The sequence below is a fragment of the Serinus canaria genome, chromosome 4A (assembly GCF_022539315.1).
Source record: "Serinus canaria isolate serCan28SL12 chromosome 4A, serCan2020, whole genome shotgun sequence".
Classification (NCBI taxonomy): Eukaryota; Metazoa; Chordata; class Aves; order Passeriformes; family Fringillidae; genus Serinus; species Serinus canaria.
In genome coordinates, this window is record NC_066318.1 from 6,659,099 (window position 1) to 6,724,983 (window position 65,885).

Sequence of the window (65,885 nt, forward strand, 5' to 3'; positions counted from 1 at the left end):
GCATTCAGGTCACCTGCCTCGCTGGCAGCACACAGAAGATCCTGCAAGTCAATCTAGCTGAGGCAGAGGCTCATTTTTCCTGGCATTTGTACCTCTCTTCCAGAGGGAAGTATCTATCCCTCTGCTAAAGGGCTCATTCCAAAAATACAGCCCCCTGAGCACTGGCACGGTTACTGGCGTTCCCTCAGCAACTGTGTCACTCTGGAGGAGGTGGAAGGAAGGAAAACACTCATCCTTTGTCAAGGAAGACACAACAGCCCAAGATCTGATTTAACTGCCAACAAATCCTGCAGGATAATTTTCAACCAGACCAAGCAAGTGCCAAACCCAAGGGTGATTTCTGGAAGGTGCCATTCATGGCAGAGAGAAGCACAGGCAATATTAAAAGCATGAGTTACTAGACAAGTACAGGGTTGATTATGTGCATTGTAGAACATCCTAGTTCCCTGTATCCAGATACATATTCTGGAGTATAATTGATTCCAGAATTTTTCATTTCAGTGGAAAAAAACTTCTGTATGTGTCACTGGACTCCAGGGAGTGAAACTGCAGCTTCTTGGTAACGTGGAAATAAAACTCTGACTTGCTTTCCCACAATTTCCATGAAGTTTCTGTTTTCCAAAAGCAGGGAAAGGAGCAGATTCAGATAAATAACTATTTCACTCTCCTCAACAGCATTAATTAACCCAGAGAGGTTGTGGACTCCCCATCCCTGGCACTGTCCAAGGCTGGGTTGGACTTGGAGCAACCTGGTCTGGTGGAAGTGTCCCTGCCCCTGGCAGGGGGTGGAATGAGATGGTTTTTAATATCCTTAAAACCCAACCCATTCCATAATCCTATGATTAACTGCCCTATTAAAGCAAACCACAAAGACTCCCCACTTTTTCCCAAGAGTTAAGACCTTCAGTACTTCCTATCAGAAAGCAGAAGCTTCTGTCATTTTTATTTTACTACAACTTCCTCTAGGTATAAACTAGGGACACATGTAACTTGTATTCAAAAATGTTTGGGTTTATTCTTCTTTATTCCTAGAGTTGTCACAGACCTGCAAGACAGCATTGCACAAGGAAAACAAGGTAAGTCTGCTGCAGATTTTCATACCTGCTTGCATGTTAACTAGACTGGGTGGAACTAAATTACAAGAGATATTCTGATTTTAAAATAAAGCATTTGATCCCAGAAGGAAACAAGATTATGGTTATCTAAAAAAGTGCAGAAACAGCAAAACATGTTTATTTTCCATTTATTGGCACTTATTTGAAAAATAGCATAAATATTCAACAGAAAAGAGACAAGTTGACCCACACTCAGCTAATAAACCCCCCTATACTGATGTGTCTTCTAACAAAGACTGGAAGAGACAACAGGAGGTTCCTTCTTGAGAAATAAGCAAGATTTAAAAAAAAAAAAAAGTCTTGCTGTCACTACAGAAGAGTGGTGGCACAGCAACTCTCTGGCACAAACGTGAAACTGCAAAGCCAAACTTGGCCTCAGCAGAGAGAGCAAACAGAGCCCAGCACTCCCGTGTGCCTCTGCTCGGGGACAAAGGGCAGCTGGACTGGGGAGGGACTGCAACCAGCAGGGTGATTATTACAATAATTTAAGAGGAATGATACCAGAAGTAAACCATGTTGTATGTTAACTAGAACAGAGTCAGACTATTAAATACATTCTATTTTTTCTCTACAATAAGGACACACAGAAATGGGTCACTGGCCCTCAGGTTGCCAGGTCTTTGCACTCCAAGTCATCCCTTTCTCATTTTGATGGCTGCTGTCAAAGCTTCATCCATGTGAATCTTTCACAACAGGGCTCAGGGGAGGTTTTTCTCCTACTTGAGGAAGTTTCCATACTTTTCTCACTTTATGACACACTACAAAGATTTAGCCTTTAAAAATAAAACATTTTGCTTCATTCTTAACCTCTCTGGAGAGAAGGCTGGAAACCACATAGCACAGATGCACACACACGTACAAAAAGGGACTCAGCTGGGGGAGTTCAGCTGCACAACCCCAATGAGGGTGTCACTGCAAAATCCCAGACAGCTGTTCATAGGGGGGTCTGCAAATTCTTCCTCCTGCTTGGGGAGATCAGGATATCTCAACACACTGACTTTTCAAGCATCTCAGATTTCCGGATTCCAGGCTTCCAATCAGCATCTGAAGTTTTCAACAGCAGAAATGACTTGATGTCATTGTCTGAGGAAGCAACATCAGGAAATTAAATATAGATTAAATATGTTTGATGGCCTCAGGCTGTAAAAAGGCATTCAAGATTCCTCACCGTATCTGTCATATATGAAGACAAATACTGACTTAAAATAATGCATTTCTGAAGTACTAAATACTACAATCTCAGGATTTAATGCATTTTTCCAAATATTGTCACTATTTTTCCCTATTAAAAGACCTTTAACAGAGCATCTACCACTCCTATACATCATCTAAATGGGGAAGAAAAAGAAACAAATGCCAGATACAAAACCTCAGAAGAAGGTTACACACCTAATTTAGATTTAGTCACAACAGCAGTCCTGATCATGAATGAAATCCAACATATAAATTTGACAATTTACCAACTTATTATTTTCTGACATCCACGGGAACACAAAATTGTTTAAGAGCCAATCATAACAGAACACAATAATATTAATAATAATCAATTTCTTCCCTTCAATTTTCTCCCTTTCATATGAAGAAGAAAAAAAATATAAAGATCTAACACTCTGGGAATAGAAACAATTAGTAAGCTGCTTCATTGGTTTTAGGCTGAGGACAAATGTGAGTTATCTGCTCCTCCACAGGCAGGGAGGACAGAGGCTGCTGGCAAGCCAAGTCTTCCACAAGCAGGACACAAGTCCAGTGTTTGTGACTCATGCCAAGGAGATCACATCACTGCAAACCTGCCTGCTGACTGACGTGAGCACCCAACGTGTCTGCAGCCCAAACGCTTCTGTATTGCAGTAAATGTCATACAAATCACTAGAAAGGTGAATTCCTCCTCAAGGAACTGTTCTGGAAGTTTTCTAGCAGTAATGACATTGCTGGAAGTTCCTATGAGGAACAGAATGGGTCACACACAACAGAAAGTCGGGGCGATATCCGCCTGTCTCCCGGTGTCCAGCAGCAGGTTCCTGCTCCTCAGTTCATCGGTAACTTGGCCATGAGATCCACTGGCAAAAACGGGGATCTGGAGTCAGAGAGTGACACTGGAGAGTCTGTGCTGGTGCCAGCTTCAGCTGGGGAGTCACAAGAGGAGCCTGCACTGCTCCTGTTGTCATCCAGGGTGTGCGAGGACAGACTGAAAACAGAGCGACACCAGGGCTGAGAAACGAGGCACTGGCTCAGGTAAGTGCCCAAAACCAGCCCAAATCACCACAAAGCCATTCTAAACACATGTGTGCAGCTCTGAAGGAGCAGCAAGTCCTGTGACCTGAAACACCCCTGCAGCCACACACACAGTCACTTCCAGACTCACACAGGACACTCTGCCCATTTTCTCCTTTGCTCACCCAAAAATTGGGCACAGATCAGAAGTTCCAGACCAAAATCCACTCCAGCTTTACTCCATCCTCAAAGCCCTGGGCCAGCACAACAGCCTGAGGCCTTTGTGCCAAGAGAGCCAATGATAAATTGTCCCTCTTCCATTGTACTATGTATGTCACAGGACACAAATTCATAACTACAGTTGATATGTCATCAGTGATAGCAGCAGAGTGATTATTTTAAAATTACCATCTCCTACACCAAGAGGCAGCAATTGAACCCACACTGCTAACCCCACCATAAACAGGGTGTGCAAAAAAGATGTTTTTAAAGTACCTTTAAAACATCTATTTTGCTATTGCTACTCAAAGCTTCTGCATGACTTGTACATCAGCTGAGAGGCAAAAAGACAGAAATACAGTGAACAGCCCTTGACAGTTGTGTGGGCACACCCTATGTACGATTAACCTTTTGACTAAAACACTAAACCAAAATCCCTTGCTACTACCAATCACTACAATTTTTAACAAAGTACTTTTTATCTCCTCCCAGCTCCTCTGATCCTCCAGGGAGGGTCAGACAGACTCATATTCCTCTGTGACTAAGAACAAGGGAGAGAAAAAACCCAATTCACCCAAAAAGCATCAGCATTCACATTTGATTGCAATTTGAATCAGACTCCAAAAGCTATCATCCATGAGGTGTCTTTTCCTAAACATGCTTACAACCCATGTTATCAGCCAGGCCTAGAAACTGCAGAATTCTAGGGAACATTGCTGCCTGTTTACTGTGATAATTTCAGTGCTGTAACATTATGAGGCATATCTATTAAAAAAAAGACAAAAACCAGCACAAAAAACTTCAAGTATTCTCACTGCTAGAGAAAAAAAAAATTGTAATGCTTCTGGTGAAGGGACAATAAAGAGCCCAGATTTACCATGCCCCAAGGTCCGCCTGATGTGCAGCCTCGGGGGTTAGCATGGTGGTGGATCCTTGGAATAATCTTTTTGGGTGATCTTCCATCTCTGTTACACCTTTGGGAAGAGATATTGAGTGGTAAAAATTACAACTCACCTAAACTAAAATCTACTTTCAATGTACTTCAACAGAGCAAAGAGAATAGAGGTTCAAACTTACAATATTTCATATGTTGAACATAGAATTTAGATGCTGAAATTTTAAAGACTGTCTATTTTCAGGAGCCATTTTGTCCAAGCTTCAGTACAGTTCAGTGAATAATTAACTAAGGCTTAGATATCAGATATTTATTCTTCAGTAGTGAAGAATAATCCTTTTGTTTCAGTTTACCCAGCTATCACTTCATTGACCAGCTCCAGCAGAGTAGAGAAGCTGAAAATAAGGAAAAGGAACAAGCTCCAGAATGATCACAAAACTTTTCTATTGACTTTGATTTCCAAGCACTCTGGAAGAGGAGGGGATAGATATATGCTTAAAAAGACTATGACAGTACTCAGTCGAAAGTGTTGTAGCAGTTGTCTCAGAGCCAGAGATGTTCTGTAACAGAGGTGAGGCTTGAAGATATAAAAATAGGTGCAATAAAATTTCCAGAAGTTAAACTTGAAGAAAAATGCAAAAAGACAGAGAAACATTTCCTAATAAAGCTGTAAGGTTCCTACCAGGCCTGTGCATCAGCTTTGGGTTTTGAAGAGTTATTTTAAATGTACAGTACCTGTGTGCTTCAGTTAACCAGGACTTTCAAAGTTTTCTATTTAACTTAAATATACCAATAGTTGTATTTATTGTTTTGTTAAGCAGGTTGCACCAGATTATTTATCACATCTATATGACCACAGCAATGGGGAGGAATTAGAACAAAACAATTATTAGCTTTATGGAATTTAAAGCTTTATGATATAGTAAAATCAAATTTAATGATTTCTCTGTTTCATTATGTGTAATATCTTCTATTTCTAGTTACTTTTTGAAGTATCAGCCAACTGGACAGAATTATGAAGAAAGCTATAGGAATTACTATATAACTAACCAGTTGGCCCATTGTATTTGCCAAACCCAATTACTGTACCTTTTCTTTTGATTGATCCAAGAACACTTGGTCGAATGCAGTTAATTGGGCTCTGGCTTCTCCTGCTAAAAGAAGACAAATGCTGCACTGAGATCATCATTGAAAGAGAAAGATTGAAAAAAGAATCAAAAGATACTCAGAAAACAAACTACCGGGTGGAAACCACTAAGGAAATAAGCATTAAAACAGCTTATCCAAAAATGTCCTTTTTTTTCCCCTCTGAAGATAGGCCAGGAAGGACAGAACTGAGCAGGAAGTGTTTAATTACATTATTTCACAACTGGGACAGTCAAAAAGCTCTCATCCAGGCACTGACTACATCTCAGCTGACAGGCTGAACTGTGAGGGCCTAGTAAAATTTAATTGTATGCCCACATCACTCAAAGGAGTAACAAACCCTAAATCTGTTTGTGTTTTCTTTCCCTCAGAATTCAATTACTAAAGATGTGAATGAGAGCAATATAGAGACTACACTGGGAAGACAGATGCCACAACGCAGCCCATTTCCCAACACTATGACATGAGGATTTTGACAAATGTTTTACAACACTGTAAAATCTAAAGTCTACATGAGTAGATGAAATTGTGTTTGTGCTCAGAAATCAATTATGGATGCAACAAATTCTGATATTTCAAATGCCTACTATGAAGAAGCTACATTAATTTTCTATCATTATAGAATAATTTTCTATCATTGCTATGATCTGGTGACTTACCTAGAAAATCTCCTGGTTGGACTTGGGCTGGGACTTGGAGGCAACCCACTGCTGCTCACCAGACTTTGCAAAGATGGTGAGAAACATTGCTGAGAGGAAAAGAGTTTGTGTTATTATAAATACTGTATCACTCCTTTGCGGTAACAATTGATGCTTAACTGCAGAGAAATAAACAACCCAGTATCAAATTCAGCAGCCAGTCATTGGCTACACTGAGACATCACTTTTTGCTACTGAGGAAAAAAAAATTGGACAGATCCATTTTCATGCAGATTTATTTCACTGTACTCTGGTTAAACAGACTTACTTGGTTTTTATTAACCACAGCATAACAGCTGAACACCCCACAGAAATTCACATCCACAACATGAGCAGCTGGTATTTTCTGGTTTGGGGTTTTAGGGGGTTTTATTTACTCTCTAGTTTCTTGTTTGCAGCTGAGGTAGAAAGGAGCAGGTGGCTTAATCTTTTGCTACTAATTTGGTTGAATTTATTTAACTCTACTTAAGATAAAACCATTATTACCACATTTTGCTCACCTTCCCTATTCCTCGTGTAGGTGAAGGAGCTGGAGAAACTGGAACAAAGTCTACTTGCTTTGGTGATAGTGATTTTTCAAAATCATTGTCACTCTGTAAACAGTACACATAATTAATCTTACAAGCAGGTACCTTAACAAGAAAAGGACTGATTGGTGCAAAATCCCAAAGTTATCCTCCATGATATCAACAAATATTAGGCAGCCATTTATGAGCTTATGCTTAACAAAAAAAAAAAATGCCTTAAACATTACATGGAGAGTATCAGAACATGGAAGAAAATTTGAATAGGCAGACATCCATGCAATTTCCTTTTCACACAGCAGCCCAAGTAACCCACATGTACCTTGAACAGTTGATAATTCTATGCCTTGTTAGTGTGATAGATTGTTGATCAAAAGCAGTACTATGATAACAACTTGACTGTAGGTCAAACTATCAAAGGAAATGTTGACGTGAGAAAGTCTCTAGTGTCCTGATACTGATGATAGAAACACAAATTAAAGCATGAATGCATTACCAGGCTCAAGCTCTCCTCCCATGAGTGGCTCATCTGCATTGCTACTTGCACTTCTCTATAAAGAAGAAAAGAAATGTATTGTCCTGGGCCCACAGATGGCTGCAGTGACTGTTCTGCTTTGCCTTAGTGCTCACCTTTCACGAACGGTTTCCCTGTTCAGCAAATTCATTCCTTCCTCCTAAAAGATTAGCACATGAAGAAGTAAGGTCAAAAAAAACCCCACTTTGTTCCAGCAAATCAGAAAAGCTGTGGTTTCACTTCACTTTGGTATGTGGAAAACTTAATTCAACTCGGTTAAGCAACAATAACCTCAAGTTCTCATCTGTGGAAAGGAGTGAGGAGGAGAGGATGAGGAAGATGTAGCAGGAGAGACCATAATGCAAGAAGTGCTTATGTGAGCTGGTTGTTTCCCAAGCAACTTTATTTTCATTACTAACCAAGAAGTAGCTACCAAACTGAATAATGGTAGTATGAACCAGAAATTCTGCACATGCCAGAGCACCTTTATGCAGTCTTGAGTAATTTCATTTTACAAAGGGGATGCTAGTACAGATAAACCACAAAACATGGCTGGATTCTTACCTGATTCTACGGATTAGTGACTAACTAGATGCTTGTCAGCATCTCATTTGCAATACACTGCATTGCACACAATGAATTCAGGAGTCAGTGAGGGTTTTTTTCTAAAAAACTCCATAAAGTACTATTAAAATTGATCAAATATATAAAATTAAACTAATACAAATATTAGTTGTATTAGTCTGCCTAAGAGACTCAATCTCTTAGGCAGACACCATTCCTTAAAATTAACTGAATGCTACCTAGTTTGTTCAGGGAAATGAGTAGGTTCCCTAATTCAAGAGTAAAAGTTCAAGTAAACATCTTCACAATCCTCATCATAAGTAGGAATAGTCTAACTTCTTCACCTGTGTGATAATTTGCACAGATTTGAAAGAGATCAGAAGTGACTCACACAGGTTCTCAGTGAGTATACAGGACAAGGAATTAATTCCAACTAGTGAATCTAAAGCTCAAACACAAATTAGGAAATTACACTGTTTGCTTCAATAAATGGATGACACAAACATCAATTCAGAAGCATTTTCCAGAAGACTGAATTATCAAATTTTACTTCAGGTAATAGAGCAGAGCCACAACAGTTCATTCCTTTGCTCCCAGCATATTTCTCATTATATCTCCCTGCTCACTGCAGGGGGGCTGGACTAGATGACCTTTGAAGGTCTCTTTCAACCCAAACTAATTTATGATTCTATGATATTTACATATTAATCCTAAGCGTTTTTATGTTGATAAAAAGAGCTGTACAAAAGACCTGAGTGCTTCAGAGTCTACTCAAGCCAGTAAATTATTTACATAATGAAAGGAAGCAGTTATTTTCTTCAGGATTACTGTGCAACTACCTTAAATAACCGAGGTAGGAAGCAGAAGTGCCTTCCACCACTCAGGCACCATACCCTAAAAATGCCGCTTGAAGCATTAAATTGTTTTCTTAACTTTTGACCCAGTAAAAATCAAGCCTGTCCATTGAAAACTGGCCAGCTAAAAAAAAAAAAAAATTAAAAAATAAAGAATCTCCAAGCCAATTTTATAACCATTCTACTGTCAAAAAGTGGAGATATAAAATGAAGGAGACACAAGAGTTGAAGCTTGTTGATTTTAAAGCTGGAGTCCTCAGCCTGCGGTGTGCTGGCTGGGAGCAGAGCTATTTGAGCCTGTTCAGATATTCCCCACACCACCCCCCTTCCTGAGTGTTTGCTCTGCTGCCCTTCCCCCTCCATTCCTGCTGTGACAGCACAAGTACAGGGATCTGGATAAGAAAATTATACAGATGAAAAATAGCCCAGCCAGAAGAGTACAGACTATTTTTCAGCCAGAGTGCTTCCTTATCCTGCTCATTTTCTGGCTGCACAAGAGTCTTGTGGCAACACAAGTTAAGGAACACTTTGTTATTGGCCCCGAATATTTATGCTGGCACTGCTGCCAGAAACTTGGTGAAACTTTACCCTAAGGGTTTACATTAAAGGTTTCCTTTCTAAAATGTCCATTTTAAGAATCCTCTCTCTGCTTAAATCTTCTCCTTGCTGTAAGATGCATTTTGCTTCATGAAACGTGGAACTGGGCAGGCAGTTTGAAAATAAAATCTACAGCCAGCTGAAGGACATTAAACATTGACTGCAAACAAAACCCCTGCCACCTATAAAAAACTCATTTAGAAGAATCTGTGCTTACTTGTTTGATTTGATGAAGACGGCTGCTAGGAATACGGATAGGAGATGATGGCACAAACTGCAAAACAAAGTCACACACAATTGAAAGTACAGAAGGGAGGGAAGGGTGCCACAGAAATGTCAGTAAATAGTGTTGCCCCAAACTAAAAAAACCCGTATGGCTTATAATATTCTCAGTGTATATATAACCTACATTACTTGCAAGAATGTGGCGTTCTTGCATGTTAATATGTATTTCCATATTATACTGCTTTGTAAGCTCACAGATGCTAATTGGTATCAGCCTGGCCTCCATTCCATTTCCAGGCAACTAGAACTGACAGCTTTCCCCACAGAATAGAGCTGCTTTTCACTAGCACACTGTCACCCCTAGTATATATGCTGGCATATATATTTTCCTTCATGTGACTCAGAATATTTATTTTCATTTAAGTGGTCCAGAAAGCTCCCCAATAGATCCCTTGAAATACAAAGCCAAAGCAACAAATTGTACAAAAAGGTTCCTGGATTGTTGTCTGCTTATAAATGATTACTTTGACAAGTGAAAAAAATTAGCTATTAGACGTCTAACAAAGAGTTAAACACTTTCTTTATGGTTTCTCAAGAGCTTCACCAATTTGGGTGAAATCAGAGAAGACTTCACTAAAAATGGTCTTCTGTTAATGTTGACAGTTTTGCATCAAGATCTCACTGGAATGCTATGATCTAAAACTGCACAGCCAAAACCGAGTAATTTAAAGTGATTATTTTCTCAAAATATCATTTTCTTTCATAAATTTCCCACCCATCACATTGTCAGCCCTCAGTTTATTTATGTCATAGCCATTCAGGGAACAAAAATTCTAAACCTAAGCCTTAAATAGAGGTTTAACTTCACAATTCTTCCAAAAAATAAAAATGGATGTGTTCAGCAACTAAGGCTTGCATTATTATAGGTGTTTTTATACTTCATTCATTATAAGGCTTCATCTGCTTCACAAAACATTACTAGAGCTCTTCATCATGTAGAAGCTGGAGAACTAACACTCAGTTAACTGTTACTGCACCATCTTCCAATCAGTGCCACAGAGAATGCAAGGATTTTGCTGCCCGACAGGGTAAGTTAGCACAGACTGTTAATGCTTCATACATCCAGAACCCTCCTTCTAAAAAAACAAACATGAAGACATCACACCCTGCTTCTCACAAAAGAATTCAGCCTATCAGGCTCACACAGAGGATGACTAACATTTGTGCCAGAATTTAGTCATCATAATACATATTACTAAAGTCCAAAACTATACTATCTTGATTTGCTACTTTTAAGGTCCAGTTTAGGTCACCTTTACTATTATATTGGGTTCCCAAAAACCCTGTGCACTTAATAAAAATTCCTCCAAGCTGCACCAGCCAATGCAGACCTTGAGCTGACCTTGATTCTCACACACAGAAAAGGATTTGGACAATAGTGCATTCCTGCCTATTCACTCTGTCATTCCACAGTAGAAATGCATTTGTTCCACTCATTATATTCTAATTTTATGACTGTGATCCACATACTTTAAGGTTTGACATTAAAAGAATATGTAAAAAACCAGTGGCTTGCAGTATAAAACAAAAAATGTAAAAAGACAATTAAGTGTTCCTCTGCAGGGTCTGATGCACTAATAGAGCTCTGAGGATCCTACATCTTGATTCCAACAAGTCATCACCCTTGCTTTGTCAGTGTGTAAAACTCACTTTTGCTCTGTTTGCATCCTTTGATTTAATTCTTGTGAAAAGAAACCTGTCACTTTCAAAGGATACTTGCTAAACTGAATTCATATATTAAAATTATGCTATCAAATCCCCATTGTTTTAAGAGAGCAAAAAGCTTAATAAAAACATTACAAACTATTACATTATGACCTTCCCCCTACTCCAGTGTGTCAGATACTGTGCTCCAATGCAGGTAAAGTTTCAGCAGTGCCAGGCTGGCAGGAGCCACTGCCCAGGTGAGCAGGGACTGCCCCAGTGCCTCTGCCCTGCAGTGCCCTCTGCCTCCCGCAGCACAGACACTTGAGCCCAGCAGAGAAACTACACGGCTTAGAAAAAAAAAAAAAAATAGAAAAAATTTAACATCAGCTTCTGCTGAAATAGCACCTAAACATCTAACCACAGACTGACTGCTCTGCTTAAGCAACAAAACAAAAACCCCAGCCGTGCAAAACAAATCAAAAAAACATCAAAACATTTACTCATTGGTATCTCCTGGAAGAAAATAAACTGCAGATACTGCAGAGCCTGGTTAACCCTTCCTTGGCAATTACGTGTAGTGTCAGAAAACTGCAGATCAAGCCCCAGCCCAAATGACACCACTGCCCCTGCAGACATCATTATAAACCAGCTGAAGTCTGAGACTTGGAGAAGCTACTCCAAAAACAGATTGTGGAATTCAGCTGAGCAACTGGGACAGCACTGAAGATCGAGCTGATGGTGTATGACCTCCAGTTACCAGAGATTTTAGCAACTCCCATTGTTCCCCTGACAGGGAACACCACACAGATTAGACAAACACTAATCAACTTTTCTTCCACAAAGTTTAACAGAACACAAAATTTAAGGTGTACTTGTAATACTTGTAATAAAGAAGTTTCAGTTGCTTACTGAATCTTTTAACCCTCTTACAGTTTACACTGCGCAGTAAAACTTGGATTGGTTTTCTTAAATACAAAGAAGGAGGTTTTGAAAAGTAGATGTGATCTAGCTCCTTAGAATGTCTCTAACATCATAAAACTAAATGTACTTCTTTGCAATAGGAAGAATACCAGGGAAGGTTGCTTAGGGTCCTTGATGCTGAAAGTTTAATTCTATCACAAAATCATTTATCTGTGGATGATCCTGGTTTAAGACCACAGAAGGACAAGAATCTCTAAGATCCTTTCCAATTCCATCCTCCCTGCCATATTCAACAGAACCATAACCCAGATTATAACTCATAGGATCATTTCAAAGCAGACAAGGCACTGGGGAACAGTCAGTGGGGAACTTGATTTTCAGTGTAAGTAAAATTGCATGTGTTTTGTCAGCATCTGGTCAGCTGAGAGTGAAGAAGGACACTTTTTAATAACATTAGTGTGAGGGGAAGGGTTAGGAACATCATTCCATGAAGATGGAAACACTGGTTAAGTCCAGGAGACAGCAACATTTATGAGGGGCAGGCAGAAAAGCAGCCCATCAGTGAATTAGCTCCTGCTTCCCAGCAAGTTCTGGGCAAGGCATCCTGAATTAGCATCTTTTTAGCCTAACAACTGGGGATCTTCAGGAGTAAACACAATAAACTGAGCTTTCGCCTGTGTTTTTTTCTCCTCTTGCCTGACCACAATCCTAAACTGATTTATACTGAGTTGGTGTCCTAAAAATATGAGGAAAGAGACTTGATTAAGAAATCTTGACTTTCTTTCAGTTTTTTCATCCCAGCAGGAGAAAGGCTTTTCCACCAATCTTTTCTTATACATAACTATTCTGGTTCTGTTACAGATGCAACCTAGCTGAGTATTTGTCTGCACTTTTTTTCTTAAGCATCAGAAATCATTTAAGACATTGATTATTGTTAACAGTACAGTTATATAATCAGTTTTCTTAGCAAGCTACCTTTCTTACTCTACTTTGCAACATCTATTTTACGAGCAAAGTTATGATCACAATGAAATCCAAGCATTCTCCAAGCCCAATGATCTCTAAGTAACATTTCATTACAGCTACAGCATATTAATGTCACAGTCCGGAGCCCTGTTTCTGAAAGCAATGTGGTATTAGTTGCACAGACTGCAGTCTGATTTTGTTCATTGCTCTTTGCACACTTCTGCCTGGCAGCTGAGGGTGGGTGCAGGAGTGTCCTTACCAGGCTGTGCCGATTCATGACCGTGGTGCTGTTCCTGCGGGTGCGCAGGACGCTGCCCTGGAACACCTGGCAGTTATCGCTGCGAAAAGAAACACTCGTCAGTGCAAAAGCCATTTCCTTCCTAGCAGAGAGCCCCTCCTCACATCAGCTCACTTCCAAGCGCTGTGACAGCTCTCCTGTGGAGACAAAGCACTCCAGAGACAGGCAGGTAAGAACTCTTTCAGCTTGTTGGTAGAGAGTGCAAATCAACTCGTTCATCCTCCAATTCCCAGCTACTTCAATTAATGATTTCAATTAGTCATTTTGTGTCTTCAGGATAATTGAAGAATTGTTTAGACTGTGGGGATTTATTATGTTTGGAATGGCTGCTGCTTGTATATTGCTTCAAATGTCATTCAACAGAACAAATGTATTGTAAGCAGTAACTGGCTTGTAAGCAGTAACTGAAACAAGCTTCGATCCCACAGATAAAACAGAATTAAAAAATACAGTGTATCTTGATAAATCTTATCACCACAAACATTTAATATCTTCTGAACATTCTTCCAGCAGAAGTTAAATTAAACTTACAGTAAACACAGTTTTTAAGGCCCCACAGCAGTGTATCCATTGAAATGGTATAGGATTATTTATCTGACAAAAAATGAACTTCTTTCTCAAGGCAATTTTAGTTCTATTGATTCCTAAAGCAAGTTTTACTGGTCATGTCATCATCAATGTTATCAACAGCCAGTGATCAGCTCTTAATGAATGCGACTGCAGAAATTAACTTTTTTTTCTAGCAACCATAAAAAAATGTTGAGCCACAACCCTACAATCCCCATGCCCAAAAATCAATGAGGAACTGGGGTGAACAAATCCAAATATAAGACTGCAATAGGATTCAAATTACAAGAATTCACATGGTATCTTTTTGTTTCAGATGCTAATTTGGGATGAACAAAAGCCCCCCAAAATACAATTTCTTTAAAACTAACCTGACCAACAGCACTACCTTGCTGTAAGGACTGACAATCCTACTGCACTTTCATGACACACCATTGTGTCACCATCAGAATCCTCTAGTTTAAAACACACCAGTTAGACACATAAGTTTTAGACAGCTTTTATGGCTGTAAATAAAAAACAAATAAAGATTATACTGTGAAATAAAAGCCAATAGCAACTGGCATAAGCACTGTACTTTCTGCCAAGAAAAATGCATAGACTCTCCTTCTCCAAAATGTCAAGTACATGGGACCAGACATAATTTCCAATTTTCCAAGAAGTTTCACTCAGTTCACGCCCACGAGAGATCAAACAGCTGCCATTTGACAGAGGTGGAAGAGGAGAAACTGAAGGGATCCATGACATGATGTTTAGAGATGAGTTTTGGCTGAGGCCACCAGCCACAATTCTTTTCAGTTTAAGTGCACTGGTTGGCATGCAAACACAAGACTAACAGCACATCCTGAAATCCAGGGTCTGAGTCAAGAAAACAGGTTGGAACAATCCTGTCCCACATCACCACATACTGAGTCCAATATTCAGGGCTAACTAGCAGAGAGGGAGAGAAAAAAGACCTACAAATAATCCTATCTTTAATCTCCCTGGCAAAAACACCAGAACTGGTCCAATCTCAGACTTATTTTTCACAGAAAACTACAGTTCCCATCAAAAACCAATTTTATTTGGCACAAAAACAAGAGTTAAAAGTTCTGTGAAATGTAACTTTTGTGATTGAAAATATTCCACTTATAACTGTTCTCTGGATCTATGGCAACTCATTTTCCAAATTCCCTACTAAAAAAATGAAGAAGTCAAAACAAGAGGCAGAGGAGAAAAAGCAAAAGCAAGCTGTGTAAGAGCAAGAGCTTTTGTTTCAGTTTACCCAACAAAGCCATTCTGGGAAAAACTGAAGTTTCTTGCCAAGAGCTGCAATCTTGCAAAAACAGTATTCTGGTGGAAAATTCCAAACTAACAGGCAAACCACTGCAACCACCTCAGATTAGTTCAATGGCATTTTAGTTTTATTTGTATGAACACCTAACCCATAGTGTATGCACACTGCCAAGGCAAGAGCTCAGGCTTAACCTTCTATCTGCCCAAACCCCGAATGAAATAATTTGTTCAGGGTTTTTTTTTTAAGAGCCAAGGGTCTTTCAATTTCCAATTTACAAAAGGCTGAGATTTTTAAAATGTCTTGTCTCAGTTACTCAATTAGTTTACCTGCTCAGAAACCTCCCAGGGGAGAGCTGTCATACACAACCCTTCCATACTGCATCAAAATGGAAAATGGCAGTTTTTCCATTGTGGTTATGTAAAAGAATAAAATTTACATTCACTTAACGTTAAATCACAATAGAATAAGAAGAAGTATTAGGTCTGAACTGTCAGACACTGTTAATCATTTTGGTAAAAGAGGTATGTGAGATTTTTTAATCTCTTGATATCCAGTTCCTTACAGAAACAGAAAAGGGAAAAAAAATCAATCCACCAGGAAGTACTTATCATTTAATATACTGCAGTTTATGAAACTTATTGTCAATATGCTCTCCCCAAATGCAGACAAGCCACTAACAGCAGCAGCACATGGACCACCTTACAGCTGGAGGGAAGCCACACCATGTAGCAAATAGGGCATCTCCCAAGCTCTCAACAGCCCACAGGAGACAAGCAACAGCCCTTTGGGTTATAAACTCACCCAAACAAAACTGTTCAAGAAACCCTACCTGTCTCAAAGCTTTTACCTGCCCTTGCCTGCCACTGACACTTTCTGTCCTGTTCACTGAAGAGAGCCAGACCTGGCAAACACCCAACTCTCCCACAAACAGACCTGCCACAGGCTGGTGGCAATATCCAAGCACAACTGTCTATACAGCACAAGGTATTTCTCTCAGTAATGCATACTACAGAAATTAGTACCACCCAGGAAAATTCCTGGCCACCTGACACACTGCTTTACACTAAATGTAAAACTTACGTCAAGGTCCCGTGAAATGACCTTCCTGACCAAATTTGCCTGGTTGTTCCGAAAGCATTTACTGTTGTAATGATACAGAGCAGTGATTTATTTTGTTCAGACCCGATCCATTACAGAAATCATTGCGATTGTTATTCGATGCATAAGAACAGCCACAACTCTGCCGTTGCGGACGGTGTTCTGCAACACACAGCAGACCTTGGTGAAAACAAAGCGTTTCAGTAAAACCAAAGCCCGTCTTCCCGGGCTTCCTCGCACCCCTCCATACGTTGGTATGTTCCCTAAATCCCTCCCAGCCTGGGACAGCGCTCAGGATCCCGCTTTTCCCCGTGGCACCGCGGAGCATCCCCGGAGCCCCCGCACGGCCGGGTCGGGCCGGGAGCCCCCCGGGCCCCTCACCTGAGCCCGTGGATGAGCGGGGCGCTGTTCGACCGCCTCAGGCCGCCGCCGTCGCCCGGGGCCGCGGCGCTCCCCGGCGGCAGCTCCAGGTCCAGCTCCATCTTCTCCTGAGCCATCGCGGCGGCTCCGGCTCCTCCCGCTCCGCCCATCCGCGGCCTCAAGCCGCCGCTGCCCCGGCCCTGCCGAGCCCGCGGGCGGGGGGGCTGCCGCAGCAGCGAGGCCGCATCCCGGAGCTCCGGGGGCGGCCCGTGCCCGCTGTTCCCGCTGATTGCCGTAGCCCCCGCGGCCCCGCGGGCCCCGGGCCGCTCTCCCCGCCCGGCCCCAGCGCAGGCGGACCCGGCCGCAGGGCGCAGGCGCAGCGCTCGGGCCACGGCCGCTCGGGCACGGCTGCGTGAGGGGACCGACGTGAGGGGAGCGGAGCGCGCTCGTCCTGTGGAGCTCTCCGGCCACGGGACACTGCGCCGATCGCTACAGCGAAAATTCCGCCCCTGAGCTCGTACCGAGCTGTTCTCGTTCGCAGAAGTACCAGCGGGTGGTTCTGTGCAGGCCCAGACAGCTCGAGGAATAAAGAATAAAACCAAACGTTTTCAGAATACTTTAATAGCTACATGTGGCCATAGTTTATACCTGGAGGAGGTTGTGGTGAAATAGGTTGGAGGGGAAATGCCACCCTGGCTAGCGGACGGTGCTGAGGCTCCTAACTCTTGGGAAGAAGTGGAGAATCTGGTTTGCCTTAACAGGGCATTAACTGTAGAATCATGGAATGGTTTGGACTGGAAGGACCCTTAGAAACCATTTTGATCCATCCCCTGCCATGGGCAGGTAGACCTTCCTCCCAGGTGGTTCTGAGCCCTGTCCAACCCAGCCTTGGACACTTCAGGGATGGGGCAGCCACAGCTTCTCTGGGCGCCCTGTGCCTCACCACCACCACAGGGGAGAACTTCCTCCTAATATCCAGTCTAAACCCACTCGCTTTTGATTTGAAGCCTTTCCCCCCTGTCCTGCCAATCCAGGCCCTTTTAAATAATCTCTCTCTATCTTTGTTGTAAATTTCCTTCAGGTACCAGCAGGCACAATTAGGTCACCCCGAAGCTTCTCCAGTTTGAACAATCCCAATTGTCCCAGCCTTTCCTCATAAGAGAAGTGCTCCATCTCTTCATCTGTTTACAGTGAGAGTTTCAGGCAGTCTTCAGGAACAGAAATATTCAGAGAAAGAGGGTAGATTATAGAAAACTAAAGCATTTTTTCATGGGCTCCATGCTTACTAATTTATCTGAGGCTGATGGCATTTTGTGACTGTGTTTATTTCACCCACAGGGGTATTTCCCTGACACTATTAAATACTCCCCATATCATCACCAAATTCATGCCCATAGGTCCCTTTGTATCACTGTACTCACATATCTCATTCTTTCAGTCTCTGCTGCCCCACTATGAATATCCATCCTTCACCCTCTCAAGGCTCTTTTTAACATGTTCTCTCCCTTCCTAACACCTCTTGCCATGGCACTGTTTATCTAACTCAACAACTTGTGATTTCCTCATTTCCATAGCTCTGTTCCACAGCACAACTTTCCCTCATTACCCTCCTCAGCCCTTTGAGGGTCACCCTGACAGTCCCCACTTTCCTTTGGACATATATTCCCATTAAAGTTCTCTTGGCTACAGTAAATCCTGGTCAGACAGTAGGATGGTGTGCCTGCCTGGCACTGGAAAATTTGAGAACATGGAGCAGATGTTTTTGAGCTCTCAGCCACATTTTGGATATTGTTGGCTTTTTCCTTAACAGTATCCTGGTGCATGGCATTTGAAGCTGTTTGCTGCCCTTAGTGTCAAGGACATACTATAATAACTCCAAAATAAAAATAAATAGCAAAATCCACATAGTTTAGTGCTGTAGTCAGATCCTGCAGGTGGCTTTTGTATTAAGAGAACCAACATATTTGTGAGTAGATTTCCATTCAGAGCAAGAAGTTTTGCTGGGAACTTTCACCTGAATTGCCTTTTAGGCAATTCTATCCATGGAAAATGAAGGTATGGAAGCTGTTCCAAGCTGTGAAATGCTTGTGCTGAAGCAGCAGGCAAGGATTTTGGTGAAGGTTCTGTAAAAGTGTTGTATTGCTTTTAGAGAATGGCAGTAGCAAAAGGTGATTAACACTATATTCCTTTAACAGCTGTAGATCCTAATTTTCCAATGAATCAGACTGGTTATAATTATTAGAAATTAAGCAAAATTATTTAGATATTTACATTCTCATTCTTTGCAGGTGATGGCAATTCTTTACCACCTCGCAGAAGGGTGTTATTAGGGGCTGTGGTAGGCCATAGTGTAAGGGACACAAGACTGTGAAAGGTATTTCTCCTCTGCAGTATTACAAGATAAGGATTTTTTCTCTGGGTTTTCTCTGTGTTCCCAACTAAGGCAGTTGAAGTGTTGAAAAATCCTAACTTTCCTATCTTAACAGTTTCAGCACCGGCATTTTGCCAAAAGAACTGTTTTATCTCAGGAGAAAATGAAGACATTTTAAAATTTGGTGCTGGGAAAGACCCTGAAGCCCCCTGCATGTGAGAAACAAATATGTACAACAGTTATTGCAGAAAAATACTGTAAAGTAAGCGCAAATTTGATCACTTAGAGTGGGTTTGCCCAAGTCAGTCCAAACCTGAACACTATCAAGAACTAGGATTACGTCTTATAATGAGTTTTACACCAGATTTCTGAATGCTGAGCCCACTCTCATTACAATCAAAGGCCTGGTATGTGCTTCAGCAGCTAGGGAACACTGGGGAGAACACTGGGAAAGCCTGCGGGACTCAGGTCGGAGGGGTCCTAATCTCGAAGAAGGCTGTAAAACCTTTTCCCCACTGAGACGGGAAAAAGGAGCCGGGTTTGTGGCCGGGGTAGGACTCGAACCCGGATCGTCCTCCAGGTCACGGCCCGGCCACGCCCCTGCGGCGCGCGCGTCCTAGCGACCGTTGCGGCGTTTCAAACACACACACGCTCCTCCCACAGCCAATCAGCGCGCGCACCTGCCCCGGGGGCTGTCGGGAACTCTCCCGCTGCCGAAGTAGTGCCGGGGTGCGGAGCCACCACGCATGCGCCTTGCGAGGCGGGCGGCGCTGCTTGCGCCCCGATCCCCGCGCATGAGCAGTGCTCGGCGGCGGCGGGCGCGGAGCGCGGTCGGTACCGAGGGAAGCACCGGGAGCGCTCCCATCGCCACCGCGGGCAGCGGCACCGGCTGCAGCCGCTGGAGGAATTGGCCGCCCCCGGGCCGCCCCCGGGATGCGGCGCTGCTGCGGCCGCCCCCCCCGCCGGGCTCGGCGCGCCCCCGGGCTGAGCCCGCGGCGCCGCCCGCGGGGCCTGTAGGGCCGGGGCAGCGGCGGCCCGAGGAGCCGCGGCGGCCGTCAGCAGTGAATGGGCGCCGCGGCGGGGCGGAGGAGTCGGAGCCGCCGCCGCCGCGATGGCTCAGGAGAAGATGGAGCTGGACCTGGAGCTGCCGCCGGGGAGCGCCGCGGCCCCGGGCGACGGCGGCGGCCTGAGGCGGTCGAACAGCGCCCCGCTCATCCACGGGCTCAGGTGAGGGGCCCGGGGCCTCGGCTCATCGAGCCCCGGGCTCGCCGCTGCCCGCCGGGGTCCTGGGCCCGACCCGGCTCTCCCTCAGCGTCCTGTGGATCGTGTCCCTTGTCCCGCGGGGCCGAGGCCGCCAGTGCCCTCTTGTCCCCCCGCGGCTCACGGAAGGTGCTCGCCGCGCTCCCGGCGACAGCAGCGCTCCCGTTTAAATAAAATGGTGTTTTCAGCGCTCTGGAGGCTGCAGCGCGTGTCACAGCACTGTGGAGCTTTAAGTAAAGCGCACCCAGAAAAGCTGTTCGCAAAACTTTTGTTTTCTCCCCCTGCAGTGACAACTCCCAGGTGTTTCAGCCTTACGTGTTGCGGACTCGCAGGAACAGCACAACAGTTATGAGCCGTCATGGAATGGTGAGGAATCTTAAGCATGTTATGTTTACACACAACAAGGAATAATTGGAGTAGAGAAATGAAGTTAAACTTGATTTGTATTTGCACTAAGTATCCTAGCAAGCTTCCAAGTTGCAGAATAAGCAATTTTTTACCTCTAACTGCAGTGTATGGTGAAATAATACTGGTGTGTTGACTGTCCCCAAGAAGACAAGAGCAGTTGACATTTTATGTGACTCCCCATATTAAGTCTAATTTTAAAGTTAATTTAAGTCTGTGTTAGAAGAGTAAAATGTTGTCAGAATTAAAAGTCTTGAAAGGGTGTTTTAGTGTGTTCTGAAAATGGACAGTGTCACAGTTCTTTTTTGACCTGTTTGACATAGTGCTCTTTTTTTGCAAAGGCAGAACACTCAACCTCAGAAAATCACTGAAAGAAGAGAAATTTATTTGTTGCTCTCTGTTATAAGTCTGGTAGTGTACACTACTGCAGTTGCTTAACTTTTCAAAAATGTTCCATTTCTTTTTTCTACCCTGACCTTGTGACAGGTGAGGGATTTATGTGCTCCTTCCACTGAAATTTTTCTGTCGTGTTTGAGGATAGTGAAGATTAAATATTGCTTTTCTCAAAACCCTAAAGTCCTGACATAAGTTTACTCTGTGTCTTCTGTTCAGGAAAGGTGACAGGGATTTTTAATTCAAAGTCTTCTTTTGTGAGACTTCTTAAGAATCCATAATTTTGGAGCTTGTCAGTAGGTGTGACACTGGACACATGGCCCTCCTGAGTGGGAACTGTTGGCCCATTTATATGTGATGTTGGAGTTCCAGAGGGATTAGATGCATAAAATTGCATGCAATTGAAAACTTGCAGAAGTTAAGCTTTAGGGAGTGTTGTTCAAGACTGTTTTGAAGCACTGAGATTTCTCCTTTACAATAGCCAGCAGGTTGAGTAAGGTGTCCTACAGGAGTTTGTCATATCCTGGGCAGTGGGGAATTGTGTAACAATCACAGTTTCATTTGTAGTATCTCCCTTGTCTAAATGGCATCTGTAGCTATTTGTGCACTGGAGATGCTGAGCAGTATCTGCCTGCAAGTCAGATCCATGCCACTTGCTAAGTGATACAAGGAATTTGTGAGTGGTAAAACATGTCTTTTCTCTTGAAGGTCAGTGTTTGCTTTTTTGCAACATTGTTTGAGTCATCCACATGTAGTTGTGCAGCTCATTTTGAACTCACTAAGAATGAAGTTGATGGTAAATAGTGTGCATGCAAGCAGTTGTGTGTGATTTAATCATTGTGGCTTTAATTTTTTTTTTCTAGTTTTTGTCGTCATCTCCTATTCGTATTCCTAGCAGCCGACTTCATCAGATCAGAAGGGTGAGTGGAGTTTTTATCTGTGTATTCAGTAACAGAGTGAAGAGTACTATATGGTATTGAAGTACTTGCACAGTGGGGGTTTCTTTATTATTGAGTATTTCAAGTACCAAAGAAAACTGAATATTTCTTAAGACTTAATTTCAACAAGGAAGTGGCCTTGCAAGGCTTCTGGTTGTGTTTAAGCTACCTTGCATTTTAGAAGTATTTCATCTAAGAGAAGCAGTGAGCTGGACTGGTGGCTGTCCTGTCTTTTTGTGTAGTGGTTCTGCTGTTCATATTTCAATCCTGATGGCAAATAATGGAATCACGAGTGTTATTTCAAGTATCTGCGATGAATCAAATGCTATGGGAAAACTTAAGACATTTATCTCTTGCAGGAGGAAGGAGTGGATTTAATGAACAGAGAAGCAGCACATGAAAGGTGAGTGTTACTGAAAAAAGGTGATAAAATAGCCAGAGTTATCCTCTTTGTAGCTACTGATGGGGTTTTTTGTATTCTAGGGAAGTGCAGACAGCAATGCAGATAAGCCAGTCATGGGAGGAAAGCTTGAGCCTGGTAATCTTTTTATAGATGTTTCCTATTTAATTCCACTTTTACACTCAAATGACAAATTTAAGGAAAGAGAGGAATTAACTGTGAAAATACTTTAAGAAGAATTTAAGCCCATCTGCTTTAGCTACTTTATGTATTTGACCCAATGACTTTCCATTAGAAGGTTGTGCCTTGGATTTCAGGGTAATGTCCTGTGCCAGTGTTAAGTCTGAAACCTTGCATTCACAGAGCGACAATGACTTGGACAAGTCTGAGAAGTCTTTTTCCCCAAAGAGAATAGACTTCGTTCCAGTTTCACCTGCACCTTCACCTACAAGAGGAATAGGAAAGGTAGGATAAGTGAAATACCAGGCTGAGACAATACTTCAGAATTCTGGACCAAGCTAAGCTGTCAAGATCTGTAACTTCACAAATTGTTCCATAGTTTAAAAAAACCCTGGACAACACAACTGAACAAGCACCAAAAAAGCCAAATCCATATTTTGTTGGTTTCTTAGAATCAAATGGTTGCCATCTGGGAGCCTGCAGAGTTTAAGCAGTGAAACACTGGATGTTTTCAGTTACTGCTCTTTGTGCAGTGTTTGGGTGAGTTGGGGTTCTGGTTCTAGGGAAGCTGGAAGAGGTCGTGAAAATAGTCATGGACAGCATCTCCAGGTGCAGAAGTGGGGGGATTTTGGGGAAGAAGCACCAAAATTGGACTGTAAGTCTGTATGGTGAGAGATGAAAATTGTGTCCATCAGTTATGGAAAGGAAGGCACAAATGCTCTCTGAAGGAGTGCAACACACTTGGGTGTGTTGAACGCCTACTGAAAACTGGTGGCAGATGCCAGATAAAGAGCTGGATGTTGGATAAACTACTTTTCCAGTGAGGATTGGAAAACTGAAATGTATCACAGAGAAGCTGGCACTGGGTTTAAAGATGAGCTGCTTGACCTTGTTGGCACCCTTTTGTGTGATTCTGGTTTTGCACAGAAAAGGAGCAATCTCTGTGCTCCCACCAGATTGGTGCATGTAACAGCTACACATGAGTGCTGGGTAAATGTGTTCCTGGGAGAGCACTGATGCTGGCAGCTGGTTCTGCACCTCTGGAATTCTGACTGTAAAACACTAGCAGATAACTTGACAGAAAGATTTTTGTGTTTAACTAGAAGCATTCAGGGGCTAAGCTCAAATTAGCTGCAGAATCACAGAGCTAAGTATCCTGTTTTACTCTGGAATATTGTCAGTTTTCAGGTCAGATGTATTTTGAGTAAACTCAAATTGTTTGTTTAAAAAGCCCCTTGAAAGAAGTAAGTCCTGAGTACTGTACTGCTGTTTCTAAATGTAACAAAGAACAGAAACAATTCTCTTATTTAGAAAACAGTGTCTATTTCAATTTTACTTTTCTTGTGAATTTCAAGTTTAGCTTAATCTGAGCAGAAATGCATGGGCCAGTATGTTTTTTAAGTTAAATTCTAATAACTGTAAGATTATATTTGATATTCTGTGTAATCTATTGCTAGCTTTTCTTAAAGAATAAAAAGGGAATAGGAGGGGGGATGTTTGTTTTGGAGGGTGGCGTGTAACATCTGAGTATTTTAAAGGAAATTCTAAATTATCTTCATTTGAACGTTCTTCTTGCAGCAATGTTTTTCACCATCATTGCAAATGTTTGTGAGCAGTAATGGATTACCTCCAAGCCCTATTCCCAGTCCAACAAGGCGATTCTGCAAGTAAGAAATGAGTGTCTGTTGTTCGAACATTGGAATTTAAACCAAAGATTAATTCAAGTTGATGTTAAGGCATTAAAAGAGACTTCAGTTTTACAACTGCTGAAGCACTGCCACATAAAAATGCTCTAAAAGTTTAACTTTTACCAATGGCAGCTTTTTGTGTGTTCTCTTATAGAGCATGTGTCAACTTTAAACTAGACTTGGTAACTTGGGGGAAGTCCTCAAGTATTTCAAATTAACTTAGTCAGCAGATTGGTGTTACATAAATACACTGCAAAATTTGGAAAAGGATTGAAATGAGGATGTGATTCACTAAGGGAAGGAGAAAACCTTAGAAAATCTTCTGCAACTTTGTGTGGCAGATAATCTGCTCTAATAGGCAGCCCTTATTTGTTATCTATGTGTTTAGATTCCACAGGAATCCCAGTTGTGCAAGAATACTTTTGAAGAATGCTTCATATGCTGTGGTTGTGTTGATTTGATGCAAATTGGAACCTTTACAGGCCTGACTCTCAGTATTCTTTCTTCAGCAGGAGGAGTCAAAGTCCAATCAACTGTATCAGGCCCAGTGTTCTTGGCCCCATTAAAAGAAAAGGTATGTGTATTTACTTTACCAGATGTCTTAATATGGATGTAGTTCTCTAGCTGGATATGTTTTTTTGTTATTCTGTAAATATAATGCACTTGTATCCACAGTGAACTGGAATTTGCCACACATAACTCAAAATACAATGTAAAGTAGCTAATCTAAAACACAGAAATGAAAAACTTAAAAAACAGCTACTGCTTGACAGAGGAAACCTTCGTTATACATCAAATTAAATGTCAGAGCTTACAAATGTTCATAACATTCCTCCAAGTGCCACTGAACAGTGCACACCCTTCAGATCATCTTAGGAATGTTGCTTATCATGCAGTATCTTCTAAACTTAGAACTGAACGTTTGTTTTCACTCTGAAAGTTCAGAAGGTGAGTGTTTAGAGAAATGGAATAGATCAGTGCCCTTTCCTCCTGAAGGGGGAAGATGCATTCTTTCCTGGAACTGTTCCTGTTAGAGATTTACAAGTAACATCCTCAAACAAATCTCCACAGTAGAACTGTAAAAATGAGATATTCTTCAAGTGTGGCTTTAGCTGTGCTTATTCTTTCCTTTTTTTTTTAACTTAGGCATTCTTAACTGCACCAAAAACATCCAAGACTTATATTTATGCTTTGAGAAAAGTCACTGGTTTTGTTTGGCTTTTTCTTTTTTTAGTACTGCTTGTTCTGTCAGATAAAGAACATTGTCTAACTGATACTGATTTGACAGAGAGACAAGTTTTCTCATAGATGTCAGTTCTATTTTAGAGGCACTAAAATTGATCAAAAGTTTATTAAGCTAAATGGTCAATAAGGAATAAATATCCACACCTACACTTTACAGAAATTGTAAAAGCAGTGCAGCTAGAGGGACAGGCCTTTCCTCACCAAATCCATGTGTTCCCATGGAGCATCTTTTACAAAGTGGAAAAATGAGTTTTCCTTTTCTTACTTGAAATACCAAGGAATTTTCAAAATGCTGCTTAATTTTGAAACAGCTAATCCATTTAAATTAACTTACTTTCTTTTCTTTCTTACTTTCTTTTCCTAAATATGTGGTCCTGTTTTTTTCTGAATTTTAGCCACAGATTTACAGTAGGAGAAGGAAAGCCATGAACTGAAGAACTTTTCACTGCCATAGGGGATTTATATTGGTGGACTCTGCAGTGTATTGTAGCAGTGCAGTGAAATTTAAGGGGCAAAAGTGTTACCTAAGTTGGTGTTTTGTTCATTTTCTGCAAGATCAAATATTTTATAAATATTTTATAGATATTTTTTGCCCATTCTGCTTGCTAGAAGCAATTATTCCTTACCTTAAGATTGGAATGTATCCCTGTGGGCTGAAGGAAATTAAACTGTTGGAAGTTATATAAAACTGTTTACAGTCTTCTATAAAATGTAGCAGTGTAATTCTGTTGCAGAATGTATATACTGGTTTGGTATAATTTTCAGCGTCTATCAGGCTTTTGAGCTGACTCTGCAACTACTGCAAAGTGTAGCTTAAAACCAGAAAAATTGTCACCATTTCATGCTCTTTTTCCCCCAAGGAATGGAAATATACTGTAGGTGAGAGGGTTTGGGTTTTTAAAATTTATTTTCAAGTTCATTATGTTTTCAAATGTGTATTGTAGAGTAGCTATTAGTGAGCCAGCTCATTCTCACTGCAGATTATACTAAACAGATTACATGAATTCTCCCCATCATATTTAATCTCTTAAAGTCTGTAGATGATTACAGGTACAAAGATAGTCTGATCCATGATGAGTAAGTGGAAATGCTCCCACATGACAGATTTATTCCATTCAGCTTCCCTGTAAAAGTGTACCCATGCATCAGAATTCATGAGAGGGTGAAAATGCACCCAGCTGTCATTCTTATTTTCATAATCACTAACAATTTTAAACTTCATATTTTGACTTATATCAGTTACCTCATCTCAGCTGTTTACTTAAAATAAGTCATGGTAATTAGTTTGCTTTAGATTATTTTGTCTGATTGCAGAACAAGTAGCAAGTTTTATGTCTTTGAGATCATTGTAGCCTCTCAGATACTGCTGGAGTTTTAGCTAAGGATGGACTGGATGGTCTAACAAGACCTACCATCAGATTGATGTCTTAGTCTTGTAGAGAATTGGTGTTACAAATGCAACCTTAGAGTGTTGTAGATCAAAACTGTCTTTTACAGCAGACAAATATTGCAGAGACTCAAGTGAGTTTGATTATTTGCACTGTTTTCCTTAGGTGAAATGGAAACTGAAAGTCAGCCAAAGAGACTTTTCCAAGGAACAACCAACATGCTTTCTCCAGATGTTACACATCTGACAGATCTCAGTTCATGGTAAAATATTTCACGTGCCCTGAAATGCCAAAACAGGGAATGTGCATTTATCACAAGCTTTCTAATTGTTTTTTTTCCAGGAAAAAAATACTTTATGTGTATCTTGTGGATGTGTATTAATGGAAGCTATCCTGTGACAATGCTCCTTCTCCTTTGATCAATTCTTCCTAAACAGACTCTAGCCTAGATTTTGGGTATCAAAGCTTTTACACTGAATATAATTGTTACAAATTCCTGTTGATTCATAAGCAAAGTTACTTCAGTTCATCATTAAAATATGTTGTAGGCAGTGGTCATACAGTGTCTGTGGCACTTCACTGAATGCTTAGAAATGTGTGTGGGTACTTAATTGTTCTTGTCCCTAAGTTCATGATTTTTAGAGTTACCCTTCTTTATTACAATCATAAAATACCAAGGTTTTTTTTGTATTGAGTCAGAGACTAAGTATTCCAAAATATCAGCTGTTATTACTGTAATTTCAGTTTAGCTACAGACTTGAAACTGCCTAGATGTTTTTTTCCATGTTGCTTCCCACTAAATTGGAAAAGCATCAGTTTAAGTGCCCTCTGGGATCTTGTATCTAGACTTCAAAATCCAAACACAGAGTTCTGTGAGAAAAATAGGTCTCAATCTTGCTTTGAGTAGTGCTGTGTTAAAAGCATACCAGCTAATTAATGACATCTTTGCTGCATTGCTGATTCATTTATTATTTTTCCTTTACTATAAGATTTTATGGTTTTATACTTTTTGTCACCTCCTTCCTATGTCTGATTAAAATCAGCTTCATGATTTATTCTGCATGTTAAAAAAACCCAATAATTCTGCTCCTCGTTCCCATGAGGAGCATGAATATCTCTAACATGCTACAGAAAACAAGGAGTTTTCAGGGCTGCCAGTCTTGCAGTAAAGACTGAGTGGTAGTATAGGTCTCCTACAAGTGCTGTCCAAGGGGGAAGCTTTGTTCAGAGCCTCGTGCCCCTGCACTGAAGGACCTTTTTCCCTTTCCCCAGCCTGTCCTCGGATATTCTCGACGGGAGCAGCAGCAGCGTTGGCTCTTCCTCTGATTCCCTGACTAAGGGCAGCATCACCACGGAGTCTCCAGTGACGTGCTCCAACTCCTGCTCCTCGTTCATTCTGATGGATGACTTCTCACCCAAGTGACTTTACCAAGTCCTGAGTCAGTGTCTGGCTGTGCTGTCCCCTTCCTGTACACTCGTACAGAGAAATGAACTCTGATCCTTGAACCATTCATATGAGGTTTATTAAAAGGAAAAATTGTTGTTACTGTAATCCTTGGCTACTTTCCAGTGATTTTATTTTTTAATTTATCCATTTAATGGACATTGTAGACCATATTAATGTCTGGTTTTGCAAATTTATTTTTTAAACAAGATGTCTGCTGATATTATACTAACTTTTGCTTTCAGGAACTTGCATACACTTTTTGATTCCAGGAATAGGTATCTACCTATTAGTGTTGCAATTTTTAGGAATGTACTTCTATCATTATCATGGTCGCTATGTCTAGGGAAATAACTTGGTTTGGAAGGATTTGAAAATACTAATTTATTCTCTGGCACTTCTACTATTGAATAAAATTACTCTTTTTTTTTTTTTTTTCAGTCACTAGCCTAAATTCCATTATGGAAGGGAGAAAAAATATTTTATTTCCTTAGTGCTGCTAGTCATTTTTATGAATTCATTTACAGAAGACCACATTGAGTGTGGAAATCTCCCGCTATTACATTAAACTAAAAACCCCACAGCAAAATAAATAATGACTGTCACTTTTGCCATCAGTGAAGAAATAATAATACTCTGCAAACAATTAAATTAGCTGCCTAGTTCTCTTCCCAGAACATTTGTCCTACAGATTGGATGAAATAAGGTCATTATTCAGCAAGATTTGGCCAGGAAAAATTAATCCACACCTCGATTGAAGACATACAGTGCAGATACCTAAGTTAATTAAACTACTGTGTAGGAGAACCATGTATGGCACCATCGATGTCTCCTGTGGCATTGAGGTCATAAGTATTTTTGTGCCTTAGGGGACATTGTTACAAAATTATGGAATGTAAACCAGAGGGGTGGGTGGGGAAAGTCCTTTGTGTACAGCTTGTTTATAGAGTGCTTACCCAAGCCAGCCGGGGGTGCTGCTTCCCTTTGTGTTCCTTTCTGAGGTGTGGAGGTGCTGGGGCAGCCAAGGTGAGACCCTTTGCAGCTGCTCGGGGCAGAGTTTGTCCCTTTCTTGGTCATGAGCAGAGCAGACAGCTCAGCAAACGTTGGATTCCTAAGGAAAAGCTTTGGATTGGATACAAGCTCCTTCACAAATTGCTTGGTGAAGGAGTTCCCTTTGAGCTATGAGTAGTCTTGATATAGTACCTTGGTCAGTCTGAGGTAGGAACAGATATTTTACTTTTCAAAGACTATAACAGGGCAAAATAAATCCGTTTGTAATCTACTGTGTTATGCTATTTATTATTTATAACTCTGTAAAAAGTCTGTGGTGATGAATTATAGTATTTTTTTATGATTGAATAAGTTTTTTATGTTCAGTAATTGCTGGCTGGTTTGTATTTAATACGCAACGTTGTCTGCCAGAATCATAAGCTTCCATTTTTGAATGTTTGTAACATAAATGCTTTTGTTACCTAAAAGTACAACTTGTGATCTTTCTGAAAGAAAATAGCACTGAATTTAAAGTAAGATTATGTGCTTTAGATGTGAGCACAATCTCTGGCAATACTGTCTGGCTAAAAGGGAGGGGGAGAACTGTAGTTTTTTCTGTTCTGAAGAAGCCGTTGGGTATCCAGAAGACATGTACATACCAGATTATTTTTAAACGTGTTTCCATTAAATTGTAAGAAGTACCAGAATGGGCCAACAGTGGCACTATTATTTGTATGATCATTTCCACCTGTGGAACATTAGTTCCCCACTTCAAATAAATGTGCATATTGTAAAATATTGTCCATTGGTGCCATTTTTAAATGAGCTCTACAGTATTGAATGTTGAATTTGTTTGTATATGCACAGTGCTGTTTCTTGAATTTTTGATGTATTAAGTCGCCTAATTATTTTTTTATTCATGCCTGTATCTTCTCTGCCTTCTTGGTGCTTAAGGAAGGCTGCTTTTCCATTTGCAAAATATTGATAAACAGTCTGTGATTAAATCCAACCCCTTACCTGTGCCCCGCTTCCCTTCCACCGTGCTTTTACTGGTACTGTGGTGTGGAAATCTGAGGGGTGGCAGGAGGGGGAAACCTATTGCATGCTTTCTTAAGCCTGAGAAGAGCATAGCTGTTGCTTCGTTTTGGCTGATTTACCTGTACAATTGATGTATTCCAGATTTGTTTGTTAGTGGAGAGTCCTATCTGAGTGCTGGCCTCTGTAAACATTCGAATGTAAGCCGCATAAAGCGAGCGCACAAACAGTCACTCTTGTTACAGCAGTTTTTTGTAGTGTTCTGGCTATTCCCCACTCTTGAAAGGTCTTGTACAAGACATTGCTCTTTTATAAAATATAAAATATATCCATGATGCCCGCTCTGGCTGTGTCTGTTGTTTCAGAATGAATGGATGTTGCTGTGTAACAGGCCAGAGTAGGCCCAGGTTCTCTTTCACACTCCTAGCACAACTTCTTCATTTTGAAACAAAGTTTTCTAACATGCTGATTATTGATTCTTGTAGTTCACTGCGTTTGAGTTGCCACTGCTTAGAGGCTTCATTGATGCTGCAGCATGCTCTAAATCTGACTTCTAAAAGTTGCATTTCTGGATTTGTCACCTGCCTTGTCCAAGGGAATTGGACACCAGTTGGGAAAGAAGGCCAGCTGGTGCTGGTAGTCAGCTTTAATGTATAACTATTGACATTTAACAACAGTTTTTTATGACTACCGGACTTATTGTGGCTGAATTGCCTTGATGAGTGTTTGAGAATTCCTGTCCTTCCCCCACTTCTTTCTTTTTAAAAGGGATCATTAGTGCATATCTTTTGCTGAGAATCACAGTGATGAGTTACCTTTAATGGTGTAATAGTTGAAAACTGAGTTAAAATCCTGTATAATTCAAGCAGATTTTAGATGGACTATTTTTAATATATTAATTAGCACAGCATTACAGCAATGGTCTTTGCACAGCTCATGGACCAGCACTGCCTTTAGATCATATCCAGAGCACACTGAATCCTCATTTCATGGGCTTAAAACGCTGGAAGGATTTTACCAATGGTTCAGAAAAATGTGTGTGTCAGCTGTGGAACTCTGTATGTTTTGATAATATCAAGTGTTCTGCATCAGGAAATGGATCACAGTGTGCATGTTTCATTCTCCTTCATTGAATTTCAAATTGGGGGATCATGGGCCCAAAAGCCTGTATTTAAGGGGCTGTTTTTCTGACTGTACGTGATTAAATATTTTCTCCTACAATGGAAGTAATTAAATTGTCAGTGGGTGAGGATGTAAATCTGAGTCCTGCAGACTTTATTGGAAAACTCATTTTTGAAAGGCTCGAGGAACTCTATACTGCATAAAAACACTGAAGTGGGATTTTTTAAAAATATTTTGTAAGTCATGATAAAAATAGAAAACTCATTTTAATAATTCAAAACGCTAAAAGCATTTTAAATGCAAGGCTCTTGCTTGGCATGTTTCTCCAGGCAGGTCCATGTTGGGGGCTGTTTGCAGAGGTGGAACTTGAGCAGGCTCAGGCAGATTTGGAACTGAGATTCTGGTGCACAAACACAATAGACTGGCCCAGGGAAATGATTTTTTGCAAATATTCACATTCTTATCTGTAGACCCTGCTAATACATTGTGTGACAACAAAGATGAGAACTTGTTTTTCCTGGAAGGAATTTCATCAGCATATAATTTTCCTGGTAACTTCATAATAAAAAAGCTTTGCATTAACATGAGTTCAAGAATTTAATGAAGTCATAGGCCTGTTGCATTTGCTTTTTTCTGGTGTAAAGGCCAAGGAATATTTTTGGAGCTGTACAAACTGCCCCCTGTATCCCAAGGCTATTACATGAATGGCAGCTATCCATAGGAGATGGGAAGGATCTTTGCCCATCATTGAGTATTTTACTCTTTCTTGAAGCTTGTTAAGTAATCCTTAGTAATTCAGTATAAGATGGGTCACTGGAGGAACCAGAAGACCCCATGAGAAGGAAGTAGTGATGTGCTCTCCTAATGATAAATTTTTAGCCTTGAGTTAATCTTACCCAGATAATTTTCAAATGAAAAATGCATTTTTCAGACAACTGAGACTTTTCATGGGGGTCTGCCCTGTCCAGACTTGGAGGAAAAGGCTCTTTGTGGGCAAGTCTAGGGCTGTTTTGCTTAATCCACTCCAAAAAGAGGGAGCTGGGCTTGTCCATCAGAATTAGAGTGGCATTCTCTCAGTTCCAGCTGGTTTTGGGGAGGGCAGGGGTTTGGTGTTTGGCTTTCTTAAGGGCTGGTTATCAAATTCCCAAAGGTCTCAACAAGGACCTTTGCCATCAGGCTAAAATCAGAAGTAGATCTTTTTCAGGACAAGTCTGTTTCCTGAAGGAGTAATTTTGCTGCAGAGCTGGTTTAAGGGTGACAGCTGGGATTTGCTTCCTGCTGCAGGGGCAGGGCTGCTGTTGCTACAAATGCAAAGGCACAGAAGCCACTGCAAAGGGTCCCTGCACCTCCAGACTATCCTTTATCCCTTCAGAGTGGACGGGGCACTTGGCGGAAGTCTCTTGTTTCAATCCAAACCCTTTTTGCATTCAAGCTGCTTTTTATTATTTGCTCTTAGATCTTAAAGCCTTTTGCTTTGAGTCTTGCCTCTGATTATCATGCCAGGGCCAGCATTTTCTTTTCAAACCTGGAGCAATTTGGTTTGTTGGTCTTGCATGATGAAGTTTGGAGATGGAGAGGAGGTGGGTTCTTGCTATTAACAAAGAATGCAAGTTAGCTTGGATGATCACAAAAGATTGTGGGGGTTTAAAAGAAATGAGACCTGAAAACACAGAACAAAGAAATGCCTATTTTTAGTGAACCAATTTGGCTGGTTTGATACCAGACTCCTTTTCTAAACATAGGCAATAATCTTCTAAACATATTTTTAGCAGCAGCAACAAAACCCAATGTGCTTCCACCTTCAAAGTCTTCTTACTGTAAAGTAAGAATTTATTACTGAAAGACCGCAGGTTTTGTTCATCTCTAACCAGCCAGGCCAGGTCTCTCTTGGTCTCTGCCTAAGTTTGCAGTAACAGTCCCTGTGATCAACAGGACAGTTTGTGACACCAGGCTGTCAAGCAATTCCTGTCTGCCCAAAAAGCATCATCTTACACTGTACAAGAGTTCAAACACTTTGTTCTTCCTTAGCTTATTTCTGAGGGCCATAACATTTTATTACCTTCTATACAAACACAATTATGATTGAATTACTACAGGTTGCCTATCTTACTGAATAGCTGTGATAAAATTCCTGGTGGTCTCTTGCCTGTCTCTTATCTTGGGGTATAACAGAATTTGGTATTTTTGATTATTTTTCAGATAATGTGATATTTTCTGGAAGAATTATGCATTGCATTTTGATTCTGCAAGGTGTTTGGATTTATGCAGAAGTTAAGTTTATGCATTTGACAACATGAGTTAAATGAATCTTGGAGACAATGACATGAGATTTTTTTCAGAAGATGAGTGAGTAGCTTAACCCCTCCATGACCCAATGAACCCTCCTGCATTCTGGCACCACTTTTGAACTACCACCAGAGTTGAGTAATTGGCAGAAGCTCCCAGCTGTTACTTGTGTTTGGATAGTTTATAACACACATTACGAAAGCCCTATTGTGCTAGAACAAAAATATTTTTCTTTCCTCAAATAATTTGCAATTTAAATTTAACATGAGAACTGTAATTGTTTATCAATGCAATGTGTGCTCATCAATTTTTTCAGTATGCAAAATTAGGGCTTGTGATAGGCAGGTAGGAAGCAGGTGGTATGAAAACCCGTGGGCCAAAGTAAAATAAAGAATGTAATGGAAGTCAACTAATCCAGCATCTAAATATAAATGTTGGATCTAGCCTCTGACAAAGCTCTACAAGCCCCTAAAATTTTGGAAAAATTAATCTACTGCCATGAACTTAACAGCTCTCTTTCAACCCTAGTCAATGTCAACACTTCCCTATTTATGACCAGAGCCTCCAAGAATTTGGAAGAAAATTAAATATGAAAAGGGGGAACTAGAATAAAAATGCCTCTGTGCCTATGATGCATGAGTTCTGGTTTGAAAAATGTTACAAAGTACAGTGAGTTGGGACAAATATGCTTTGAATAAGAGTTGAGGATGTGCTATGTAGAGTACGTGTAACATCTTGTTCATGTGCAAGAACAGACTGTGAAAGAAACAGCTCTGTGTGGGAGAAGCAACATCAAAGGCCCTGAGAGAGCTGGTGCTGTAATAGAAAACATTTGCCTTTGAGGACTCTTTTTGCCTCTGGTCACTTCTTATTATTTTCCTCTTTTTTTTCCCCCTCCTGTATTAAAACACAGAGGCTGAGCAATGAAAAGAGCATGGATCTTAAGAGACCTTGTACCAAGAGACAGTTGGCCATTTTGTGCCTTCTAATGAAATGCTGCTGAACTGACAGTGATGAGACTGTTTTACTGATAAGAAATAATAAACACCTGAGTCTGAACATGAACTGACATCTCAAGTGCCCTCAATCCAGACCCAGGGAAAGCAACAATTGGAACCCCCCCAATAAAGCACCGTGACCGAGCAGGGGAGCAATGTCACCATGGCTGGCAGGGGCTGGGGCGGGGAGAGTGCCGTGATTTTCCTGCAGGGTTATCCTTGCATTCAGCAGAGGGAGGAAGGTGATGGTGCAGCTGAATGCAGGCAGCAACCTGTCCTGGCACATCCTGCAGCCTGCGCCTCTCTGGGTATTCTTTGGGGAAGTAGCAGAAATTTTCCAGCCTTGCTTTACATCAGCAACACAGAACATGGGGCATGAAGGACTCGGAGCGAGCCTCAGTGCCCGCCATCAGCGCATCCCTGCCCGGGCTGGGAACTTCGGAGCGGCTGGGGAGGTTTGTGGGGATGGGGATGGCCACGGGATGGCGTCTGGCGGCTTGCAAAGTGCAGGGCGGTGTTGGGAGAGCAGCGGTGATGGTGCCTGAAGTGCTCTGATCTGCACTGACCCTGCAGCTTCTGGGGCTAGAAGCTTCTAATATTTTCTTCCCTCTCACTTACCTTACTTCCCAGAGAGAGGGTCTGGACTTCTTCATGCTAGTAACCTTAAAACTGATTTTAAAAAAACTTCTCTGTGGCTCTAAGGATAACACAATTCCGTGCTAGAGGGGACTGGGATCAGATTTACTTGACAACCTGAAATGAGTGAATGGCCCTGTTCACAGTAAGACAGCTTTCCTAGCAGGGCATTGCACATTGGCTGTTTTCCCAGCCCGTGGAGCCTTTCAGGAGCCTGCTGTGGCATATTTTGGTTGGGTTTGGGGGATTGCAGAGTACAAGCTGGGGTTTTTCCCAAGTGCTGGTGCTGCAGTGTTCCCATTATACCACACATCTTCCTGTTGTTTCTCTGAGTGGGCACACACAGACCTGGATCCTGGAGAATGTACAGCAGCTTCAGCTCTGTGCCTGCAGCGCACAGGGAATGTCTGTCTGCATGGGAGCATCCAGCCATGGAGCCCTGCTCTGCTGCCCTGGCCAGGTGAGAGCTCAGGTAAGGCTGGCCAGAACAGGTTTGGGTGTCTGCTGCTGCTTTGGACAGAGATTTGGTTGTTTACTGAAAACCAAGGTGTCAAAGGGGGCAGCACCAGCTCTGGGCTGTGTGTGTGAGCTGCCTGCAGGGTCACAGTGTGGGCTGGCATGGTCCAAGTGCTGCCCTCCAGCTCTGTGGCTTTACCCAGTCCAGAAAAGAGCTGGGGGAAGGTGAGGGAGCCTCATGATCTTCCCAAAGGGCTTTGGGCTCCCTCCACAGTGAGTTCTGTGCTGGGCTGAGTACTGTCAGCACTGCTGCTGCTGGGAATTCTGGTTTGGCCCCTGGCTCAGAGGCTGGCCCTGCTGAGCCTGTGCTGCACGTAGGTTTGACTGGAGCTGGGAGGGTTTCTCTGCTCTTTCATAGTTTGCCTTCTCCTTTGCACGTCTCCAGCAGGAAGTGCAGATTCAGCAGGCATTGTATGCCTCAGCAGCCTGCCAGCTGCCTTGCTGAAGCTAATTCACAATTCAAGTCACTCCTGATAAGTTTGCAAACAATGTGCAGTGATTTCTGAGCTAGATAGCAGCTGAGCTGAACTCCTCCACTTCCAGCCTGTCAGTTGGACAAAGCTCTGCACTCACCTAGGGAAGCTCATGGGTCAAAAGTGGCCTCAGTATTTTGTGCTTCTGTGATATTTCATAAACTTCTTATTTGTTTGGGAGTAGCTTTGAGTGTCATCATTATTATTGAAAACCTCGAGTGTGTGGAGACACAGAGAGGTCATGTGGTTAATGTTGGTGGAATATGAGTCAGAAATTGAACCCAGGATTTCTGACTTGCAGTTTAGTTCTTTGATCACTGGATAATTGCGTTACCCCCTTTAAAACACACTGGAATAGCCTGGGAATTTCACTGGGAATAACTCCAGTCAAAACAACAGCAACATTTTTTTTCTTCAGCTAACTTCATGTGGCAGCCACTGGAAGTGTGCTCTGAGGAACTGGCCCAGAGGAAGAGACTCTGCACTCGTGGCTCATCAGCCCTGGCAGGAAGCAGCAGGTCAAACTTAGAAGGAACTTAAAAGCTAAAGAGTGAGTGGTGCAGCAAGAACTGCAAGAAAGCAAGGCTCCACAGTCAGCAGGGGAGCTTGGGGCTCTCTGTCCTTATTCCACTTCCTCTCTTCTTGCTCACTTCTGTTTAACCAAAGAGGTGCCAAGGTGATGATCTGTCAGATGGGAATTTGTAGGTGAGACTGTGCCCTCTCCTGATCTGAGCACAGCTCCCTCTGGAAAATGGGGCTGGTGCAGAAAACTCACTGTTTAATCTTCCTCAATATGTTTTTATGAAAATAAATGAAATCCTCATGCCTCTCTATCTCAGTTTGGCAGATAATGTTTTTTTTCAGACATGTGTAAGGTCAGTAGTCAAAATGTAGCAGTCTAGAACTGCAGGGTTTGACCATTCTGTGCAAAAATTGGTACAATACAGTGGCAGAAACAGGAATATATATTGCTCCTGCCAAATGATAGCAGAGTTTTTTCCCTAGGTAGGCTTTGGGAAGCCCTCCTTGGTGCACTTTCCAAAGGGCACGAGGTCACATCACAAAGCAGACTTACATTTTGGAGTGTATTTGTCTCTGTGCCATGAGTTGGGTCAGTTTTTTTTCACTCCTCCTTTAGTATTGGAATTGAAATTTCAAGTTGGAAAAATGTGAAAGCAATTGGGCCTAATCCATTCCTGTTGTTACCCCTTTTGTTTTCACTGGAGTTACTCCAAGGCTGAATTCAGCATATGATGAACAACTTGTTCTCCAAAGCTGGAACTTAGGGGAGAAGGTTTTAGGGATGATCACGCAACTCTGGGGCTCCTTCTCAAACAGCTGAAGCTCCCACAAGAGGGATGATATTTGGTGAGTTCAGATTATTGAATTTAGTGCAGCATTCTAGTAATAAGCCCTGTCATATAAGTCATAATAAGACATTATTATCCCTTAGAAGAATTACTTGAGTAAAACCCAACTGCTTGCTTAGATTAGATGGAAAAATCCTGTTGATCTCATTTACCAGTCAGCTGCACAGATACCAACCTTGAGCAAACACAAATGGTTCTGAGCCTGGCAATCCTCATCCTGCTCCCTGTCCTCGCATCTTCTCTGGGACCAGCCCCTCCAGGGTTGCTGCCTGTGAAATGCTCACTGCTCTTCATGCACTGACCATCTCAGCTGCAGCCCAGGGAGGTCTCCAAAGAGGTTCAAGCCCTAATTCTGTCTTGGCTAGATTGAAAAAGGAGGGTGCTACAAGCTATGGAGAAGCTGAGTGCATCTAGCTGAGCACTAGGTGCTGTTTATTTGAGTTTGGGGTGGGCACATTGTTTGTTTGTTGGGTTTTTTTTCAGGATCAAGGATATTGCTTTTAAGAACTAAGATGAAACTCTTTACAAATTTATAAGATGAACCAGACCTCTCTGCTGGTTAATTCCTCTTGTGTTCCTGTGAGCTGTTGGAGGGGTCATGGCAGAGGCAAGATCCCCATGGTAAAATTAAGCTTTTCCTTCTTGGAGAAATAACCATTACTGTCTCTCTGGCTCACTCCGTTTCAGTTACTTTCTAAACAACTTAGATCACAAAGGGCTCCAGGAGGGGTGCAGCACTTCCAAAGAAAAGGCCCAGATGACTTTCTCCAATTAAGGAGTCTTGTGAAAGTTGTGCTTCCTGCCCTTGCCCAGAGAATGGGATTTATAACAGATGCTTCTGCAGCCTGCATTGTATGATTTGGAAGGTGGAGGATGCACGAATCTCGTTGTGCCTGGGAGCCCAGGGCAGCTTTCTGCTGAACAGCACAGGTCCTGGCTGACAAACTGAAAATCCCAGAGCCCATCTGACACTGAGATCCCCTTCTTGCATGAGCTCTGGTGTGCTGAGGCACATCTCCTCAGCAGCTTTGCTCAGGCAGTGTCCAGTGCCTCAGCCATGGTATGTCCTTGGTCTTGCTGAGGTTGAGCACTTCTCTGTTACCCTTTGGTTTTCACCTTCCTCCTCCTTTCCTTTACTTCTGACCTGGGGATGCCAGCTGCTCTCCCTGCTGCTGCTCCTTCCAGACTGTCTCTGTTTTCAGTGAGCCAAGCCTCAATCTGTGCCCCCACAGCCCTGACTACCAAGGATGGTACAGAATGTGCTGAGACTAGAAACAGCACTACAGGAAGGGGCATTTACAGTGCTTATTACACTTAATTAGGACTAGAGGAAGTGCTTCCTTAGTGCCTCAGCTGATGCACTGGGTGAAATACTTTCTTCAGCAGTTTGATACTTAGGAAGTGGCAAGGAAGAACCCCTCACTTTTAGAACCAAAATAAAACAACTTCCAGTCTTACTTGTCTGGACCTGTTTCTCTCCACAGCAGAAAATGCATCACTAATAAGCTTGTTGGGGTAATGGTCAATGAGATGCCGTTTCACTTAGATCTGAGGAGATTTTAGGGAGAAGGCAGAAAATTTGATGTATTCTAGACAGTCACTGGCCCCAGGGTCAGTGGAACAAACACCAGGTCAGACCTGTCTGCAGAGGCCACTGGACCTGAGAGCATCGAGGGGGACGTCAGGGCCAGGCCCTGGCGAGGGCTGCGGATTTTACCTTTTTTTGTTCCCTTTAATTTTGCTGTAGTGCATGGCCATGCTTCAGGACTTCCAAGGGCTGCTTCTCTAATCTCCCCAGCAGGATTACTGCCTCTGGAAATCATGAGGGCTTGGACCAGCTATCAGCTTTATCAGGAAAGCTTCTTTCCGGCCAAGGCAGTGAGAGCTTTGCTAAGCGGGAACCTTGGGTTGAAGCCGCTCTTCTCATATTTCACAGATGGCCTCAATGAATGATTTACAGGGAGAGCAGAAGATTAGCCAGATTCCTCCAACTGCTTCTCAAGTCACAGAAAGCACTTGGTTTTGCTGGAGCGTGGGCCATTGCTATTTCTTTACCTCTTTAGAGGGTTTTGCAGTGACTAATTGCCCTGCACTCCCTTCCCTGGGGATCAGGTGTCTCCTGGGGAGGATCCACGCTCCTGCCCGTGCCCTGGAACAGCTGTGCCACTGCAGGCTGCTCCTTATGGGCAGGAACCCAACAGCCCTGAGGTGTGGTGTCTCCAGCTGGGTTTTACTGGAGAGGTTCGTGTCCTTCTGGAAGAGAGAAGGTAAAGGGAATACTTAAAATATGCAATGAGGTGTTCCCATAAAATTATCAAAAGCTTTGCTGAATCTTCCTGTGGAGAAAAGCATCACTGCAGAGTTCAAGTGAGCAGTGGTTTGGGAAGGGCAAAACCTCTAGCTTTAATATTTTAACTAGTCTCCAAGGCTTGGATGAGCTCTCCTGGGGGAAGGGAGATTACCCAGTGTTTGCCTGTTACAGAGCTTCTCACATTTTTCTCCTTTACACTTGGCAACCAGAACTCTGCGTCTGTCTCTCTATGGCAATCGCTACAGAATCCGGCTGTTTTAAAAGACTGCAGTATTGATTTAAACATCCAAATTGGAAAAACAGGGTTTAAAGTGGACCAACTTTTTCCTTTAGAGTGAGACTTGTTAAAGATCTTTGTTAAATTATTTTACAATTTGTCTCACAAGATGAACAGATCTTTGCCTGTAATCATTTGTATGATTTCCATTGTGCTTTTCTCCCCTGCCCACTAAATCAAAACAAAATCCTGAGGTCACTAAAGGGCTTGCAGGGAGGGATGGCCCATTGCTATCCATGTCTGAAGTGTGCATGCCATAAAGCCTAAAGCAGTATTGGCGTGTGCTGATCCCCTGTGAACAGGCTTTGATTTACAGCTGTCAGAGATGAGAGCTCTGGGGCTCGCTGGGGGAATCAACCCCTACCAGAAATGCTTAAAATACTTGGAGTTTAGCCAAGAGGTTAAGAAAAGAGGGGTTTGTGTCTTCCTTTCTCTCTGCTCTGATCTTCTCTCATACAACACTTAGAGCTGTGCAAGACACAGGGATGAGAAGAAACAGCCCAGACAGCTTTGTCCCCAGGATATCAAAAGTCATTGAAGATCCACAGTCTGCCCCAGAAGTACAAGCATAATAAAATTTGCAACTTTTCTGATTTTTGCATCACCATTAGACAGAAAAATTTGTCCTGAACCTACACCCTGGCAGTTCCTTTTGGTTGAACCTATGGCATAAAGGTTGATGAAAGCTCCCCCACCACAGTTCTTCAGGACAAAAATTTTCCCACAATAGCAAAATTTTAACACTGAAGCAGGGTGAGGGAAGAGTTATAAAAAATACAGGACCACAACATTCTGTTTTCTTCTCAGTGAAGGTAGAAATAAAACATTTGTGTACATTTCCAGGACAGAATATTATCTGCCACCAGTTGTGTCTCATATAAACGAGTTGTGCATTGGCATTTGTTGCACAGTTTTTCAAGCCTATCAGTCAGCAGAGCAGACCTTTATTTTGAGATGACTGCATCCTCCCCATGATCCAACTGGCCTGTAGGAGCAGAATATTAACACCAAACATCACTTTAAAAGCAAATGGCATCCTTTGATGTTTAAATATAAAAAAGGACAGCCTGTGTTTATGAGGGCAGCACCAAATCTCAGGGGATTACTCACCATGGCAATTTTTTGAGGCTTTTAAGTCACTCACACAGATTTTATCCATAGGCTGCCAGACCAGGAGGATCCCTGGGGTTGCCTGAATATGATCTCCCAACAGTCACCATGGAAGGTCTTGGAGCCCTGCAAGTCCTCATCAAAGGCTGAGACTCCACTTCTCATTGCCAAGCAGATGGGGCTGTTGATCATGGTTTGAAAAGGCACTGTCAAAAGATGGAGAAATTAACAGGAAGAATTCAAAGTTGTGAGAAAAGACTGTGAAATAGTTAATGTCCTTAACTTTTAAATATCTCTCTCATTATTTTCAGATGTAAGATCGTTGTGCCAGATGCACCAAATGGACACCTGGGACCCCAATGTCATACTCAGAAAAGGTGCTGGGCTGTGAGTCCAGCATTCCAGCCTTGTGCTGTGAATCCCACCACATGTGCATGTCTGGAAGCCTGTGTCAGCAATGGTGGGACAGCTCTGCAATACACTGCTAGAAAACCTTCCTCTTGCAGTGCTGTCTTGCTTTTTATTCTTTTCCTCCTGGTTTTCTATTCCTCCTGTCACTGCCAATGCAGCAGTGGATCTGCTCCTCCAGGAGGGATCGCTCTCTGTGTGCCTGTGGTGTCTCAGGTTTTAGCTTCTATATTTTCAGATTCTGTGCTGCTTTAGTGTGTAGTTCTGAGCTTCATATTAGGGGATGGTGAGCTCTCTGCACAGAGCAGGGAGACAAAACAATTCCTGCTCTAGCTGGGGACCAAGGACAAATGATCCAAATCTCAGCCCAAGAGCACAAACACCGTGGGCTGAAGAGAGAAAAACAAGCAGGATGGTACTGCACGGGCTAAAGCTGGAATTGGACAATTAACTCCAATATGCAAATGGACCAGAACTTACAAAAGTGAGAGACCCTGTGACCAGCTGTCTGTTTTGTCAGTATTTTGGTTCATCTTGGGTGCAGCCCTGGTTGGGCTCTTGTGCTGCCCAAGGTGGATCCATGGAAGCCTTTTAATAAATCCCTATTTTATTCTTTAACTCTGTGCAGCCTCTGTTCCAGGTCAGCCTTTCCAAGGCATCACCTGCCCTTGTCCATGCACAGATTTAAGATGTCCCTTTTCAAAGGCAAACAGGACTTGGAAAAAGCAATAAGCTAAACACTGAAATAAAAATGTATTCTTGAGATTACTAAAATGCATGTTTCTTACTATTTTGTGAGGATTCTGCCTGACACCGGCATAAGGGTGATTGCTTGGGAGCAGAGACAGGCAGGGACAGGAAAGGAAACAGCTGTGATCCCTTTTTGGAGTGTTTGCTCTTATTCATCCCCTTAGATGTATCCCAATGTAAATAACCTTTCAGATCACTTTACAAAGTGATTGCTAAGTGGGACTGAGGAGAAGGTATTCTGTAATGTAATAATTTCTGTCTTTTCATTTTCTTGCTTGGTCATAGAGAGGAAATGTGGCTGGTTGTTAATTTGGAAGCATTTGTAGTGGTGAAGGCATAATAGATATGAAAGTTCACAGGACTCTGACAACTGCCAGTGTACTGAGGCTTGCAGATGAAAAAATGAAAGCTGCCTGTAAAACATTCCCATTTGTCATGGAAACCCTACAATACCCCAGGACATCTGCTTGCCTGGGATCTGTACCTCATATGTAAGGAACCAGAACAGACATGTGCTGTGTTGTACAAAAAAGAACAACCCCAAAGAGACAGGTAAATCATTCTTTATAAGGGAAAAACATCATCTAGAATTAATGTTTTCTGTAAAAGATGATTTTCAGGGTTTGCTTGCAATCCACCATAATCAAAAATATGGTTCAAAGTACATAAATTACAGCCTTTTATATTCTAATGCCCAAGTGCCTCCTCTGGAGATGGATTTGGTGGTGCTGCAAGTGTGTCTGGAGAGCTGGTGGGGTCTGGTTTGGCAAGGAGCTCTCCTGCTGTTCAGCACAAAAGAGAAACGGGTGGCAAAAGTTTCCTGGGAGATGCTGGTCTGGAGTCTTTTTTCCCCTCAAGCCACTCTGTGCTTTACCTTGCCCTCCATACTAAATAATTTGGTGAGGTTTCACTTGAAAATTAGAATGGAAAAAACCAGTCCTGGGCTGCAGCTTTACCAAGCACATGGGAATTAGGAAAGGCTAAGCTGTGATGCAAAAGTAGCACAAATTTTATGCAAGGAGTGACCTTCTGGAAAACCTCCCTCTGGTTGTTTTGTGGTGCATTTCTTTTTCATGGGGTATCTTTGCAAGGGTTTCAAACACATCCTTGAACTTCAGTGTGACTGGGTTGCTTGGGAGACTGCCACAAAAGGTCCTTCAGAAAAACAGGGGTATTGCTGTGAAGTTCAGGGAGGAGAAATAATCCCCATCAAGCTCCCCATGAGCCTCTTTTTGGTATATTTTTAGCAATGGCTCCTTTTAGTTTAGTCTGTGTCAGGAAATTCTGTACTGAGCTTCCCACTGTGCCATGCTGTGCCTGCAACGTCACACGGGCAATGCACCTCTGTGTGGAAGAGTTTATCTAATATTAATTTCCTTAACTTTGGCAGATCCAAAGATTTCCTCCCATCCTTTCTTCTTCTCTCCACTTTTTGGTTATGGCTTCAAATAACCAAACCAAGGAAGAGAGCAAACCTTGTAGAACAGAACTGACAAAATTATGAAAATAAAATGGCAAGATTAACCCAATTGCAGGCTTAGTGTGCACAGACATAGGAAAGTGAAAGAATACTGAAGGAAGCTTTCAAAACTTTGTTTCTTTGCCAGAGCTGTCTCCAGACACTAATTTAGCTGTGCTAGTAATGCATTTAAATGTGTTCCTCTGTTAAGCAATATATTCCCTGTGGAGCAGCTCTGGAGCAGCTGTTAGCTACAGGCTCTCTGCAGGCTGAGGTCCCTGGGTCAGGAGCGCTCCTCTTCCACCAGCACAGCCCCTGCCCTGCTCCACACTCCCCTGATCTGTCTTCAGGCAAGGTGAGCTCCACCTTTCAAAGAGCTGTAGCTCAGCTGCTGACAGAGGCTGAGGGCAGCTAGAGTGTTTGCTGCTCTGCCAGAGGGAGACGGCGTGTCTGGAGACTCAGCACTGTCCCTTGTCACACCTGGAGACTCAGCACTGTCCCTTGTCACACCTCTGCTGAAAACAGCACTGACTTTGCTCTGAGGAACAGTGCCTGGCTGCTGCATGCTCACTGCAAGTCACATAACCTGCTGCTCCCATGCATTCAAACACAGACACTTCATTTTCTTTAACCTGGTCTTCCTTTTCCAGTGCCTCCAGGCTCACAGAGAGCCCATGGCCAGCTGAGACACCAGGGCTGAAGGAGAACAACCTTGACTTTGTTGCTGCTAAAGAGAGAGATTACATTTAATGTAAAAGTTATTGTCTTGGGCAGCCTTCATCTCACCAGTGCACAATTCCAGAATGCTTTAAATTAAGTCTGGAGGCTAAAAGTGTGTTAGTCATTGCCCATACATCTTGGGGGAAGCAGGGCTCTCTAAAGTTATTGTTAGCATTAGGCATCTGGTTTATGTTTATAATGATTTATTCAGCAATGGGAGACAGGTACAGAACTATCGTGAAAGACAAACTAGAAAAAATTGGGTTTTTCAAAGCTCTGAAGCCATTGTTAAATCAAAGTTGTCTGACTTCAAAAGGAATATATAACTTGATTAGATTCTTTAAACAATGTACAATGCTCACAAAGTTGGCAGCTATTATTAGAGGCAGAGTTGGTAGCACAGCCTGCTCTGGAGGTTCATGTCCCCTCTAAGTACAAGATCCTGTTCTTATGTCATGACTCTGGCTTTTGGTTTTTTTTTAAGAAAAAAAATCAGCCAAGTACTTCAATGGCCTGCAAGAGCCAGGGAAGAATACATTATTTTTTTCAGTGTTAGAATAATTCAGGAAATCCTTTCTTTGCAAAGACCTAATGCTTCCATGCTTTGAAAGGGGGACTTGCAGTGCAAAGTGGGAAGATGGGCTTTGTGCTAAAGAGGGCGTGTTGCCATTGCCATAAGGGTCTGGCCACAGTTTTTTCAGTTTTATGAGGCTCTGAAGAAGTCTAGTTGTGTTTGTGCAGTAGGGCTTTGCAAGGGCTTAGCTAGGATTAGAGAAGAGTCTCTGCTCGTGTCTCCTCGTGCCTGGCCCTCCCTGGCCTGTGCCACTGGTGGAATTGATCTTTCTCATCTCCTCTGCAGCAGGACTTGGGGAGGGACAAGGGGCAGCCCAGCCACTGCAGTGCTGACATGCTGGAGCAGGGATGGGGGCTGTGCCTGGAAGAAGGAGCCAGTGGGACAGGACAGGTTGGGAAGGATAGGCTGAGAGGTTCTTTGGTTCTTTGCCTGTTTGATCCCCTCTCCCAGCCTGATGGGTATTCTCTTCCTCTCCTGCCAGAAAAGACACTCACAAGCAATAATCCTCATTCCCTCCAGGTGGGGATCAGGCAGGTAACACACCTCTGGCTGCAGCTGCCCCAGGTTGTGGAGCTCTCACCTCAAGGGCAGGAGGGCAGCCCAGGCGCTCCTGGGATGGAGGTGAAAGCTGAGTCTGGAGATCCTCAGCTCTTTGCTGAGCACACAGTTGTTCACCCCACCTATTTTTTGGATAAAAGAAGCTGTTCTGGCTTGCAGCTGGAGCACTCAGCAGGTTCAGTCTCCACAGTGGCAATCCCAAGCTGCTGGACAGGGGCTTCTCAATTTTCTGTGACACAGAATGGATAAATCCTTGTCATCACTCTGTTCTCTGCCTTGTTCCAGACTAACCTGCCTTCCTGCTGAGGAGTGGTGAAGGGACACAGGGACTGGGCAGCCAGAGGTATCAGCTGCCAGAGCAGGCTGGAGATTTCCAGTGCCTACTGTTTGCCTGCAGGATGCAAACCAGGTCTGTGCAACTACAACTGCATGCAGGCATTGGATTTACTTACCTTGTTTTTTTACTCTCCAAAATATCCCTTGACCAAGGGATGACCCCACTTTGGGTTTGCCATCCTGCCAAGGAAAAATTCAGTAAAAGGTTGTGGATTTGGGAGGAACACATTGCTCATGGCAAACTTACCAGGGCTCTGCTATAAACTCAGCACACCTGTGCCACCAGGTTCTGCCAGTTCTGGGCAGAGTCACCTGTCAGACCTGCAGCCATCCCACAATGGAAATAAACAACCCATGTTTTGCATGGTTGCCCTTCACCTGAAGCGAACCCTACACACACCACCCGTCCCATCGTTCCTTGTCCTGGCCAAGGCACCGCCTCAAAGGTGTTCCTGGGCTGGGGAAGAGCACAGCACACCCTGAGTGCCTCTGGGTGACATCCCACTGTGGGACACACATGGTGGGAGCACCAAACCAGCACTCGTTGTGGGGAGTTCGTGGAGCTGCTGGAAGAAAGCCAACATCCCACTCCTGCTTGAGTTAGAAAAATGTCCCTGCCCTGGATCCACCCAGCTCAGCTAGAGCAGGGCTGCTTGGCCAGACGACAGGCCTGGCTCTCTCTCCAAAATGGATGAGTGCCAAAGGGGATTTTTAATTTCCAGATGCTTTTAAAATAAAAATAAAGCCTCTGCTGTAAACTGGCTTTGAATGGACGCCTCCCCTTCAGCCAAATAGCTGACTGATACCAGTGAGCTGACTGGGCAATAAAACCTTGCACTGTAGTCTGCTGCATGGTGAGCACTGGCCAGCCCTGTGCCGAGCTCTGCAGTTGGACGGGCTCCCTGCAGAGCTGGGGGTCCCATGGAGCCAGCCACCTCACAGAACCTGCCCTCCCCACAGAGCCTGCCCTCCCTGCCACCAGGCAGGCAGATACCCTCCCAAAGCCCTCTGGCTCCAGATAAAAATCTTTATGCACTCTTGATTTCCACTTTGCTCTTTTGAGGGGAGATGAAAATGCTTTGCAAGAAGAAAGTTGGCACTAGTGGAATGGGAATGAAAAGATTTTGGGGGAGTGTTGTCCTGAACATTCAAAAGGTGTGTGGATGTGGCTCTTGGGGACGTGGTTTAGCAGTGAACACAGAGGTGCTGGGTTAATGGCTGGACTGGAGGATCTCAGGGGGCTTTTTCATCCTAAACCACTCTGCAATTCTACTCTGGGGTCAGGAGTGGTGACAGGGTGACATTGCAGGACCCTGTGCACCTTGCTGGGGATCAGGACACAGATGTTTCTAAGCCCTGGGTGAATCCCTCCACAAGCAACCTAAACCTGGTAGCTGCCAACCAGTAGAACAAGACTGGTGCATAAATTTCCAGTGTCCCTGGGCAGCCACCCAGCTGTGCTCCAGGGCCCTGGGAGCTGGGGCAATTCCTCCATAGCCCCCATAACCCAACTTTGGCTGCCCACTAGAGATTTGGGCATCCCCAGCCTGTGTGGAGGTGGCTGTTTCATGTGATTATTCTTATTTCTCCATGGCAGCTGGGGGTGCCCCAGCCCAAGACATGTGCTATGGCTATCAAAATGTAAATGAGATGGCTCCCACATCTGTGCTAATGCCAGTCAGGATGGGCCATGGCAGGGACAGGGACACCTGAGGCTCTGCAGCCCATCACCTGCTCACTCACCTCCTGCTGCCCACCATCGAGGGTTCCAGAGACATCTTTTCACTGGTGTTTGAAGGCAGGGGTTAAAGGCAGCACACGTGGGTGCTTTCCCCTCCTGCTGGAGGTCATCCAGGTGTGCAGTGGCTCTGCCTGGCAGCACCTTCAGGGGCTCCTCTGCCAGGCATTGTGTGACCCACAGGGGAGGGAGGACGTGTCTAATCCTTGCTCCTGTTTCAAATGTCGTTTGATTCCACGTGGCACCTCACAAAAGACTGAATGGACAGCAAGCATAAGGGCAGAATTATGGTTATGCTGGGAATGCCTTTGAACAGCCCTGGCCTGCCTCCGCAGGCACTGGCTGGCACCAGGGACGCCATGTGCTTCTTGTGTGTCTGAAGTTTTGAAGGTGGGAGACAGGATCCTGACTACAATATTTGCATCTGGATTAGACTTTCAAATGCCAGAATGTACATCTGTGTTGCTCCATGTTAGTCATTTCTTCCTGACTTGATGTGCCTGGTCATTGAGTAAGAACCACAAAAATTTGCTTTTTTACCCTGCTCTTGTTGGCTTATTAATTACATCTCCTGTGACACTGCAGTCTGGCCTCAACAGATTCGTTTGGGATTCTCCTGTGATATGCATGCTGTAGCAGCAGATAGCAGCACATAATCATTTAACATATGAATGCTGTCAGAGAGTTTAATCAAACCCAAAATTGTCGCCTTTGTGCCTCGCACTAAAACTCGTTGTGACTGCACGAAGTGAGCCCAGCTCCCCAACACAAAGAGCAATTGCAGCCTGCCTCTTTGTCTACTCTCATTGTATAATTTCCTGAAGCCTGCCCTGTTCCACCTGCTCACTAATGTTAAGCTTATTTGTGGATAATTTATATGCAGCCCATTCCACAAATGCACAAAATGCATGGGGTTTTTTTAGAGGAGCTGTGGGAACGAGCCTCTCACCACTCGTGTTCCCTCCAGGCTGTAAATCCCGAAGTCCAAATGCTTCATCAGCATTTTCTGAGCCTTCCCTGAAACACCGATGAGTTCCTGTCCTCGCACCGGGAATTCAAACGCTCTTTTGGGGGATGGGGGATAAGTCACAATTTTTAATTTTTTTTTTTTTTTAACCAAAACCAGAGGCAGGATGGCTGGGCGGGCTGCTGCCCCTCCGGCTCGCTCCACGGGCAGAGCGCAGAGCGTTTCTGCGGCGCTCGCAGCCCCGGCCCGGCGCTCCCGGAGGAAGTGCGGGGTTCCTGGGAAGCATTGTTCCCGTGCTTGTTTGTTCCGCGCCGGGAAGAAGCAGAATAAAGGGCAGCATACGGGAGCGGCTCCCGCCGAGGGACCCGGCAAACCGGCCCGTGTGGCCCGGCTGAGCCTGCAGGAGCAGCCCTGCCCGCACACGGCCGCTGCTCCGTGCCTGAGCCCGCACCTGCGTGCGTGGAGGTGTCCGCTGCTCCCAAGGGCTCTTCTGCACGGAGAACAGGCACAGCTTTGCTGCTGGAGGCTCTCAGCTACGATCCCAGTGCAGCATTCAAAGGAGGGATGTTTCTCTCCCGAACTGTCTCCATCACCCCTTGAAATGTGAATGTGACCTCAGGACCAACCAGGCTGATGCTTCAGGAAAGCTCTGCCCTGCTCTTCCCTTTAACTAACTCTTTAAAACACCCATCACCGTCCTCCTGGTCCCCTGTGACCACCCTGGGACTTCAACGCAGTCCTGCACCATCTCTGCCAATGTTGCACCTCCTAGGATGCTCACTCCAGGCAGGCAGAGCCAAAAAAAAAACCCCAAAACCAGCCTGTCTGCTGAGCAAAAGGTCCAGGAGGAGGAAAAATAAACACAGGAAAAGCCACAACATTCAATAACTGGACATATCACTGGATACTTAAATGATGACAAGGTCCCTACAGGCTGTGTTTGCAGAAATGTTTCAGAAGTGGCATAAATTTTACATGAAATAAAATAATAGCAAGGCAACAGTGTCACAGATAGCATCTGTGTCTGGCACTTGAAACAGCTGATGTGGTGACTTCCAGCCTGATAGAGCTGCCAGGCTCTCAAAGAGCACACTGGTACCCACTGAGACATGGGGAAACTGAGGCAGGAGTGTATGCCTCAGCTTTTCCCACCAAACTAGCAGCAGGACAAAACTGCCCCTGGATGATGGATGGGAACACCATAGTGCCCCCTCCTACCCCAACTTCATCCCCATCCCAGCTCACCCCCAGACCACTCATGTCATGTTATGTTCTCTAATCTCCTCCTACCCTGTCCCAACCCATCCTGTGCCTCTTCTTGTCCTGGTAAGACAGCACAACTCACCATGGGATCCTCAGGGATGTCCTGCTCCCACTCCAGGTGCTGCACCAGTGCCAAGGGAAGGACCAACAGCAGCTTTTTTTGTGCTGGGGAGTTCTGCAGGGAAAGCTTGGATTTGACCCTCTGCCACCCTGCTCCTGTTGAGCTTGCATAAAAAAACTTCTGCTTTCCAATGAAAAAAGTTTGTTCATGGTCTTTTTTTTTTTTTTTTTTTTTTTTTTTTTTGTGTAGGGCATGAATGGGAGAATGGGACAACTGGGATTGACTCCTATTCCCAGGAGTTGCTGGCCTGACAAATGACTCCTTAAATATTGCAGACTATTAAAACTACTGCTGATAAAAAGCAAGAATCTGGGAAAACAGACTAGACTGGACTATTTTTAGAAGCAGTGGCATCTGGACAGCATGAGAAATGCTTTGTACAAATTTAGTACAGCTGATGTTTGAACAAGAAATTTGCTGGCAAAACTCCAGCACAGGCACTGTGACCAGCACAGACCAGCAGCTCCAAAGCCAGTCAGGAACACCCATGGCCAGGTGTCACTCAAGGCCACCTACAATAGGGACACAAGAGCAGCCAGCACTTGGGGGGCTCTGGACAAGGATTTGCTGTGATGCTGTGTCCCTGGGCAGATGTGTCACACCATGGTGCCACCACTGCAGTGTCTGTGCCAGAGGCCAGCTGGTCTGCTTCAGGTAGAGTTGGAATGAGAGGCTCGGCAAAGTTTGTGGTCAAAAAACTCAACACTGTCAGCATTTAAAATAGCCAAACTATTAAAAAACTAAGTGCTGGTGACTCCTGATCCCAGACAATTTGCCTGCCTGCATTTCTGCAGCAGCTGGGCTTGAGAGAGGGAAAAGCCCTGCAAGTGCAGTGTGGTGCTCCTCAGTAAGGGGACATACTCATCTTACATCCAGAGAGCCATTTAAATTGCTGATAGAAAACAGACATTGCCTGGCATGTATTTTCTCTCCATCCGTGCAAGGAATTAATTGCCCTCATGTTGTTACTGATACGTCCCTCTCGGTTTTATTTAACAATGATTTGGATTTGGAATCAGGGTCCAACTGACTCCAGGTGTGACTGAGGGGACATTGGCCTGGACCAGTGAGGTTTGAAAAATGAGTGGCACAGCTCCCCCCCGCAGACTTGTCCTGCACAGACTGAGGGTGTGGGGGGAACCAGCCAGGCATGACCAAGGAGTAGGCAGCTCCAGGAACTGCAACTCCCCAGTTTGCAGGGCGATGGGATGGCCAGCACAGCTGTCCCCTGCAGTGTGTGGGACTGACACTGAGGGTGCTGCACAAGACACCAGCCTGGAGTGGGGTTTTTGTGCAATCTGGCAGCCAAGTCCTTTAATATACCTGTGTAGTCAGTGCTGATGCCAAGGGTCTAGGGAATGGCAGTTTTGCTACCGTGATGTGGCCCTGGACTGATGTATCCTCATTAGCAGCAGCTCCACCACCTCCCTGCATCCTGCCGGACCTACCTCCTTCCTCATCCCTGTAGGACACTGCTCTTACTCTGCAGACTGGACCCCCTGCCCTACCCTCCTCTTTGAACACACCAGTCTCTGCACCACTACTCCCATCTGGCTGTGTATACAGAGACTGGCTCCAGTCCTCGCAGGGAGAATCAGGTCTTCCCCCAGATCCCAGCAAGGGCACAGGGTGCCACCGAGCTGGGGGTGAGAGGGAGCCCAGCCCTTCAGTTACAGAAAAGGCAGCAGAGACACTCCTGATGGCTGTGTCGTGATGGAAGTAATGAAAATGTGCCCAAGTTAAACCCTGGCCATCTGTCTCTGTTTTGTAACCTGCTTCTCTGGTTGGAGCTGGCAGCTCAACACTCAGCTAGCTATGGAGCTTTTACAAAGGTTGTTGGAGGGAGTGTGAACCATCTTGCCATGGCCTTGGGCTCCCAGACCAATTTCTTCATGGAAAAAGCTCTGAGTTCTAGACAGAGCACTTGAGCACAGATGGGGCAGTTGTGAGTGGCTGAGAGCCCCTCGGAGCCAGCTCACCCAGGTTTGCAGCCCACCAGCAGCAGAAGAGGCAGGCACAGGGAGAGGGAACCAGCCACTGGGGAGGGGGTCTGGGCACAAAACCTCCTTTGTGCAGCCCAGACACACAGAGGCCACAGCACCCCCAAGAGACCTGGCAAGTCCCTGTCCCCTCGCCCAGTGACAGAACAAACTGTCACTTCCCTTCCCCCCACTGCATTTGCTGTGGTTGCTGATTGTTTGTATTTGGACATCCACTGGGTACTGGTGAAAGCACTGAGAGTCCAGATTCTCAGAGTTTTGGGTATTTCAACACCAGTGATTATTCATCCAGTAATCTCAGATTGGAGTGTGGTTTTTATTATTTGCTACTCTTCAGTGTCCTGTTTAAAATGTTTCCAGCCCAGGCACCGGAAGAGCTGCCCTGTGCCCAACCAGACACACGCACACACAGCACAGCTCACTGGCACAAAACACTTCCCAAACATCTTGGTGAGCACACAGCATGTGGGAACAACCCAGCTCAGCTCAGCAACCCTCATCTTTCCCCAAAGGAGACTCTGTTTGCTGTGGTGATGACCTCTGTCTCTATAACCAATCATTAAAACAGAGTATTTATTTCCTATCTTCTGTTTCTCCTGGAGGATACAATTATGTCCCAGAGTCAGCAGTCTAATAATTCCTGTCCCTACACACTGTGACCCCATGAGCAGGAGAGATATTGTCCCAAGGAGATGCCTTTAGCTGATGGGGAAAGCTCCTGAGGAGGGGAAGGTATACTGGGCTGGCTAGGAGGCAAAACCAGAGCTGGTTTAGAGTTGGGGTGCTCTTCTAAGCAGGACATCAAAGTATTTCCCAGAACTTCCCTCCCTGCAGATGGAGGAAGAGCCTGAAAAGAGTTGATGCAGATGGATGGTGCATTGGTTTTAGATCTTGTTTTTCCTATGTACCCTTTGCAATGCCTCAGCTGCCACAAGGCAGGTGTGACACGAGCTGACAGGAGAGCTGCATCTGAGAGCAGCCAAACCTCTGTGTCATCTGCAGCCCTCCAGCATCTCTGAGCACATCCTGCTCTGCACACCCGGCTGGTTCCGCAGGTCCAGTGCAAAGGACTCGCAGCTCAGGAGTTTAACAGAGCTGAGCAGAGGAAGAAGGGCAGCAGATGCCTGTGCTGTGCTGTGAATTATCAGCCCAGATCTCAATAGAGGAGGCCCTGAAGAGCCCTTTGCAGGTAAGGCTGTTGGATCTGCCACCAGCCCTGATTTTGGGCCCTAACTGCTGACCTGCTTGCAGGGAAGAGCTGCACCACCCTCCTGCCTCAGGCCACTCACAATAGTCAGTGTCTGAAAGAACATTTGGGCTCTGAGCAGAGGGAACAGGAACCCAGTTGAAATGCTGCACTAAAAATAGCCCCATGTGTGAGTAGGAGCACACTGTGGTTGGCTGGGGTTTCATATCCCTGAGGAAGCCTGAGCTGAGCAGAGACTCTTCAATCCCATTATTGTCCACCTTCCCCCTCTCCCTCCAGAGACACCCTGGGGACTAATCAGCAAATAAATGGCTTTCCACAGGACAGCAATGGCTTCTGTGATCAATCTCCATGAGATGTGGTTTGGTAGCTTTGCAAGAATCAAGCCAGCTGCCAGTATGGACCAGAATAAATAAGAAAAGCTGAAACAGGGCTGTGAGGATGGAGAGGCAGAACACCGGGGCCAAGGAACACAGCGCAAGCCACCTCAGGAACACTGCAGAGATGGGACTGCCTGGGATGGGTGACCCCGGGGAGCTGCAGAGCTGCCCTGCTTTGTGCCCTGCTGATGAGAGAAGCGCATCTCAGGGCATTTAATTTTAGCAGAGTCAGGCTACCAGGGATGTGGGTGTTTGTTCATTTGACTTGGCTGGTTTGGGTTTTCATTAAATGCCTCCTAGAGCCACAAAAGTCAAACTCCAGATTAACCCAAATTTGCTGTCACAGTCACATTAGAGCACTGAGGATTGCAAATGCAGTCTACACCAGATCTCATCCATGTGGCTTCTCCACACAGAACTCCCTGGCTTTTCACTGTCCAAAGGGAAAGACAGATCAAGGTGGATGCTGGGTGTCACAACCCAGACAGCCTCTGCCTCTGTACCCACTAGCCCATTCCTGAGACCCCTCCTGCCCCTCTGGTGCCTGCTTGGACCAGCCCCATCCGTCTGTCCCTCCTGACGCCCCAACCAGCATTCATGCAAAGCCCTCATTACTGAGGCCTATGCAATGAAACATGAAGGAGGTGGATTAGGATTTCAGTGGCAATTAATGTGCCTTTCACCTTTCCAGTGTCTGCCTTGGATATCTCATCCAGTGCAAAGGGGGGGGTTTCTGTGAGCCACCAAATGCTGGGCACATACCCAAAAGTGTGCCTGCAGTTCAGTGCCTGTTGGGTCAGAAACTACTGGGATCCAAGGGATGGTGCCTCACTGTCACAAAATATTACTGCTGATGGAAAAAGAAGTTTGTTGCTCACTCAAGAAAAATAAATCCTTGACCCTTTACGAGACCTGTGCAGTAGTGGCGCCGTTGACTCCTTGTGAAAGTGTGTGGGTGGGAAAATAATCTGTGCTGACTTTTCTGCTGGCTCTGTGAGCTGTGTCAGACATACACCCTCTCAATAGATGCCTGATAATGCTCAGCTACACCTCTGCTCACAGCCTGCAAGCCCCTACAGAAATACTGACTGCGAGCCTGGAATTAGAGTCTCCCCCTCATTATTTGAGAAGGACGTGCCTTTCACAGCCAAGTGGCCTCTATTTGCTTGGGGGGAAACATGTGCTTATCTCTTATTTATGTGATTTATTTCTTGAGATTAATGCATCAAATTGGCTTGCTCCCAACCTCTCAGTAAAGTCTTGGTTTTTGTGGGGTTGTCCTGAACCACACAAAGTTTCACTGCCTGTTTTCTGAAACAGAGGAGGATTTTTATCTCAATCATAAAGGAGAAAATGGGGGTTTTTAAAATGTAAGGCAGTCAGCATTGTTTTGATCTGCAGGCAAATGATAGCCTTCTCTGAGTTCAAGGAGGGCTATTAAATCAACCCTGTGGATATAGAGCAAACAAAACCAGACAGAGCAAAGGAGAGAGGGGGAATGTTCCTATTCACATAGGCACGAAAGCAGGGGAGGCAAGTTAATGATCAGCTCATCTGGGGTGTTTACTTTTGCATGCCACTGGGGTAAACAGAGCCATGTCATCCCTCCAGCCTGCTCTTGTTTATAAATATACAATAACATTTACAGCTGAGCTGGCTGGGCTGCCCTGGGTCCTGGCTGGAGAAGCCAGAGGGGTCTCAGCTCCCACTCCTGCATGGGACAAGCCCTACTTTTAGGGTTCTGCTGCTGCAAATCTACCTTCAAGCTCTGTGTTTCTCTCTCTTTTTGCTGGGAGGCACAATCTCACCTGCCAGAGCAGTCCCTTGGACACACCCTTCTAAAAAACCTATGGCAGCATCTTTCTCACCTGCTTCCTGTGGACCCTTTGCATTGCTGGGTTCAGAGCAGCAGCAGGTCCCAGAGCCCCTGCTGGTGTTTTACAAAAGCCTGAGCACACATAGAGATCAACAGTCTCATCTTCCTGATGAACCAACCCACCACGATGGCAGTCAGAATGAAGATTTGAAGTCATTGGTGTTATTGACAGCAGGTCACAGTTATCCTTCAAAGAAATCACATTTCACCTAAAACATAAAGTTCTTACAAGTGCTATAGAGTTCCTGTGGATGCTACTATTCATTGAACCCCAGTGGAGGAAGCAGAACAGCAAATACTGGGTGATTAATTCACTGCAGCTGCTGACTTAGTGCAATTTTTCTGTCCTGGATTCATTGATCACCACAGAAAAAACTAATGATCTCCCATTTTTTTTTAAGTTCCTGCCCTAGCTCTTGGTGCTGACCTGTCAGCACTAAAGGTACAGTATGCTGCGAGTTTGGAATGTGCTTCCAGGAGGACGTGTCACACAGGGTTTGTCTGCACGCAGATTTGCACCGGCTAAAAGACACTGATGCAACTTCCTGTACAGACAGGACTGGTGGTTTAAAACAAATTTCTTTGTGGCTTACTTAAAATCCACTTCCAAACAATTAAAATTAGATATATCTGGCTTAAGACTAAGACACAGCAGTGGTCACATAGGTTTTTCCCACCTTAAGTGTTGCATCTGTAGTTTAATCAGTGCAATTCCATGTGTGTCCTTATATCCATATCACATGTAAAAAAGTATGCACTGAATCTATATAATATTTCTATGAATAAAGACTGATACTTATTATTATTTTGTTAAGTAATTCTGTTGACACATTTCTCCCAGAAATTGCATAGAAGGCAAGAAAATCTGCTTCTGTAAATTGTCAGTGTAGTTATCAGGGACAATTCATCCTTGTTTTTATTACAAAAAACATAATCCCATAATGATGGAAAAAAAATCCTGAATAAACTGCTGAATAAATTGGCACTAAATTGGTTTACATGGGAATACACGTTTGCAGAAAGTTGTTGTTCACAGTGACAAATCCATCTCCCCATTTGCATCCGTCCCCCCAAGGGGACTTGCAGAGCCCTTAATCAAATTAAAAATAGCCAAATGAGCATCAGTGGGTTGTATGTTTCTGAGGAAGGAGCAGTTCTGGCTTGTTTGATGTCTCTCACCTATAAAAAGCAATTAATGCCTGAGCTGGCATGGATGTTTGCATGGATGTTGGCATGGATGCTGTCTCTTGTCATTGCACTGCTGGCATTTCAGGCTAATATCAAGATCAGCACAGGACAAAAACTGGAATAAATGTAATCACCAATTGTTATGTAATGAATGTGAAAATGCCAAACTTTGCACAGAACCTTATTCACAATAAATTATTCAACCAGCTGTAAGGTCATTTCAATCTGAGAGCATTTTCTATTGAAATCCCCAACAGTATTCAGGCCCACCATTCAGTGTTCATTGCCCAACAGCGAGAAAGCCACAATTGCTCTTGTGTGTCTGATGCCCCAGGGTGGTGGGGCTGCCCCTCCAGGATGTGCCCACCAGAGCCCTGTCACCTGTGGAGGAAGCCAGCACAGCCTCTTTTTCGGGAATGTCAGACCCAAGTGTGACTCCAAAACTGCCCTTCTCTTCCGCTGGGGTTTGCTCGGTCCCTCTCCTCCATGGTGGCTCCAGGAGGATGTGCTCTTTGCTCCACAGCCCTTGGGTCATGAGGTCCCTGTGACTTCATGGGCCTCATGCATGGTGGCACCTGTGCCCACATCACAGGGACCAGCCCCTGGGGTTTGGAGCTGGGCATGGGTGCTGGGACAAGCCCAAACTGCCTCTGCTCTGCTGGAGCTTGGCTGGTCTCTGGGAAATTTGGCTGGCGCTCAAGCTTTTGTGATGGAGGTTTATCCATGCTGCTGCCTAAGCTGGAGAGAGTGGCTGAGATTCCAAAGGGACAGCCTGCAGCAAGCACAGGGAAGCTGCTGACAAAGGGTCATGGGTAGAGAGGGGGATGCTCTGAAATGCTTTGCTTGGCACATGGAGGACTGTGCAAGATGGTTTTGTAGTTAAAGCTCAGGCCAAGGCCCCCAGAGACTTGAGCTCAGAGCCTCCAAGCAGAGCTCTGCATCCTTGTGCTCGCATTTCCCATGCACACAATGGGACAATGACCCTCCCTTGGCGCCTGGACGCCAGCAGGACAGTCCCCACAGCAGCTGCGACATGGACACACTGCTCTGCTATGAAAGACAGACAAAGATGAAAAAATTCTGATGGTGCTTTCCTAAAAAAATGCTGAAGCTTTGCTAGACATGACCTAGGGGTTCTCCCTGCGACAGCACCAGAAGTAACTGTGCAAACTGTCCAGTGCAATTTAATTCCTTTTCTGGAGTGACTAACACCTCTATTATTCCCATCTGACTGCTGCAGACATCCTGCCACACAATTGTGTTAAACTCTGTGGCGAGAAAGATAACCAGGCCTAAAATTAAATCATCCAGCACATTTTAATATTAGCACAGGCAAAGAGTGAATTCCTCCCAGGTAGAATTCACCTCTTCTTGGCAAAACCAGCCCTTGGTACCTCACCAGCAGCAGTGATGTGCTGTGAATTATTTGTCTTTTTAGTTTGTGATCCCCTGGCCTGGGCAGAGCCTATTCAGTGCAGGGACCTGCCCTGCTGCCACTGCCCTTCACAGGGTGCTGAAGAAGGTGCCAGGTGGGTCATTGCATTGCTCAGACAGCTGGAGATTTATTCAATGAGGACAAGCAGGCTGTGGTCACTAAGAGTGTGAGCGGATACTCCCATGTGAATAACCTGGTTATAACCAGAGTCTCTTGGCATTTTTGCCTCCGGGAGAAAAGACAGCAAGAAAGGCAGCACTGAGCCGCAGCAGGGATATCCCAGGCTCCGTTGGCTGCAACAGGATGGCTGCTCTGTTTTCTTTCAAATAGAGTTTTCTGCCAAAAATAACCCTCTGGGGTTTGTCACGGTGTCTTTTTCATAGTGAACTCCAAAAGAAAGTCGGGCTTGGAGGTGCTGAAGGCTCCTTTGCAGAGCCTGGCAGGCAGCCTGGCACTTTGGGGCACTGCTCACACCCGCTGTCTGCCTGCCGGCCCCAGCCAGGGGTTTGCTTACCCAGGCAGCGTGAGGAGGACTCAGTTTCGGGAGAAATATGAATTGAAATGTGACCTGATGAGCCCCCAGAGTCACTGCAGTCCTCATCCCTCTGCAGTCACTCCAGCCATGCAGAGGGATGAGGACTGTCCTCGCAGGCCGTGTCCTGACTGCAGGACCTGTTATCTCGGCTTCTCTCACCGGATAAAGCGGCTCGGGGGGCTGCTGATGGAGAGCCAGGGCAATGACGGCTGCCTGCGACACCCGGACCGGGTGTTCCCCACCGGTTCTGCGGGGATCCCTGCGACTCTGGGATGGGGCAGCAGGGTCTCGCCCGCAAGGCAGAGCAGCCGTGGGGCCCACACCGCAGCAACGCACACCGGCGCGTACGGGCGCACACCAGCGTAGCCGGAGCCCTCGATCCCCCGGCTTCCCGGTGGGATTTCTGCACTCTTGTGCTCCCTCTGCTGGTCCTCAGCCCTCCGCCGCTCCCGCACTGCTCCGCACCGCTCCCGCACCGAGCCCTTGTGTTTCCCCCGGGCTCCCCAGCACCAGCAGCACCCTAAGCGTGTCTCCGAGCCAGCCTGCGGCGGAGAGGTCCCAGTGCCAGCCGGACAGACGGTGCTGCTGGGACTGCTCCAAGCAAGGCATGTCAGCATCCAGACGGGATCCGCATGTCCAAAATAAAAACCTTAAACATGCTCTCGGGAGTGAGACTGCAAGACATGGCTATGAAAAAGACTGGACTGGGGCTGCAGCGATCACGGTATTAAATTAAAGTTACACAGAGAGGACACAGGAGTTATCAGCCCAGTTTTGTAAAAACACAATGGGTAGCTTTTTGCACCAACACCTCCACAGTTTGCACTGTTGCTGTCACCACCGACAGAGGTGACGCGCCCCGCTCTGACATTGCACAGGTTCAGCTGGCCACCAACCTGCCACCAGCAGAGAGGGAGGGCACCAGTTCAGAGCAAAGGCTGCAGCTCAGCACAGTGGCCGCCAGACACCAGCCTGCTGAAAGGGACAAGAACACACCAAATTGGGCCAGGACATTGCGCTGCAAGGTCTGGTTTGCAGGCTGTGCTCCAGGACTGCATGGGGTTCTCCTGTGCTTTCTGTCTCAGCATTACTTGCCAGCTTTATTAGAAAGTTGGTTGTTGTTTTAAGGCTGCTTTCTAGCGGTTATTGCCAACGAGGGACTGAGGTGGGGGAGCTACTCTCTGCACGGCGCAAATGGCAGCTGCCAAGACGCCTTCTCCAAGGCCCCATAATAACTTGGTTATGGCTCAGGCTGCCTCGTCTCAGCCAGATATCTCAGAGTGACCCAGCACGGGAGGCTGCTGCACAACCAGCCCTCCCAGGTCAAAGTGCTGCATCCCCATCCCCATCCCTGTCCATGCAGTGATGTCTAGCAGACCCACTCACTGTTCCTGATGTTCTTGGGACTCAGACCGGAGTTACTGCTTAGCAAAGAAGGAAATACCTGCCCCAAGCAAGCTAAAACTCACTATGCCCCAGGAGCAGCTCAGCATGAAAGGGAGCTCCAAAGCAAGGGGGAAGGAAGAGGATGCAAATTGAACAACAACAAAAAGAATGCTGTTATCCTCACACAGCCTTCTCCTCCTACCCAGCACTGCCACTGCACTCTGGAAGCCACAGTGACCCACGGTGCTTCACGGACTGAGGAGGCTGTGCTAGCACAGCCTTTACTCTGGCCTCTGCCACCACCACCCCAAAATCCAGGCAACTCGATGCAGTCTACAAGTCCAGCCTTCTCTGAGGGCAGCAAGAAGCCCGGCAGCTCCCAACAGTGCATGCTGCTGTTCAGGGGGTGCAGACGCAGTATTTGAGAGCTGCTTTCCAGAGCAAACAATAAATCTTTAAAATAAGTGTGGGGTTCTCTGAAAGTCACTGAATTCAATGGCTGAGCCCTTGCAACAAAGGCTCTTCCTGAGTGTGGTGGCTCCCTGCCCACCACTCTCCCGAGGGGACGGCAGAGGCAGCAGAGAGGAGGTGAGTGCTGGCTCCAGTTTGTAAACTGTGACTGCTGGAGAAAACAAAACCTGAACAGAAGTTTCAGTAGGTCTCAGTACCTTTCACTGACACAGCTGGTTCCCAGGGGTGACCAGCACCACGAGCTGCTGCTTTTCCCCAGCCCCAAGGCACCTGTCTGCCTACGGGGCACTCTGTTGAAACCCTTTCAGGGGGAACTGCTGGTGCTTCTACCAACACCAGCTGCAAGTGCTGGGTGATGCCCCACAGACATTTCTCCTTGTGCAGAACTCACAGCTGGTTTCTGCACATCACAGGGCTACTCCCATCTAACCACCACCTCATAACCCAAGTACCTTTAGGGTGTCCTGTTCTTCATTGGCACCACTGGCAGGGAACAGCCACCCATCAGTGCAAGCACCCATCATGACCCCAAGCAGTGCTGCTAAAAGGAACCAGCTGCTTCTGCATATTGCAGGTCAGTCCTTGCCTGAGAGGAGGTGAAACTCCACATCTGACTGACTGCTGCAGGGCCATAGGGGACCAGACAGGCACAACTGCTGCTCTACAGCACAGGGCATTCTCCAGGTGAAGCATCATCACTGACCCTTTCACTTCATACATAAAATATTTTCCATTAAAAAATCCCTCATCTTTCAAAACTGATTGCTCTGCTTCCTGGAAGCATTTTTCCGGCTGCAAACAAACAGTTAAACACATGTAGTTGTCTCCCATGTTAATTCTCCTTGGTATCACTTACAGCTGATATCCTTTCAGTGCATGAAACCACAAAGGCAAAGTAAGTGAAAGCATAGAAGAATCAGGGCTCAGATGGTAAAACCTTCTAAAATGAAAGAGTAAAAGTTTTCTTATGGTTGAGAATGGCCCTGTTATCTCTCAGGAAGGCAGCAAACTTTCCTCTCTGAAAAACAGGTAAGTAGGTAACACCAAGTGAGGCAGTCTGGCACAAATGTGCTCAAGAAGAAGCTCTACAACATATTGCCATATACTGAGAGAAACATATAAGCTCCATTACTCTTGTTAATTCTGCAGCAAAATTATTTTTCCAAATCTTCCCCAAACCAGATGTGGAAATATTTAGCTACCTCTGCACTCCTTCAGGCTCAAGACTGAACTAAGTATTTTGAAGCAGATGGGAGGCAGAGGGAGATGGAAACCATGACTGCTTTCAGTGAAACTCATGGATTTCCCAATTCATGGTATCATTTACTGACATCATGAAACTAATTTGGGCTTTTTCTCCTGTCTCTTTACAGTTAGGTATTTTCACCAAGAGGATGAAATTTCTCTTTCTTGCAAACAAAATTGCATTTCTTTCCAGCAAGGGGTACAGAAATGTAGATTTTTTTTTTTCCCAGAAGAAAAATTGAGAATTAATTAATTTTTTATAAGAATACTTTGTTAGATGTAGTCAGTGCAAAATACTAAACTAAAAGGCAGCAGCTTCAATAGCCTGTCTCATCACTGACTCCCCCAAATCACAAATCAGTCTGAAAAACAAAAGGGAGGTCACCTTGCTTTCCTCCTCGGCACCCCCTGTGAGTCATACAGCTCTTCTCTGCTGGGTTTCTGTGTCTCCTGCCCCCTTGGTGTGCTCCCATGAAGCTGGGACACTCAGGACCATCCAATGCACATGTCTGCTGGGGTGATGGGCTTCTTGGGAAGGGCTGAGCTGATCCTGGAAGCTGATGACTGCCATGCAGCCATGGGTCTCCCACCACTCTCCTGGGCTGCAGCCAGGGCACAGCAACAGGAGCTGCCCCACAAGACACTCTCTGTGCCCCCTCCATTAAAAGACATTAATTCTTTTTTGCAGTTTTCAGCACCTACTGAAATAAATAATGTTGGGCAGACATAATTACACAAGTTTCAAGCTGTGCAGCTCTCAGGGTGGGTGGGGATTCTGCTGTGCAGAGTGTTTGGATGTACACGTGCATTCCTGCAGGGAGCTCTGCTCTGTCCCTTCACACCTGGTCGAGTTCCCCCCAGCAGCATCATTCCCAGCAGGGCAGGCTTTGGGGCTGGCATGGGGCCTGATCCTGCACCCCATCCTCAGGGCAGCCTGGAGGCACTGCCCGCTCACTGCCTGCACATCCTCCCCTGTTCCCCATGAGAGCTTTATCACACCCACTAAACTTGACATTTCATAAAGGAGAAAAATTAATGAAAGACGAGCAGAGAGAAGTACTAATTTAGGAAAAGCACTAATTAGACATATTCTGGGTGGTCTCATTTTGGCATTCTGCCTTTTGGGCTAGACTGGTTTTGCTGCCGCTTCCCTTTCTCACACTTCTCCTCTCTCACCTTTCCCAGCACCTACAGCCATCCCTGCAGGGGATTTCTGGGGTGTTGGGGCCTGGTGTCTGGGGGTCACAAGGCACTGCTGGTTGCCCCTTGATTGGGTGCAGGACTTTCCTTCATCTCCCCAGGCTGTTGCATCCTTCCCCAGCATACAGTACTCTGGACACCTGCACTGTCACAGAAGCCAGGGCAGGTCACAGGTACAGACACACCAAGGCATGGGAAACCCCAGGGATAACTGCAGCTTTCAAGAGACAATGTCCAGTGATGATATGAAACAGACACAAAAGGACACACACATATTTAAAAATACTACTTCTTTCTCTACAAATAATGCTACAGTTTGTATTTTCAATGGCGAGGATAAAGGTCTTAACAGAATTCACTGGAATTGGGCCAGATGTGGCAGCTAAGTGCCCAGTATTCTGTCCCAAAAGACAAAATTGTATGAGAATTTGCAAAGCAGTGTGTGGTGCAGTCACTCTCCAGTCAGGCTTTGGCCTCCTGCTCACACATCTCTTTGCACCCAAGACAATATGAGAAATACAATTTAAAGCCTGTTTCGATGCTGCTTCTGCACTTTGAGTTGCTGAATTGATTCCTGGAGCAAACCTGCAGTACTGCACAGAAAGTCAAATTTGCATGGCTTTAAATCCCATATTTATCCCCAAAGTCTCCATGCTAGTTGGAGGCACCATGAGATAAAAAGCATTTAAAAGAAAGGAAGATGTGAACAAAGTGCCTCCCTGTGAGCTCTGCCAGCATTGATGGGAGGGTATGAGCAACAATTCTTCATCCTGCTCCTAAGAGTGAAAAACACTCTGTTGTACAGCAGGTGCAACTCAAGGTAATTGAGTAATTAAAAAAACCTGAGCAATTTAGGGTAAAAAGCCTGTATAAAGGTATATTGTGCCCTGGCCATATAGAAACTTAATTAATGTATATCCCCAGGAGCAATGCTTGTCTTCCTGTTACAACTCTGCTAATAGGATGACTGGAGCACAGCCAAGCTGCACACCCAGTGCCATGATTTCCTTCCCCCCCTGGAACACTGCACAAGCAGCTGGGATCAGCACAAAATGGTTATACCAGCTCAAAAAAGCCTTATTAGAAAGCAACACCTCACTTCAGAAAAACATCAGTTTCCAGGAGTGTCGTCAACAAACCCCAGGATTTTCAAAAGCAACCAAAATCTCTGTGGGAGCTGGGTCCCTCAAAAGCCCCCTGAGATAAACTTTCCCTAGGCAGGGTCCAAGAGCCACCAAAGCAAATGGTCTTGGGCTGGAGAGCCATAGAGCTGCATGACACTTCCCAAAGCCTTCCCATTCCATCCCAGGGTGGGAAAGCAGGGAAACACCAGCAGTCAGAGAGCTCGGGACTGGTGTGCCAGGCTCTCCCCAGTATTTGGACTCTTGCTCCTGTCCTGCATGAGCCCAGCCCACCTCTCTGAAATGCACAGCTTCACTGGGTTTTCTCTGGACTATTCTAGGAGCTAGCCTTTAGGAATTAATACATTTTCCAGGTAAAAAGCTAGGAGCCAGACAAGATTTCCTAGGAGGAGGGCTAAGGGTTGTCTAAAGACAACCAGTAACCCACCATTTCAGACTCCCTGCATGTCTAAAGAGTTCCTCCTGCAGCTATTGCCTTGAATTGTACAAAATGGCTCTTGGATAGTATAATTTAAGACTATGTGTCATATGGCAGAGGTCCATGGGATGGTCACGGAGCACAATACATAAAATGTTCATCTAGAAATATCAGTTTTCCTACAGTATCAGCATAACAATAACTTTTGCAACTGTCTGATGTTGGGACTGGTTTGTATTGCAAATGTCCTTGTCTAATCTACAGCTCTGTATTAAATAACACATTATCCTATCATGACATTTGTCTTTGCCAAGAGAGTACAATATTTATATGTACATGCCCACAGCACTGTATTTCTGACAGAATACTGTATCAATGACAAATCACAGGTTTGGTAACACAAGTCAGAAAAAGTTTTAAGTGTGCTGGCATTGGGGAAGTCAGAGGAGCTTGTTTACATACAGAACAATCACAGGAACAGACAAAATTATTGTGTGCTGATAAATATTGATCTTCAAAATTGTAAACACTTTTGCATGCAGAAGCTGGAGAGCTGCTGTAACAGATAATTGCTCAATGTTGTTTAAAATCAAAATGCAAAAATTGCTTTCAAGATGTGAGCAGCTCTTCACTCATGAGTTGGGACTTCTTCTGCTGATGGCATTTGCTCAAGGGCAGAGTCAGCAGACATCCCCACAGCCAACAGGCTGGTGGTCATCTCACAAAGACAACATTTTTGCCAGAGAGAAAAAAGTCAGAAGTGCTTCAGCCCTTTCTGGAGTGACCTTGATGTGCAACTTCCCTCCCACCCCTTTGACCTCTGCTTTTTGTATCTTGCCTCTGTCCCCTCTCAGACTCCATGAGAAAACCTGTGCAGTGATTTTGGGATGTGATCCTGCAGCAGCACCTTATCCCCT

The 65,885-nt window shown here is 44.6% G+C and overlaps 2 protein-coding genes and 1 non-coding gene across 7 annotated transcripts; 2 read left to right on the forward strand and 1 right to left on the reverse strand.

The window, feature by feature from the left end:
- Nucleotides 1-1,227: 1,227 nt before the first annotated feature.
- Nucleotides 1,228-17,106, reverse strand: LOC103824494 (P2R1A-PPP2R2A-interacting phosphatase regulator 1). 4 transcript variants are annotated; one of them, XM_030228860.2, is made up of 10 exons: nt 16,777-17,106; nt 13,416-13,494; nt 9,555-9,611; nt 7,439-7,482; nt 7,305-7,359; nt 6,785-6,877; nt 6,246-6,334; nt 5,530-5,591; nt 4,423-4,519; nt 1,228-3,300 (listed from the first exon to the last, which is right to left on the reverse strand). In XM_030228860.2, exons 1-10 carry the CDS (start codon nt 16,923-16,925, stop codon nt 3,141-3,143), a joined length of 885 nt encoding a protein of 294 aa, XP_030084720.1. In that variant the 5' UTR covers nt 16,926-17,106; the 3' UTR covers nt 1,228-3,140. The 4 variants fall into 4 exon arrangements, with proteins under 4 accessions (XP_030084720.1, XP_009098027.2, XP_030084722.1 ...); XM_009099779.4 differs by having other exon boundaries at nt 5,530-5,594; XM_030228862.2 differs by lacking the exon at nt 4,423-4,519.
- A 2,815-nt stretch (nt 17,107-19,921) lies between these two features.
- Nucleotides 19,922-30,834, forward strand: LOC103824493 (PABIR family member 2-like). Of its 2 annotated transcripts, none has more exons than XM_009099774.4 (10): nt 19,922-20,353; nt 20,674-20,752; nt 22,048-22,104; nt 22,482-22,525; nt 22,606-22,660; nt 22,886-22,987; nt 24,281-24,369; nt 24,900-24,964; nt 27,189-27,285; nt 28,296-30,834. In XM_009099774.4, exons 1-10 carry the CDS (start codon nt 20,238-20,240, stop codon nt 28,444-28,446), a joined length of 855 nt encoding a protein of 284 aa, XP_009098022.2. In that variant the 5' UTR covers nt 19,922-20,237; the 3' UTR covers nt 28,447-30,834. The 2 variants fall into 2 exon arrangements, with proteins under 2 accessions (XP_009098022.2, XP_009098024.2); XM_009099776.4 differs by having other exon boundaries at nt 24,903-24,964.
- On the forward strand, nt 28,081-28,224 carry LOC115484213 (small nucleolar RNA U109). Its single transcript, XR_003944958.1, has one exon. It is a non-coding gene; the product is annotated as a small nucleolar RNA U109 (small nucleolar RNA).
- Nucleotides 30,835-65,885: the final 35,051 nt, after the last annotated feature.

Coding starts and splice junctions, on each gene's coding strand:
- LOC103824494 (XM_009099779.4), bottom strand. CDS start 16,925: ATGGGCGGAGCGGGAGGAGCCGGAGCCGCCGCGATGGCTCAGGAGAAG. Junction 7,360..7,438: donor AGGGAAACCGTTCGTGAAAG/GTGAGCACTAAG, acceptor TCTTCTTTATAG/AGAAGTGCAAGTAGCAATGC. Junction 6,335..6,784: donor CTACACGAGGAATAGGGAAG/GTGAGCAAAATG, acceptor TTTTCCTCTCAG/CAATGTTTCTCACCATCTTT.
- LOC103824493 (XM_009099774.4), top strand. CDS start 20,238: ATGGCTCAGGAGAAGATGGAGCTGGACCTGGAGCTGCCGCCGGGGAGC. Junction 20,753..22,047: donor TTATGAGCCGTCATGGAATG/GTGAGGAATCTT, acceptor TTTTTTTTCTAG/TTTTTGTCGTCATCTCCTAT. Junction 22,526..22,605: donor AGAGAAGCAGCACATGAAAG/GTGAGTGTTACT, acceptor TTTGTATTCTAG/GGAAGTGCAGACAGCAATGC.